At 53.3% G+C, this 60,948-nt stretch overlaps 4 protein-coding genes across 6 annotated transcripts; 2 read left to right on the top strand and 2 right to left on the bottom strand.

Moving 5' to 3' along the window:
* Positions 1-383: 383 nt before the first annotated feature.
* TSPAN1 (tetraspanin 1) lies at positions 384-5,796 on the top strand. Its single transcript, XM_064148306.1, has 8 exons — positions 384-541; positions 702-766; positions 1,873-2,079; positions 2,490-2,564; positions 3,241-3,339; positions 3,713-3,850; positions 4,694-4,777; positions 5,041-5,796. Exons 2-8 carry the CDS (start codon positions 710-712, stop codon positions 5,092-5,094), a joined length of 714 nt encoding a protein of 237 aa, XP_064004376.1. The 5' UTR covers positions 384-541; positions 702-709; the 3' UTR covers positions 5,095-5,796.
* Positions 5,797-12,951: 7,155 nt separating this feature from the next.
* On the bottom strand, positions 12,952-27,436 carry POMGNT1 (protein O-linked mannose N-acetylglucosaminyltransferase 1 (beta 1,2-)). Of its 3 annotated transcripts, none has more exons than XM_064147641.1 (22): positions 27,317-27,436; positions 26,167-26,364; positions 23,038-23,146; positions 22,569-22,684; positions 22,208-22,273; positions 21,677-21,790; positions 20,887-21,004; positions 20,528-20,626; positions 19,921-20,048; positions 19,249-19,319; positions 18,872-18,947; positions 17,367-17,450; positions 17,195-17,236; positions 16,920-16,978; positions 16,326-16,398; positions 15,892-16,020; positions 15,483-15,608; positions 15,273-15,337; positions 14,672-14,716; positions 14,359-14,494; positions 13,736-13,845; positions 12,952-13,456 (listed from the first exon to the last, which is right to left on the bottom strand). In XM_064147641.1, exons 2-22 carry the CDS (start codon positions 26,275-26,277, stop codon positions 13,354-13,356), a joined length of 1,980 nt encoding a protein of 659 aa, XP_064003711.1. In that variant the 5' UTR covers positions 26,278-26,364; positions 27,317-27,436; the 3' UTR covers positions 12,952-13,353. The 3 variants fall into 3 exon arrangements, with proteins under 3 accessions (XP_064003711.1, XP_064003710.1, XP_064003712.1); XM_064147640.1 differs by having other exon boundaries at positions 26,167-26,361; XM_064147642.1 differs by lacking the exons at positions 23,038-23,146; positions 26,167-26,364; positions 27,317-27,436 and adding an exon at positions 22,769-22,787.
* Positions 27,437-27,616: 180 nt separating this feature from the next.
* LURAP1 (leucine rich adaptor protein 1) lies at positions 27,617-34,181 on the top strand. Its single transcript, XM_064147639.1, has 2 exons — positions 27,617-27,860; positions 31,494-34,181. Exons 1-2 carry the CDS (start codon positions 27,660-27,662, stop codon positions 32,181-32,183), a joined length of 891 nt encoding a protein of 296 aa, XP_064003709.1. The 5' UTR covers positions 27,617-27,659; the 3' UTR covers positions 32,184-34,181.
* A 10,713-nt stretch (positions 34,182-44,894) lies between these two features.
* Positions 44,895-59,061, bottom strand: SMIM44 (small integral membrane protein 44). Its single transcript, XM_064147638.1, has 2 exons — positions 57,074-59,061; positions 44,895-45,389 (listed from the first exon to the last, which is right to left on the bottom strand). Exons 1-2 carry the CDS (start codon positions 57,549-57,551, stop codon positions 45,214-45,216), a joined length of 654 nt encoding a protein of 217 aa, XP_064003708.1. The 5' UTR covers positions 57,552-59,061; the 3' UTR covers positions 44,895-45,213.
* Between the last annotated feature and the right edge of the window lie 1,887 nt (positions 59,062-60,948).

Genomic DNA, 60,948 nt, shown 5'->3' with positions numbered 1-60,948 from the left:
GGGACGGGGACATCGCAACCCTCACGCCGTGCCAGGTGAGCTCACAGCAGCGGCGGGACGGGGACATCGCAACCCCCACGCCGTGCCAGGTGAGCTCACAGCAGCGGCGGGACGGGGACATCGCAACCCCCACGCCGTGCCAGGTGAGCTCACAGCAGCGGCGGGACGGGGACATCGCAACCCCCACGCCGTGCCAGGTGAGCTCACAGCAGCGGCGGGACGGGGACATCGCAACCCCCACGCCGTGCCAGGCGGCCGCGGCCACGGGCGCGGGCAGCAGCCGGCCGGGTTCCGCAGCTGCCCCGGGGCGGGTAGCTCTGGCGGCAGAGGGCAGCAAACCACCAGGCAGCCCGGGACACGTGTGGCTTCGCCACCCGCTGCGGCTGGCCGCCGTTGGGGCCGGGCCGGACGGGGCCGGGCCGGAGGGAGTCCAGCGGCGGGGGCGGCCCCGGCACCTCGCCTGCTTAAAAGGCGGCGGCGGCGGCGGGGCGGGTGCGAAAGTGTGGCTGGGTCGGAGTTCTGGGAGCTGCTCTCCGCTCAGGTGGGCTGGGCTGGGTTCGGTTGGGTTGGGTGCTTCGGGGAGTGGAGCCCGGTGGGAGGTCCCGGCTCGCCTGGGGTCGGGCTGAGCCTTGCTCGCAGGACGGCAGCGGCTGTGCCGGGGTGGGGACGCCCGGCTGATAACCTCTCTCCTCTCTCCCCAGGTGCAAAGATGGGGTGCTTCACCTTTATCAAAGTCATGATGATACTCTTCAACCTGGCCATATTCGTAAGTGCACCCCAGCTGCTGTCTCTGATGGGGGAAGCCTGAGTTCTCCCAGCTGCCCAGAGAAACTGGGCTGAGGGGCTTGGGGTCTGCTGCAGCAGCTCCTCGGAAGTGCCCTAAGTCAGGCACTTCTACTCCTCCGCGTCCCTTCTTGTGAGACATGCAGATGGTTGTTCTGGGTGTTGGTGGGACTTCTGCTGCTGAGACCCCAGTGGGATTTGAGACCTGAGGTCCCAGACTAAGGATTTAACCTCGCAGAGGTCTCCAGCTCTGGCCAAAGCCCACGGGGCTGTTGCATCAGCCACCCATGTCCCTCACTGTGCTGATGGTTTGGAGGAGCGTGCTGAGTGCCCCAGAGCAGGAAGGTTTGCTGGGTTCCTGCTTGATGGGCTCCATCTCTGCAGGGGAGCTGTCCTTGTGAGTGGCAGTGACCCTTGGATGCTGAGGGTCTCTACAGCGCACACAACCTTTACTTCCATCTAGGGCAAAGGGTAGTGGAGCTCCGGAGAACTACCCGGGCTCTGCAGAGCAGTGGAATCACGCGGAGGGGCGTGTGGTGGGACATAGCCTTGAGAAGGGGAGGCGCAGAGCCCCCAGGTTTGCCCTGTTGAAGCACTCCCTCCTGAGAGCCCCTTAAAGCTGAGATTTTACCTTGATGGGGAAGATTGTGTGGATAGGGGGCAGGAATGTGTGAGTGTCTGGAGCCAGGGGCTGCTCAGCTGCGTGAGCAGACATTTTCCCTGGCTGGACTGACTCTGGGTGGTGGCCAGCATCTGAGCTGGCTGCATGCTGCTCCTCTTGGATCAGGAGGCTGGCCTGTGGTGCTGCTGGCTTGGTTGCCCTACACAAGGGTTGCTGCTGCCACTGAAAGCCCCTGAGATGGGGAAGGGGGTAGATGTGATGCCACAGTGGTGATGTACTTTTTGGGTAGTGACTCATCTGGCCACCCCGAGCCTGTGGTGGTAAAGCCCCAAGCTGCCCTCGGTGGCCACAGTGTTTTGCTGTGGTACAGCAAGAACTCTGAGAGGTGAGAAATACACATGCCAGGACCTTCCCCAAGTGCCAGGTCTCTGTCTACCTGGGAGCTAACGTTGTTTTTCTCCTCACAGCTCGGCGGCGGGACGCTCCTTGGAGTTGGAATCTGGGTTACAACAGATAAAGATTCTTTCCTGGACGTATTTGGGGTGCTCTCCTCTACAGTCATGCAGGTTGTGAATGTGGGCTACTTCCTCATTGTCATCGGTGCCATTCTGCTTGTGATTGGCTTCCTTGGGTGCTATGGTGCCCAGAAGGAGAGCAAGTGTCTCCTGATGATGGTATGGACCTGACTTATCTCCTTATTGAGCCTCATTTGTGCTGGGTGCCTGGTGGGGGAGAACTGAGGAACAGGTTTCTCTGTGGAGATGTGGTTCTTGGATGTTCCCATGTGGCAGAAGGCTGGGTAGGCAGTGCTGGAGGAAAAGTCTGCTCTGGGCAAGAGTGGAAGGAAGCAGAAGCTGATACTGAGCAAAGATCTCTCTTGGAGCATGTCTGGAGAGATGAGCTCCATGCAGATGAAGGGTTAGAGAACCCCAAGGTAGTTCTGCCTTGGAGCAGAGATGAAGACAGTGAGCCAGGGCTGGAGCCCTGAGGTAGGGTCCTGTGGCCCTTGGTGAACAGGTGGGTTCCTTGGGGGTCTGTGGACTTTGGTTGCTGCTTTGACTTCTGTCCCTTTGCTGTATCCTAGTTCTTCTCAGTGGTGCTGATCATCTTCATAGCTGAAGTTGCTGCTGCTGTGGTGGCTCTGGTCTACACAGGTCTTGTGAGTAGCATATCTGAGTCTTTGGCTGGGATGATTTGGGACCTGCCCTACCCCTTGGGTAAACAGGTGATAGAGCCTGGCAGTGCTGCCCATAGATGGGGAAGCTGAGAGGTGGGCACTGCTACAGGAGGAACAGATGCCAGTTCCTGATAGTACCAGCTGTGTGGGCAGGCTGGGGTGAGGGTGGTGGGAACAGGGATTCCAATTGTCCTAAGGAAATGAGGGCTATGGTACAAGTTTTGCCCACTTCTTTTGAACCCATTAGTCCATTACTAGCTTAGGCTTGATGCTTCTCCACCTCTGACAACAGGAGCCACCTGGGAGAGGAAGTCCTTAATGCCTCATGCAAGCCTTTATTAGGCACCTTGAGAAACCACCTGGGGTGAAAGATGACTGCCTCATTCAGGCACTGGAGAAGTCAACCACAGGGCAAATGTCATTCCTGGCTCACTTACGCTGCTTATCAGATGACTCACTGGTCAGAAGCAGCCTTGGTGCCATAAAATGCTGATTAGGACAGAAGGGGGCAAACTGTCCTCAAGCCGAAGGGACATAATGTGATGTGTTCCTGCCCATGCTGGGTATGATTTGTTTTTCCTGCATGGACTGAGACCAGTACAGGGGCTTTTGGCTCCACAGACCTTTTCTGACAGTGTTTTTCTGCCTCTTCTTCCAGGCAGAGACGCTGCTGTCAGCTGTGTTGACCCCTGTCCTCAAGGAGCAGTATGGGATGGATGAGAATTTCTCAAAAATATGGAACGTCACCATGGAGAAGGTGTGCTGAGTCCTGAGACTCCCAGCACAGGATGCTCCCAGCACAGGCTTGGTGGTGCATACCTGGGTGGGCCATCAGGATGGGAATGGGAACGCTGTTGCAATCCTGGATGTGCTGAGCTATAACCACCATATCAACTTTTTGGGTGCCTGGAATCTACCCCCTTGGGATCTAGTGGTCCTGGGGCTGGAATGAAAGCTGTACATGCTGGAATATGAGGCAAAATCCTAGTCCCGAGCACACTGCACTGCCTTCAGAACTGGGCTGAGCTGGGCAATCCCCTCCATGGGGCAGCAGAGTCCAGACCATGTCTGACTCAGGATGGAGACCTGCAGGGTGTTTGTCTCATCCCTTCCTCTTTCTCCTTTCTTAGGTCCATTGCTGTGGTGTGAATAACTACACAGACTTCAACAACAGCTACTGGGTGGATCACACCGGGACGTACCCAGTGCCCTGCTGCAGGGACGTGCAGCCCTGCGATGCCACGCTCGCCGCACACAGCAACGTCACGGTACGAGCCTGCCACTGCCTCTTGCCTGCTGCCTTTGCCTGGCTGGGGACAGGCCTCTGCACGGGGGAGGGAGACCTGTCCTATGGCTCCAGCCTCAGCTCTGCACATGGCTTTAAGTCCTGGGGGATGCTATGATGGCCTTGGCTTGTTCCCGATGGACACAAGTGAAGCTCTGGTCTTAAGGGAAGCTCTGTGTCAGGGTGGTGTGCCTGAAGCAGAGCATGAACCTGGGCACAACTCTACCTTTTTGGGTGATTTGCCTGCCTCTTTCCCCCCTTCCCCTGCAACACTCTGCTTTGGCCTGGAAGTGGCTGAAATGAGTTGCCCACTGAAATCTCTTCAGCCTGAAGAAGAGAAGGCTTTGAGGAGACTCTGGAGCAGCCTTCCAGTATCTGAAAGGGGCCTACAGGAGGGCTGGGGAGGGACTATTTACAAGGTCTTGTAATGACAGGACAAGGAGTAATAGGTTTAAACTGTCAGGGGGGAGATTTAAACTGGCTGTTAGGAAGAAGTTCTTTACAGTAGCTGTGGTGAGACACTGGCACAGGTTGCCCAGGGAGGCTGTGGCTGCTCCCTCCCTGAAGGTGTTCAAGGCCAGGATGGATGAGGCTTTGAGTGACCTGTTCTAGTGTGAGGTGTCCCTGCCTATGGTGGGGGGTTGGAACTGGCTGAGCTTTGAGGTCCCTTCCAACCTAAACCATTCTATGATTCAATCTCCAGACTAACCTCCATGGCCACGCAGCTCTAGGTTGCAGAACTAGACCTTTTGGGGGATATTGTGCTCCAGTGGTTGGGGCATTGTTACCCCTTGTTCATCGTCACCTGTGTGGTTGCTTCCTGCAGGGCTGTTTTGATCAGATTTTGGAAGAAATCAGGACTAATGCAGGTGTAGTTGGTGGTGTGGCAGCTGGCATTGCCGCCTTGGAGGTGAGTTTCTGAGCACTGCCGTGGTGCCTTCTCCTTGTACCTGGGAGTGAGTGGTGGGGCTGGCACCAGCCTCAGTGGCCAAGGCACTCCTGGGGGTTGGTGCAGCCCCATGAGTGTCCCAGGGTGACTACTTAGCCTTCTTCCCTGGGCACGTCCCACTCCTTCCTCCTTGTGTGCGCTGGGGAGGGATGCTAGAGGCCATGTCCCAAAGCCATGCTGGGGCTGGGCACTCAGGGAGTTGACTCACCTCTTGCTGCCCACAGATTGCATCGATGGCGGTTTCCATGTACCTGTACTGCCGGCTGGATCAGAAATGACCCCACAAGGCAGAAGGATGATCTGCCCCGCTCCATGCTGTGCTCCTGGGGTGGGCCCCATTGCTCCCTGAGCCTTACGCTGTCCTGTGCACTGTGATCTATAGCTGTGTTTTGATCTACTGAGCTGGGATCTGTAGAGTTTGTGTATATTTTTGTACTGATGCAGCACACTGAGTCTGTACATAGAGATTTGAAGTGCTTTTTGAAGGCGGGCGAAGTGGAGAAACTACTTGGTCTGTGGAGCTGATGCCAGCAGGAGATAAAGCAGCACAGGGGCCAGTCAGGGCTGCTGATCTGGCAGTGGCACAGCAATGCCTTGGCAAATCCTTGCAGATGGGTACTGTATCTCTCTCATGCTGTCCCCACTGCGTCCCTATGTGAGGGCTGGCCAGTGCTCCCCTGTACTGCCCCATCAATCTGGGGCTGGTGCCCAGTCAACATGATATAGGTGGCAACTACACCTTCATGTGGGGATATATCTACCCCTACATCTATTTTTCTGTCAGTCCTTACCCTGTCACCATGTTGTCCTCTAAAAGCATCACTGTCGATCTGTGTCTCTGCCCTGGCATGAAGGCAGCCCTGTCGGTCCCTGTCCCTGTGGTGGCTGGGGCTGCCCTGTGCCCCCTGTCATTTCATGGCTGATTCCCTCTTTGTGCTGTAAGGAAAGACAAATAAATTTTTGATCTTGGATACAAATAATTTTCTGGAGTCTATCTCAGTGCTACCTTCATGAAATAGCCTCAGCCTGCAGGAGTGCAGTAGGGTGGAGGGCTGCTTGCCTGCCATGCATAGCCCTGCTGGCAGCCTGCCCTTCCTCTGCTCTGCTTCCTCACCTGCTTGAGTGCTTGAAAACAAGCAGGCTGGTGTTTGCACAACAGCCAGGGAGCAGAAGTGCCCTGCCCTCCCCAACAGCCACCACTGGACTCAGGAACAGTTTAGCTTGAAAGGCAGGAGCAGCTCTGCAGAGGGTTGTACTGGTGTCCTCATTGGCCCTGGGACCCCAGAATGGGATGCCTGGGGTGGTGAGGAGGAGTAAGTGCTCCCAGCCTCACCTCTGAGTTTCTCCATTCCCCAGCGTTATCCCACACCACCTGTGTGGTGCTACCTACAGTTCTATGCATGGGGATGGTGCCATGGGCTGGCTGAGGGTATTTCTAGCCACCCTCTTTCCCCAGCACTGCTGCCTCCCTGCCTCTGGCACCATCCTATCTTGAGCAGTCACTGGCTGTGCCCCTGTTTCCCCATTGAAGAGTGAGGCAAAGGCAGGTAGTTTGGGGGGGTAGGTGGTGTTGAGGGCTACTTTACTCAGTTTTTGACATAAGGCTTCCCACCTCCTTGTTCGTGGGGCAGAATGCAAGGGCTGTGGGGTAGAGGCAGTGAAGGACAGGGTGATAGCAGCGGGGCATGAAGTCAGTGTGCAAACAGCTTCCCCATGCACTGCCTTGCTCCATGCCTGCCATGGCAGCCTGTTATCAACTCCTGTGCTGGGTACAAGGCTGCACCAGGACTCTGCTGTGGCTACTTGGTGTCTAGCATCTACCTGGCACCATCTGCCACTCAGCATGGTGGTACAAGCATCTGGGTGGCAGAGGGATGGGCACAGGAACCCACTGCCCATTCTGAATGACTTGGCTCCAGGGTTGTGGGTTCTGGCTCTGCCCTATGGTGAGGCAGCAGGGAGAAGCTGCCTAAAAACAGACATCCCTTGCTCCTTGTTTCTGAGTGGATGAAGATCCTGGTTCCACCATATATTTGTGATCTCATGGATAACATCAGGGCTTCTTAAGCTGCCCTTGCAAAGCTGCCTCTGGGCAAATACTGTCTTGCCTTTACTCCTGTGGGATGGAGCAGGGTTGGGGGTGGCACCTGTCTGGCTGTAGGCCCCCAGCTTCACACATCTCCCCAGCCATGTGGTTTCTCTGGAATAGGGCAGGCTGTTCCTGTGCTGCTGAGTTTTGGCAATAACCCAGCAAGCAAACCCGAAGAACCAGTTTTTCCTCCCGGATGTGATTCCTCTCTAGTGCCCTTCCTGGCTCTCAGCTGCCCTGGCAGTAGCAAGGTGGAAGCCAGACTGGTGCAGTCTCTGCTGTGCTCTCACTGTGCCCTTGACCTTCACTTCCCACTGCCCAAGCTTTTGGACACTCTAGAGGAGACTCCATCATAGGTGGTCCCTACTAGCTCCAGAGCACACCTCAGTCCCCCATCCATTACCAACCAACCCATGTGGGTGTCACTAGACATCTCTGCACCCTTAACCTTGCCTAGTTCCCTGAGACTGGTACTCCAGGGTCCCTGATGGTACCCGGGATGCCTGTCAGCACCCCAGAAGCTGACAGTTGTGCTATCCATGCATGAGGTGAAAAAGTCCCTGGGTATACAGGGTAGCAAACAGAGGCTTCTTTATTGCTGCTGGGAAGGTGTCCTTGAGGTGGAGGCACCCAAGCAGCTGTCAGAATGAGTGTACTAGGATAAAGGTTCCTCTTCTCCACCCATGACAGAGAATGGGAGAAAAGCAAGAAGAGTCTTCCTCATAGGGCCTGCAGAAAAGTGCTGCTTGCCTGAGCTTGGGTCACTGCTGTCTCCAGCCATGCACTTTTCAGTGCTTCCTGCCTTTGAGCTGTGCCTCGCACTGTGGACAAGTAAGCCCTGTGTGGGTGCTAACCAGCCTGGCCAGCTGGCATGGCAGTAAATCTGGGCAGAACCAGCAGGAGTGAATGTCAGGGTGGCTGAGATCAGAAGCAGATTTTGTTTTCTTCTGGTTTGCCCCTCTACTGGCTGGGGAGGTGATGAGGATGGCAGGAAGACTCTGGGGAGACCTTATAGTGACCTTTCAGTACCTACCTGAAAGGGGCCTACAAGAAAGCAGAGAAGGGAATTTTCACAGGGGCTTGTAATGATAGGTTGAGAGGCAATGGATTGAAGCTTGAGGAGGGTAGATTTAGATTGGGTATTAGGAAGAAGTTCTTTACAGTGAGGTTGGTGAGACACTGGAACATGCTGCCTAGGAAAGTTGTGGATGCCTTCTTCCTGGAGGCATTCAAGGCGAGGCTGGATGAGCAACCTGGTCCAGTGGGAGGTGTCCCTGCCCATGGCAGAGGGCTGAACCTAGATGATCTTTAAGGTCCTTTCCAACCCAAACCATTCTAAGAATCTGTGAAAGCAAGGCAGAGGGGTGTCAGCTAGCAGGGAATGGGCAGCACCCAGCACTTTACCAGACGAGCTGCCCTCTCTCCCTCCCGGGAATTAGCTTTGGCTGGGAACAGGGTTGTTAAGAGTGGGAGGAGGAATCTCAGCTCTCTAGGTTTGTGCTGATAAAGGAAGTGATAACGTGGCAAAAGCAAACTCATCTGGCATCAGTAGCCCAAGGAGTGCCCACTGCGGGGGATTTCCCCCACCTAACAGCCTGGCTGTGACGTTCCCAGACTAGGGAGGAAAGGACATCCTTGAAGGGCATGGGCTGACTTGAGGGAAGAAGTGTGGCAACACACATAGTCCTGGCACAGCTTTCGCCCCTGGCACCTCTTCTTTTCCTTCTCCTCCTTGCTCAAGAGGTAAGCCATCCTGGGTGCCCACCTAGCTCCAAGGGGTGCTCTCTGGGCAGCTCTGCATGTGCTCCACTTACTTGTTGAACATCGGAGGAGATGAAAAGAGTTGTTCCAAACGCATGGTCTGGCACTGAACCTGGGCTGCTAATCATTAATGCCATGCCAGGCAGGGCACAGTGTAATCACCGCTGCAGCACCAATCCTCAGTACTGAGTTGGAGATTAATTTGCTGCCACGCTTTGTTGGAAGCAGGCACAGGAGGTGGCAGCCTCGCACCAGGAGGCATAGCAGGAGTTGGGGATGAGCTGGGCACAGGGGAGGGACCCCCTGCAGCCAGGACCAAGGAGAGTTGCCAGGTAGAATACTTTCCTGGGAGTGGTTTGGGCTCCTTATAAAAGCAGAGTGCTGAAAATCTGGGACCAATTCCCCGAGCTGAGATGAAGGTGGCTCGAGTGCAGCGTCACTCTCTCCCTCCCACGCAGCAACGGGGACAGGGCCAACACGCCCTGGGCACTGGCATCCCTCCAGCACTGAGATTCCTCCGTCCTTGTCTGTTATCTCGGAGGATGCTGGCTAGGTGGTGCTTCCCTCCCTTGGTGGGCCACAGAGAGGCTAATGTGCTGCAGGAAGGGTCAGCCTGCGCCTTGTGTCCCACACCCTAGCCCCTCACCAGAGCATGGGGACTCCCTGCTCCCCCGGCACAGCAATCCCTGTCTAACAAGCAGAACGCATGAAAACAAACACCACCAGGAATTATGCAAAATTGCCCTTCCCCCACCAAGCTCTGGAAAGGTCAAGTTTCATGCCAAGGCTATTTTGCTTTTGTTTAATTATCAGCCAGCTGCTAGGATGCGGAGCAGCCTGGACAGGTTCTCCTTTGTATGGATGCACAAAGCCAGGGAACCTGGGCTGTGGGGGGGCACTCTGCGGGGCAGAGACCTGGGAACCCAAAGCTGGTGCCACATGGGGTGAAACCATAGGAGCTAGTGGGTTGAGCTGCCCAGGGAGGGCAGGCATGCAATGGGTCAGTCAGCTGACCAGCTCCTGGCCACCCAGGGATGCTCCAGCACCTGTGGGCTCAGCTGGGAGGTGAGCGAGACTCGAAGGGGAGAATGGGGAGTGACCCAGCCCCTCTATAAGCCTCCCCTCAGGACTGAAACCCCCCCAGGCAATGACTATTGGTGTCACCAGCGCTGGGGGCCAATGAGCTCTGTCATCCTGGCACAGATGCTCCCCTGAAACAGGTTAATCCCCATTTCAGAAAGGAATGTGAATGAAGCAGCTAACGGGAGGGGAGGTCCTGCTCCGGCACCACCAAGCAACGACCCTGAGGCTTTGCAAAAAGCCTCTATCAAGGAGTGCCCCTGAAAGCTGCGCCTGGTCTTGAGAAGTGAGTGGCAGCAGCCCAGGAAGAAGCCCAGGCTCGCTGTAAGGCTCAGGAGGGGAGCAGGAGGCAGCTGATCCAGGATGCAGGTTGCAGCCAGTCTATGCTGGTGGCTGACGCTCTCCCATTGTGCTTTTGTTTGGGTCCTGTGATTTCCACCCTAGAAAGGGAGCAGTCTCACCCCTCACAGAGCTTCCTGCCCCACAGGGGTTGAACCCTGGAGAGGTCTCTGGGGCTACCTGCAAAAGGCACAGAGTCTGGCACCTATTTTTTCCTCATCTGCTCCTTGCTTGGCTTTGCTTCACCCCTGCCCACTCCTACTCCCATGGGAGGAGCAAAGGTTGCTGTGCTGCAGCAGTGCTTGTGCTGGAGTTTCCTCCTGCGGCCCCTGCTCTTGCTTTGCCACTCCTGGCCACAACCAGACAGGGGCTTGCATGACTTCGAATTGTAAGGTCTTGGCTCCAGCTGTCGCTGGTTGGTGGCAGGGGCCCAAGGGATCTTCCTTCAACCCCCTTGGTCAGAGAGTCCATATTCCAAGACCACATTTACCTCAAAGGAAAGAAACCCAAATTCACCAGAGAGGTCAGAAATGCAGTTCAGCCACTTGGGGTTCAGATCACTGGTGGTGGAGCGCAAGTACAAGGGCTGGTTGCTTGCTGCACCCCATCCTAGCCAAAAGCCAAGGAACACGAGTCTGTACTCCTCAGGGGACAGCAGTCAGAGGTGCCAGGGCAGGATTAGTCCAAGCAAAAGTCCCTAGGCACCTGGTCAGAGTTTCCATACGCCGCTGAACTGAAGATAGAAGCAATAAAACTCGAGGAAGAAACAGCCTTCAAACCATATGGCACAGCTTGGAGGACCTCTGCTGGCGCAGGAGCCACAGGGCAGGAGCCTAGGGCCACCGTTAGCCCATGACTGCCCTGCTGTGCACGAAGTGCCCAGAGCTGGGGCCCCCAACACTAGACCACACTCAAAGTCGGCTACGGAACATACGAGGCTCAACAGCTTTGCAATGTTTACTCTTGAAAAAATAATTTGATTCCGAAAGCAGCAAGCCCTGGGAGGCCCAAACACCCATCCCTGCCACAGCCACCAGACCAGAGCCTTGCTGGAGGAACGGGGAGGGATGAAGAGCAGCACCCAGTGGGCACACTGCTCTGTGCAGAGAGCTTGAAGCCCACCAATCAAGGCCTGCTGTCACTGAGAGCAGAGCGCCATAGCACTCCGGTCACTGCAGGGCAGGCAGCAGAGAGAGGAACTTGCATTTAGTCATTCCCTATCCATAGAATCGCCTTCCCCAGCCCCAGGAGGAGCTAGGAGGAAGCCAAGCCTGAGTGCTGCTATAGAAGAAGGGAAAGGGGGCACATTTAGTTCAGGGAGAAAGGAAACTGGGCCTTGGGAACAGAGATGCCAAGAAGGCATCAGAGCGGAGAGCTGCAGAAGTCTTCCAAGGCAAATTATGGGGAGCAAGCTGCTTTTCCCAAGACGAAGCCAAGTCTCTTTCCCATCATCCTGGAAGGACCTGCTCTACCCCATGGGCCGGCACAGAGTGGCCATCTGCCCATTGGTTGCCAGAGAAGAATTTAAGTGATGGCAGAGGGCAGGGCTGAACCCAAGCTCAGTACTGCAGTCTCAAGGGGGCCAGTCATACATTTCCCTTCTACATCCATCCCATCTCTGCTGCTGGGACAGGCATGCAAGGGACTGTAAGGGTTAGAGTGCCTGCAGTCATGCCAGAGCTGTGCCACATCCATCCAGAGCTCATTTTGGCCAAAGGAGCAGATGTCCTGGGCTCACAACTATTCATTCCTATGCTAGGCAAGGAAGAAAGGAGAGCAACAGAGGATGGAGCCAGGAGCACAAGAGAAAAGGCTCCCACAACTGTGCCTGTGCAGACTGGGGTCTGCCAACTCTCCCTGCTGCCGCCCCAGCCCACAAGCAATAAATAAATAAGTTAGTGTAGTGTAGACCCCAATGCTCAGTTCACAGTGAGAAAAGGAAGGGGAAGCGCCCCAGCAACCATAGGAAAAGGGATGAGCAGCAAATCCTCCTCCCAAGGGCAAGTCTGAGTGTAGCATCCCTGCCCAAGACTGGGGGACCAGGGAAGAGCACAGAGCTCTTGCTGCGTGGATGACACAGGGAGGTGTACTGAGCAAGGGCACCAGGACTGTCCCCAGAGCAGGGAGAGAGGCAACATTAGTACCGAGTGGTTGGAGGCTTGGGGTCCTTTCTAAGGCACGGGAGGGGAGACAGGGCCCCCCCTCCCTCTGCATGAAGGGTGTACCACAGCAGGAGAGTCAGGCTGCCCATCTTGGCTCAGCTCACTGCTAGTAACGTACCATGGTAAGAGTTCAGGTAAGAGTTCAGGAGCAAAAGCTGGGGGTGCCTGACCAGGGAAGAGGGAGAGAAGGGTACAGTACCACAGTCAAGGATCATACACAGCACCTCTTGCTCCAGAGGATCCTGGTCCATCTTGCCCCTGCAGATGGGGGATGCCTGCTAGCTGCTTCTATCTTGCTCTGCAAGGCACTTTCACCCCCTTTCCCATGACCTGGGGGACAGGGCTGCTCCCCACAGAGAAGGTGAGTGAGGATGGTCTAAGCCACAGCACATAGCCTGGTCCATTTCCATCTACAGCCATCTCCACCTCCCAGAACCGTGGAGAAAGGACACGGGCACCTGACCACTCTCCTACATGTCCCTCCTGGCAAGTTCAGATCTTCAGCATTGCCTTTCGCCTGTGAGTTGGGCTGCACCAGTCCCTGCAGAGCAAGAAGGGAAGCCAGTGTGTGTGGAGGTATCCAACCTGTCGTCCAGGCTTCAAGGTGCATCCGTGGTGCAGGAGACAGAACAGAGGCTGGAAGATGCCCTCTTCACTGACGGGCACAGAGCCAGTCAGGCAAGAATCAATAAATAACACCCAGGTGGTAGGCTGCAGCACTTGCATGTGAGCATGCTGCCTTCTCAGGGCTGAAAGGGGAAGCAGAAGTGTTTCTCAAGGCCCCCCTCTAGCCCCAAGTTGAGCATCTCCTTCCTCTGACCTTGCCCAGCCAGGGGGCAAAAGGAGCAGCGTTAGTAAAGAGTCTGTGTTAAAAACCAGAAGTTCCTGGGATAGGGAGTGGAATATCTACAGGGAAGGACCCTGTTCCATGTGAGAAAGAGGGACATCACAACAGGGGGCTGGAGGGGCTCTGCAATCTCATTTTGCAGCCTGAAATGGGAGCCCATGTCCAGTTACCAGCCTCCAAGAGCTGCTGCCAACTCTGTCTCTGCACTGTGGGGGCCTCTGTCTTCACCTGGGTCCCCTTCACTTCCCAGCTTTCAGTCTCACGTCTGCTCTGCTGCAGCAACTGCTGGCACTGCTGCTGCCCCCTCCTCCTTGGCGGGAGGCTCCATGTAGATTGGTGTCACTGATGAGGGTTTCTTGGACCTGCAGATGATGAAGAAAATGGTTGGGAGTGGGCAGGGGTGGTGGCCCCCCTCAGGATCGCAAATCCCAGCAGCACTGGCTGGCCTTCTTGGCATCATCTCCTTCACAACTGGGGCATCCTCCAGCCCTGGGCACGTATCCTGCCCCACCTTCCAACACACTGACTAAGAAAGGGGTGTGGTATGTCCCAGGATTGGTCTGGTACAGGTGTGTCAAGCACGGGACAGTACCTGCAGGACAGGGGGATGTTACCCAGATTGCTGTGCCTCTGTTACTCACGAGTAGGGGGAGGCAGGGACCCCCACCACAAGGAAGTGGTTCTTCTTGCGGAAGAGCCGCCACAGCCCCTTGTGGTTGCCACGGACATCCAGGTCCCAGATGTGGAGGCACTACAATGGTGGGGAGAGAGGAAGAGGCATCAGAGCCTGAAGACAGACACCAGGGCCAGCTGTTCCATGGCAAGAGAAAAGCCACCACCTCTGCCCCACCGAGATACAGCAGAGGCCTGCAGTCTTTGATTAGGGTGGTGCAGAGCAGCCCAGCCATCACCAGAGAGGGGTAACCCACCCCCATCCCTGCCTCAGGATAGGGGTTTGATTATTACCTCCAGGCAAGTGATGGAAACTACCAGACAAGATCAGGCCCTGAGATCCCACATTAAGAAAGTCATAAGATCTATCTTCTCCATTGAATCAAGCATGTGAGCTTGATTCAATGGACAGATGTCTTAGATGACCCAGTGCCTTTTGTAAACACCAAGAGCTTTAACATTACCCAAGGACAGCAAGAATCCATTTGCTGAGCTGCATCCATGCCACATGCAAACCCAAGAAGAGTCAAATGCTTTCCGGTGAAGCCAAGATTAGTGCAGGAATGAGGAGTGGCCATGTTAGAGGCCTCACCTTGGCAAGTTGAGTCCAGGTGGTAAAATCTGCCTCTTGCTCCATCCTGATGAACATGACATAGACCTTGCCCTCAGTGTCGGGCACAAAGGAGTCCTCACAGGGATTCTTGCTGTGGTCCAATACCTCAGCCTCACTGCATAAACAGAACAGAGTGAGAAGGGACCCCAGTCTCCTCCCTTTTCCCACTGCAGCATATTTCAGACAAGCAGGCAGTGCCTGTGGGCACTGAGGCCACCTCCACTCCTTCTTCTGTCCTGGTTGGTTCACCTATTGCACCCCATGGTCTCTTAACCTTCCTGCAGGAACTTACCCCAAAAGCCGATGAATTTCAGTCTCATAGGCATCCTTCCTCAAGCTGTTGAGGAAGGAGAGAACAGAGATCAGGGCAGAGACAGGCAGTTTGACAAGCAGAGAACGTGCCAAGATGATCCAAATTTAAGACTGTCTCAGTGTAACACTACAAGGCAGACAGAATCACAGAAGTAACCAGGTTGGAAAAGACCTCTAGGATCATCAAGTCCAACCTATCACCTAACACCTTCTAATCAACTAAATCACAGCACTAAGTGCCTCATCCAGCCTCCTTTTAAACACCTCCAGGGATGGTGACTCCACCACCTCCCCATGCAGCCCATTCCAGTGGACAATCACTGAGGAGCTGGGACTGCCAATGTGTTCTGGAGGATGTGGCAGCAAAAACATGACCCTTCAATATGTCCACTAGGAGCACAGGGTAGCTGATGCCAACCTCACAATAACACATTGCAAGGATTCTCCACCAAAAGGCCACTGTGCTGGGGCTGAAAGTTATGTCTGTTGGTCCGCAAGGAAGGGTGATGTTCTCAGAGCAAGGGGACGAGGGTTAAATCAAACAACTGCTTCATCTAGATCTCATTCTGACCAGCACTCACCTCTCCACATTTTTAAGCTGGACATTTGGTACTGTGTTGAACTTGTGCTTCTTAAAATAGGCTTCCTGGGATGAAAAGAGAGGGGAGGGAAGGAAAACAGGGCTCAGTAAGGGGTAAGGTGACTTGGAGGTCACCTCAAACATCCCTGCTACCTGCAAAGTCAGAGCTGAGTGCAAGGACAAGGCTTGGGTGCTGAGGGGAGTCACTCACGTGAAAGTAGCCGTTCATGTTGAGCCCGACGATGCCGAAGTGGTAGGAGCGCGAGATGTCAGGGATGATGCACTCCCGGCCCCTCCGCTGCTCAGGCATCCGCATCCACATGTCCCAGTCCCAGAGCTGGGGAGGAGAAACTGCCACTCACACTCAACTCTGATTTGGCAATGTGACCATGCAGGGACTTTTCTGGCTGCCCCTTTGGTCCCAGTCAGCTCTGGGCCTGGTTACATGGTTCTGAAGTCATTGCCTGGGGTCCAAGGCTATTCTGCTTGGGTATACTCCTAAGACAAGTTCAGAGACAGGGCTCTTCCAAAAGATGTATTCACAGGGACTGGGTGATGACCAGGAACTGCTGATGAGCAGAGACAGGTGTAGAAACCCAGGGCTCTGCGAGGGTACTCACCTTCTCAGGGGTTGGCCACTTTGGCTCCAGCTCATCCTTGTACAGGCTCTTTCGGAGTACCCAGCCCAGGCCTGGCATGGTCTCTACACGGTACAGGAGCGAAGGGTCCTCAGCTGTGTGCTCATAGCCCTGTAATGTTAGGGGGGGCATTTAGCACCCTGAACGCACCCCTACCTCACTAAAAGAGGTGGCATCTTGCTCCACTGAGGGTCTCAGTATAGGAAGCAGGGGACGGCCCCTGGGAAGCACATGGCATGGACAGGATAGTGATTTGAGGGCCATTTCTGAATGCCCTAGGTAGTGGTTCAGAGACAGACCCATGCAGGATGATAGTTTGGGGGCACCTAGCTTTAAAGATTGAACTTGGACCCCAGCCTGACAGGGAACAACACAGTGCAGAGGTGTCCTCACTCCACCATCCTTCCCTGACCTACCTGGTCATTCCAAGCTGAAATGCAGTACAGGCTCTCATCCTCCTCCAGAAGGTGTATTGACTGGCTCAGAAAGCTGAGGAAAGAGTTTCCCAGTTCCTGGTCAAGCATCCTTCCCACATACAAACCAAGGTAAATTCTCTACTAAGAGAGAAACCCCTCTGCAACTGCTGGGACTGGTTAACCCATCCCTTGGGCTAAGATAGCTGATGCTGGTGCGAGATTAGGGAAAGAGCACCCCAGCAAGCTGGGACAGGGACAGTATTGTCTCTGACTCCACCTTTAAGGACAATCAGGAGTCCCATTAGACACTGTCCCTGCCCTGTCGCTACAGGGCAGTCCCAAGCATGCATACAGATTGGACAAGTGTCTCCGAAGAAGCAAACCAGGAAGAGATGCCAGACCTCAGAGTCACCCTTCATTAAGTGCCAGGACAGCGGACTCAAGAATCTGTAGGCAGAGCTCAGTTATGGCTGTTGCCTGGGGAGTGCTCAGCCTCAGATAGGTGAGCTACAGCATGGCACTGATTTAGTCTCGCCTGAGCAGCCAGAAAGCCTCTAGGAAGTGCCTCACCTAAACAGGAACCCACAGCTTTACCTGAAGAAGTCAACAGAAATGTCAAGGTCTTCTTCCAGAACCACAGCAAATTTAGCGTCCTGTAAGGCAAGGAGAACATCAGAAGGATGGAGAGGAAAAGGACAGAGCAGAAAGCCCAAGCAGCATACCCCCTGCTTGTGTTGTTCCCTGCCCCAGGGGACTGACTCCAGCTCAGAGAGGAAGATCACAAATGTCACTCTCCCAGGAGAACCCTGCACTGTCTTGCTCCCACAGGCAAACAGCAAGACAGGGCACAGGCAGAGGTTCTCACTCACCGGGAAGAGATTGAAGGTTGCAGTCAGACTGGCTTTGTAGTGCTGCAAGAAAAGAAAGATCAGCCTGTGTTACCAACAGCCTGACACAGATGAGGGGCTAAGCCTGCCTCCCTCAAATGCTACCCCATGTCCCAGGAAACCACTCGCCCAGGATGTGGGAAAAATCTCTCACCTGGGAAACTCTGGCATTTTTAATGCTGATGGGAGTGTGCTGGATTCCTGAGAGGCCAAACAGCTCCACAACATCCATGGGCTCCTGCAATGAAAGATACAAAGCTCAAATGCACGGGTCTGGATACATTCTCCCCTCACTCTTCCAGCATCAGCTTCTGGAGACAAGAATATGCTTATGGAATCCCCAGCATGTGGCTGTCCTCTTGGGGGCAAATGAGGCTCAAAATGATACCATGCTTGTAGACCTCACAGCAAGGAACTCACCAAACCCTCTTGGGCCCTCTGTCCTTAATTAATGCCCTAAGTTTCTGTTAGCCCTGCTAGTTTGCAGGCCCAAAGTTGTATCCAGGAATTATCTGATATGCCCCAAATTCCTAGTCTCCAACTGACAGTGCAGAAAGAAAAGTGGTATAGCCAGGAACACCTACTAGCTGCTTAATGTCAAGACCACAATCACCTTCATTTTCTCTCTCAGTTGCCAAGAAAGGAACCTCCCTGACTATGTACATCAACACTGGGTTAAAAGTAATCTGTATCTGGGCTGGCATTCTCCATCCCTTTACTGTCCATCCCACACCTAGGCATACAAGCGAGAAGTAGCTCCTATTGCACCAACTGTTCCCCCCTTCCCTGAAATCCACCATGGCAGCATAAGCATCCAGGCTGCCCCCTTGTAGTTAAGGGATGATGCTCTAGTTGCCATGGCAATGGATGCTGCTATTTTAACCACTCTGATGTACTGCAGTAAAAGATTGCATGAACAAACCAGTTCCACCAGCCCTACAACCTGGCAGTGGTGGGAGAGGCCTGCAAGGGAATGAACCTGTTTTCTTCCTCACCTCCATCACAAGGCAACCATAAAATACCTCATGGTCTACTGCAGAGACGAGGGCTAGAAAGCTCCTGAGACCTACTAAGATCCCACATACCTGTCCCAGAGTACATCTTGCTGCCAGACAGCGAAGGCTTGCAGTGGATCCTCCAAAGCTTTTTAAGTTGAGCTGACAGAAAAGTCTTTGCCCTCTAAAGAACCAGTTTTCCTCCTTAGCTTTCATGAGCCTTGTGAAAACAAACCACTTGGGCTCTCTTCACCTCTTACTGAGAGTGGAGCTAGACAGGCATAGCTAGACTGACTTTGTTCTGCTTCACGCAGGAAGATGGACAGGTGGTGCTACACTCAGACGCAGCTCAAAGGGCTGGTGACACTCAATGAGAGAAGATAATGGGGAGAGCGTAGCACAACAAAGTTATCTGTGCACACCAACTCCTTTCTGACATAGGGATGTCAGCCCTGGGCTTTAGGAAAGGCCAGGACAGCTTTACTCACTTATGGTTTGGCGAAGCTGATTGAACTTGCACGGGTGGGTGAGGAGCAATATGACCCACCACAAGAAGGGTGAAGGGGCTTATTGTCAGCCATGGACCAAAGACTGGGTCAGTATCACATACTCTCAATTGGGGAACCAAGGACATGGCTGCAGGGACCTCTGAGAGTGCTCTCACCTCATAGTACCCATCGATGAAGACGGTGATCATCTGTGGATTGACACCCTGAGCCGACAGCAAGGAGCGCAGCATCCTGGGGAGAGATTGAGAGGCCTGAGTGCAAAGCTCTACTGGATCCAGACTGCTCAGAGGGGTGTGGATCCCTTTGGGTGGGGGAAAGGTGCATGATGAGGGAACAAGACCTACTGCCCTTGGGCTCTTCCCCTCTTCCCTTTCCCATGGCCAAGGACCCAGGATCTGTCCAAGCACGTCTGCCCATATTGCTCACGCAACCCCAGGAGGAGGCTGACTCCTGCCAGCAGGATGAAGGGGAGGGCTTGAGTCATGTCTGGTCTCATGGCACAGAGAGAAGCCACCTCCCCAGGAGTGCTCACCTGTACAGGTAGTTGGGGCGGTTCCCTGCAATAACAGCTACAGGCACATCAAAGACTTTGTTGTCCTTGAGCTGGAAGGGAAAAGACTATGTGACTGGGGCTGAGGAGGCCATGCCAACCAAAACGGTCCTATGCCACTGAAAGCAGGATTCAAGGGGTAGGGATCAGCTTTGTTGTGAAACAGCAGAGCTGCACAGTCCTAGTCCTTAGCTCAGGACCACATCAAACAAGTGGGTCTCTGCCCAGTACTGCTGAAGACCCTGCTAGCTTTGCCCCACTCGCCTCATCTCAGACCCAGCTACCAAATCCCAACTTGCATCCAATGGCAGATGTCTATCCAACCCCTTCAGCACTGTGCTAAAGCCAGCCCGAAGGCTGTGATAGCTGCTCCATCTCCAAACACCGAGGCTATGCTGCTTACTCTGATGTCCCTAGAGCCATGGTAACCTGGCAGCTCAGGGCAGATACAGAGCAAAAGAACAATCCTTCCCCAACATGGCCTGACCATGCACATTCACCTTATCTTTGCTGGGGTTAAGAGTTTGCCCAGGAGCAGTCTTCACCACTCAGACTGAGCTTAAGAACAGGGCTCTGCATCTGAACTGTAGGCATCTGGTCCAGCTCAGCCCTCCCTCCTGGAGCCTTCCCTGAATACTCTGCTCCTGCACTCACAGGATCAGGGTTGAACTCAATGGGTGTGGGATCTTTGCAACTGCAGACGCTGCCATAACCTTCTACTTTGCTGCAGAACCTCTTCCGGCGGCGGTTCAGCTCTGTGTCAGGCCAGTGGCACTCAGCATCTGGGAGCACCAAAGAGAAAAAAAACAACAATAAAAAAAGATTGCTCAGCCCCATGGCCTCACCTTGAGTGCCTTTGGCTGCACTGCCACACAATGTCTCTCCCTACACTCAGCCACCCCCAAGCCTGACCTGGATGGATCACCAAACAGTTCTGGATTCCAGATATAACCACAGAAGCACTCGGAAGCCAACCCACCTTATGGCCTGCTCTTTGAGCAGCAATGGGACATGTTTGAGGCCAACAGCCAGATCATACACTCATTTCCCAATACTCACCTTTCTTGACAATGCCTGGAATTTCCATGGAAGCAGGAAGAAAGGAAGCTGGTCTAATTTTATAAGTTATCGTCCTGATCTCAAACAATCTTAAATCGATCCTGGGATGTTGCTAATGGACCCAAGGCTTTGGACTCAGAAACACCAATAGCAGACATCTCAAAGAGGTACCTTGCACTGCAGAGTAAATCTTATTCCTTACCTTCCACTGATGTCAGATGAACTTCTGTCTTCAGCAGTACAGGGTCACCCCACGTAGAGAGGGCAGGCGACTTGGCGTGCTTCTCTCCGTATACTTCTCCTGGAGCAGAGACACAAGGTCAAGACTATCTGGAAGGGTCCATCCCTGCTGCACCAAGGCACAACCTGGGGCTATAGCTCAGGGTGGCAGCTTGACACCTTTTCCTATCTGCCTCTGGAGAGCTGCTGAAAGGACATGCTCTGCCTCCAATCCCTCTCTTGTCCCTGGGGATGGAGCTTCTGTTCTCTGTGACTTGTTCCTTGCTCATAAAGCCTATTGGGGATTGGCTGTGTTTGCATTCGTCTGGCTGCTAGACTCACCTCCCTTCTTGCCTGCAAATGTCCACATGTCTCTCCAGCTTAGGAATGGTGCAACTTGGCTCCCCAGGCTTTTCAGGACATTCTTGGCTGTGTCCTTCAGGTGAAAGGAGCCTTCATCCTGGAACAAAATGCAACTCTTCAGTTGAGGTCTGGCTCCTGATGCCGACAAGAAAAGTCTCCCATCAACAATGAAGACATACAGGGTCCATGCCTACCCTTGAACCAGCTGAGCCAGAAACCTTCAAGAGCAGGTTCCTATGGTTTCTGTGCCACTAAACTTGCTGGCTGGTGTCCCTATGATCCACAGGGATGTCAGGAATCATGGACTACTGTTTCCTAAAGACCAAACTGTTCTCAAGCAGGGCTATGTGTTCAGCAATACACCACAGAGCTAAACATGAAACCTTGAAGAATCACAGTGCTGCTCACATAGCAGCCCAGAAACAGCATAGCCCACAGCATGCCCTGTAAAGCCTGACACTGGGACCCAGAGAAGAAGCCCATCACATCCTTATATTTCCTCATGTCCATTCTCCACCTAGCCTCTTGGTTATTGCTCCAGGTTCTGACACATTTGCTTCTTGCTTTCCTGCCTTGCTGGGGACACATCTGTAGCAAAAAGGGAGAGCAAGAGGACAAGGTAAGTGATCCACCCAGGGGATCACAAACCAATGGGGATGTGACACTTAGACCTAGAAATGCCTTACTACACTTAGAAGGTAACGGTTCAGATAACCTTTAGGGCATCCTGACTCAGAGTGACTTTCCTTTTGACACTAAGGTCACACACCTTAATAGTGAAGATCAGGATCCGGCCTCGGGCAACCATGTTGAGGAAAAGTACCATGGCTTCATCTTCATGGGGAGAATAGGTGTCAAAGACTCGCTTGGCCATCACATGACCCTGTTGGTATTCAAACATCAGATACATTTTCATGCTACAGAGGCAGGACATGCAAAACGATGGAAATCTGTTCTGGAAGCCTCAGTCCCTGAATGACACAATGAGCTACTTTTCTGGTACCTCAGGAAGTTAGTCCCCAGGTAAGCTTAGCCCTTAGGCCTTCATGCATGACAAAGTGCACCGAGGTCCATGGGACAGCACTACCCAACAACTCCTCTCCCGTCTGCTCCTCAAGGACAGCGTGGTAAACACAAGAGTCTCTGGCTGACCATGTCATGCTCTGGAAACTACAGGCAAACAAGCATTTGGGGACTTCCCTCCTGGCCGCCCTTTGCCTCATGGACTCAAAAGTTACAAGAGCAAGGCCAGACACTGCTTGGTGAGAGAGGCAAAGGCAGACACACAGGGATGGTTTACCGTGGCTTGATTTAACACGATGACATGGATCCCTCTTCCCTGCTCCCGAGCCTCATCTTCCAGGACCTGCAAGTAAGGAAGTGATGAGAACCATACACCCAGACTTCTTATTCCCTGCCCATTCAGCACAGCAGAGCCACCAAATAAGGGGCCTCTCTCCTGTGACATTTTGGTTTTGCTCACGGCAGTGATGGATGCCAGAGCAGAAAGCTATGCAGGAGACTTTGGAGTCTTTTAGGCAAGAGATCCACTCCTGTACTTTTTGCTACCCATGGAAGTGCCCTCACCCACTACTTGAGGCTTCACATGTTCAGATTCATCCAGCATCTGCTGACAGGGACAGTTAGTGCTCATCACTCACCGTTGTCCCATCCACAGCCACGTAGACCTTAGACCGACTGGAGTACACCTCGACATCCAAGACCTTCTTGTTGCTGACAGGGTGCCTAGGAACCTCCACATTCAGCATCTCATCATCTACAGGGAAGAAATGCCCGGTCTCTGGCAGGCTTGTCCCTGCTTGGTGCTAGTCCAGCCAAGCCTCCAGAAGGTCATACCCACCAGGTATCTCAGTCAACCAAGCCATGGGTCAGAATCTATGAAATGGCAGGTAAGGGACATCTGAACTGGCAACAGATCTGGCCCCAGCTATCCCCACATACACCTCTGCAGCCAAATGTGCTGAAGCCTTGAGTAGACAGGAGTGGCAATAGCCTGTACTGATCATTTTTCTTAAACCTGTCCTGTCTTTCATACTGTAGCTGGTAATGAGTTTGCCCCAACTTCAAAAAATTACTTCTTTCCTTCAATTTCCTGATGCTGCCCCTTACCATAATCCTGTGCAGACTCCTCTTCCTCCTCATAAGCAGCTCTCCTGGTGTCCAAGATCAGCTTGATGTTCACAATTACAGTCACAAGCAGGAAGAGGACAGCACCTGTCTGCAATGCAGGATGCTTTGTGTTAGCAACTTGTAAGTAACAACCTCAAGATCAGCCCAACATTGTGGCAGAGGCTGCAGGGCACCCCAAGGAAATCTTGCAAGGGATGTTAAGCATCTGTCATTTCCCATTTTCTTATGGGGGAAGGAAAAGAGAAAGAAATACATATGACTGAGTTTTAGGGTGAAACACATCAGCTGGAGAGCACAGACTTGTTATATGAGAATTAACTGACCTCCAACATACCTCTGCTTCCTGATCTGCAAGCAAATTCCTGCTAAAATACTGCACCAATGCTGAGGGTGGCTGCAGGCAAGGAGTTTGGTAATTTAAAGTTACAGCTCCCACAGTAACCTTAGCTCCTGCCTCTCATGCAGCATCACTGCTCTTCTCCCTCTCTCTCTCTCTCTCTCTGGAACTAGAGTATGTATTCAGGGTACTCAGCAGGACAGGAGATGCTGTGTGACTACAGCAAGGCAATGGGAAGAAGCTGAGGTCTGACTTCAGGAAACTGCACTGTGCCAGAGGCTGCAGCCTTACTGCCTGCAGCAAACTTCAAGGCAACCCATGTGGATGCTGACACAGAGGGGTATGGGAAGGTCCAGTAGTAATGATCCATCCTCTGATGTGATCATTACCATTGCTCATGGCCTTGCTGCTCCCAGATCAAGAGAAGGGAGAAAAGACTACAATATGCTGCAAACGTTTGTATTTAATCAAATTCATCTTGCTCCTCTTTTCCTCACTTTCAGCCTTTTTCCTGGCATCTGGACTCAGTCAAAAACAGGAACTCCTCCATACTAAAAAAGCCTTTTCTGAGACAGAGCCACTCAGGAGGAGGACTTGAGCCACAAACATCTTGATATTGGCAAATAATCCACCTACAAGTGTAAGCTACAAGAGCATGTCTGGCCACAGCCAAAAGGATGGTCTTAGAGCTGCAATGTTGACCTGGGATTGCAAGACAAGATGTCAGCTGAAATGATTTGTCCTTACTTGACCCAAGAAGCTTTGTAACCCAAGGCCCAAGTGCTTCTTCATGGTGGAGAGGTGACAGCAGCATGGTCGTGGAGCTCTACACAGGAACAAAGTCCCTGTCCAGTAGCTACAGCACTGCCACAGCTCTAGAGGGAGGCCAGAAGCTGTGCTGGAAAGTCACACAGGAAGGGAAGGCTTTGGATTTAAGACACAAAACTCCAAGCAGCCATTAGTTACAAAGCTAACACTGCTGCAGGGCTGCACCACCTGCCTCCGTGCCAGAATGGTACATCACAGTAGAGCCACCACAGAGGGACAAACCTGACTGCTATGTGCTGCTAACTGATTCATCCCATGGCTCAAGAGCTCTGGCCCATTGACCCAGTCACAATTTGGATGTACCAGATGGTTTCCAGCTTCAGCCATGCAAGTTCTGACTAACCTCCTCAGAGCGTCCCAAGAATCAGCATGGAGACATCACAGCAACCAAGAGAGAGGAGAGATGAGGTTGCTGGAGGCTGCAAGGGGATGCCAAGACAGGTCATAGCTGCATTTGAGACTCTTCTAATTGCCCTTCAACTACTCAGCAGTTTGCTTCCTAAAAATCTGTGCCTTTTTCAGATCTAGGACCCTTGATTGTCCAAGGTCTGGTATGGAGTTGAGATCACACATAGGCCTGCTCTTGGTTAAGAGGCACAAAAGGATTCCTACCCTACCTGGCCAACTACTGGCTCAAAACTATATACTGCTGTTATCTCTGCAAAGCAGCCAAATGGGTTTGAGAAGGAACTGAGGAAGATGGAAAAGCAGCAACGAGACATGATGACATAAATGTCACAGTGGCATTTTGGCTTCTTTGTTTGCTGTTGAATCAGGAATAAGAGCACTTTTTGGGATCTATGCACAGGAAGCTTTCAATTAGAACCTAGCCTGGGGCTCAGGTAAGGAACAGGCTGTGGCCAGTAGCAAGGCCACCTTACCAACCTGTCCAGACCTTCCATCTTGCTCAGTACTGGAGATGTAGGGAAGCAGCCCTGGTGACCTTGTTAGGCAGCAGAGGGCAAGACCAGCAGCCATGTGTACCAAAGCTGGCTCAGTCACAGCTGCTGATAGAGGCTCAGCTGCTGCAGATATGGCTAATTCATACCTGCAGCTCTAGTTTGCTTTATTTTAAGCCAAAATTTCATGTTTTAAGCCACAGCAGTACCATGAGGGAAGGGGATGACAGTAGGCAGGCTCTGGCCCACCATCCCCAGTGCAATGAACAGCGTCGGCCTGAAGGACCAGGCCTGTTCTCAAGCCCTGGGCACCACAGGGGACACAGGACTGAGCAGTCTTCCTCCTCAGGGAACCCTCGCAAGCCTTTGTTCTCCCAGGCATATGCAAAACCCTTCCCTGCTCCCTCTCACAGGAAGAGACTGCCAGATTTTATGAGCTCTGCTCATGTCAGGAGCAACTCTTACCTGCAGCTTGCTGCCACAGTGCCAAATCCTTCCTGTCCTTACATCCCCAGACAGCTCCCGGACACTGGCTCCACCAAGGATTAGCCGTTTTACAGTACAAGCGACCAGAGTTTCCCAGACACCAGCTGTCTCTGGGGCACAAGATCTTGTTACCCTGTCCTATTTTCTCTGTCCACCTGTTGTGCATTGTACCAGTCTTGGTTTGCAATCCAAACGGGGCAAAACTGGTTTCCCACTGCAGGCTGAGCCCTGCTTGCACTTGGCATAGGTCTAGAACCAGGAGGGGAGGAATTGGTTATGTTTCCAGCTGAAAACCTCCCAATGACACCAGGATAACTGCATCTCCTGTCACAGCTACCCGACTGGTCCATCCGAAGGGGCTGCTAACCATGGCAAACTCTCCTATAAATGAGTACAAAGCCATTAGAGGAGGCTTCTTCAGGTACAAATTAACTTTCCCAGCATGCTGGGTCACTCAAGACTGCCAGCAGACCCACTTCCACCCACACAGCTGCTCCATAAACTTGCAAATCCCATAGATTATCCTTCCTAATCCACATGGACCCGTGGGTGACCCACCTGGCAGAGCTTCCGCAGGGCGCGCTGGTTCATCAGCTTGTACTTCCAGGCGAGGTACCAGCTCCGCTTCTTGTGGACTTTGACAGCAGGGTTAGGTTTCCACTCATCCATCGTCACGGAGCCTGGCACTGGGGTAGCTGCGCAGGGCAGGGGTCAGGATGTGCTCTGCTCCACTCTCATGTCCATCAGGGCTTCCTGCTGGGATGGGATGGGTGCCAGGTGAGGAAGGCAAGCACCTTCAAACCTTCTCCCCAGCAGAGGTAGGGCCTGGCACAAGCAGCAGCCATGGACAGCACTTGTACCACAAACAAAAGGCTCATGGAGCCTCCTCACTTGCTAGCACCCTGAGCCCTACAGGGAGCTATCCAGGAGGCCACGATTCGCAGCAGGACTGTAAGTCAAGTGAGGGGAAGCCCTCGAACATAGAGGCCTGTGAGGACCTCTGTTTCAGCAAGGCTGCTGCAGTGCAGTGAGCACACTCCCACAGGCTCGGGAAAACAAAAGTGGCTGACCATCAGGGATGACAGAGGTGCCAGCACTGGCCTGCGGGGTCCCTGGCAGGGAGAGACACCACCCCTACTTGCAGCAGTAGGGCTGCGAAGCACCACCACCCCCAGCTGCCGGGACGCGGCTAGCCTACACACGGGGACCATAGTCCTGATGGAGATCCCGGCACCCCTGGGACTGAGGGGCCCTGTCAGGGTAAGGCCAGGCTCCCCACACAACCTGCTGGGCCCGGGCAGGGATGGAGAGGCCCGGCATGACCAGCCGTGGTGCTCCAGCCAGGCCCCTACCCAGCGCGAAGAGCACCAGTTACGGGCTGGAGAGCCCACAGCAGCTGCAGAAGGGAAAGGGACTGGGGAGCCAGAGCGCTCAGAGGAAAGGCAGCGACGCCGGAGAGAAGAGGACGGGTATCGCAGGGACACAGGGCTCAGAGGAGGGGTTGCGGAGGCAACCGGCACGCTTCACGCTGCAGGGGGAAGGGAGAGCTAGGCATCCAAGGGCGGAGGCGGAAAGCAGCGGCGGCCCCCCTGGAGCAGGAGCGGAGGACTGGGAGTGCTCAGGCGCTTCGCGAGAGGGGAGAGCCCGGGGCGTAGGCGGGAAGCCGGACGGTGCGGCCCGGAGGGTGCGTGCCGGCCGCGCTACTCACGGTCCGCGCGGTGCAGCTAAGGCGGGCCGGGCAGGGGCCGGGCAGGGGCCGGGCTGGGCAGGGCAGGGCTGGGCTGGGCACAGCACGGCTCGGCTCGGCGGTGCCAGCGCCGCCGCCCCGCCAACCCCAGCGCCAGCGGAACCGCGCCGCTTCCGGCGCCGCAGAGACGCCTGGGGGGGCGGGGCCAGGGCAGCCCCCGCCCGCAGCGCCGCTCTGCACTCCCCGGCGGACCTCGCTGGTGCGCGGGCAGGTGGAGGCGGGGGGCGGGCCCGGGGCGGGGCCGGGGCTCGGTGCGGGGTGACAGCGCGGCTGCCGCCCCGCGCGGCGCTGCCGCCCCACCCGCATGGAGGGCGGCGGGGAGGCGCTGCCCGCCGACCTGCGGGAGCTGGTCGGCAAGGTGGGACGGCGGCCGCCCGCCGGGCTGCTGCGGGGGCTGCGGGCCGAGACTGCCCACGCACCGCCGGCGACAGCACCGCCACCGCCCCCGGCCCGCGGTGCCCGCCTGCCGCTCGCCGATCGCCTCCGGGCGCTCCGCCTAGAGCTGGTGAGTCCCGCTGCACCGAAGGCACTGCTTGATACTCTCTGTACCTGCCCACCGACCCCCTCAATAACTGCATGGCCCCCGTGACTGTCCGTATCCCGTGTCCCCTTCCAACGGTAGCTACATCCCCCCGGGTAACTGCCTGCTCACCCTGGGGTTACGGCCCCCTAATAATGCCCCGCGATTTACTTGCATTCTGGGGACCCTGCTGTGTTTTGCTCTTTTCCTGTCTCAGTTAACAGCCCCCAGCTCATGGCCCCCCCTCTCTCTGGTCTTCTACTTCCCAGCCCACGCAGCATCCCGCACCCGAGGTCCCACGGACCCTTCTATCAACTTCTGTCCTATCTCCCTCACTCCACGCGTTCTTCAGGCGCTGGCTCCGGCAGAGACCCGGGTGTCCCAAGGATCAGGATTTAGGGCAGGGACCTTGCCAAGGGCATGGTGGCGGGTCCCAGTCTCCGTCTCCACTCCGGCCCCTCATTGGGTGTCACCCCTGGGTGATAAGGCAAACGTAGGACTGCTGGTGGCAGCTCTCTTGCCTCCCTCTTTTTCTGGAGGGATCAAATCCCGACGATGCCTGCGCCTGCGGGAAACGTGGCGAGATTGGGCAATGGGTTCAAGTGCTGCTGGGGGAAGGGATGTTCCCACGCACACGCTGGAGTGGGAGGCAGTAAGCATGGTTTCCACAGGGGAACAGGCTAAATATACTGGCACCCCCGCCTGCCACCTGGGGGACTGGGGACCCACCCAGCCTGTGCCCTCTGCACCCGTGCCTTTGCCAGACTCGTATTCCCCATCCAAGCAAAAGCTTTCATGCTCCCTCGGCACCAGCTTCCGGGCTGCCCTCTGATCAGAGTAGAAAGGTCTGTGAGCCCTGACTTGCTCAGAGGAGAAGGAAGTAGCAGTGATATTTGCCCTGCCCAGGTGCAGGCAGGGTCAGCCCATGCTCTGCAAGGCTTGGCCTTGGCCGTGTGTTATTAACCTCAACTCACAAAGGCTTTTTCTTTATTTATTTTTGGCCCTTCTTGCTGGCTTGCTGGAGAAGTGAGGATATCTCTCACCCAGGGTAGCAGGCTGGCAATGGCACCTGGGTGCCCAAAACCCATCACAAGGTTCCACTTATCTCCCCATCCTCATGAACAGAACCCAAAATCTGACTCCCCCAAGAAGAGACCAGCAAGCCCAATGCTCAGAGTTGAAGCTCTGAGGAGCAAGTGGTGAGAGAAGCTGGCAAATTCCCATTCTTGCCCCTTTGCCTGGGGAGGCTGTTTTATCCATGGGGCTAGATGTCTTGAAGGAAGAAGGTGCCTGCAGTTTTCTTGCATGCTAGGGAGGGTAGCAGGACCATATTGCCCCTGGAGGATACTCTCAATCCCTGCGAGCCGTTAGAGAACGTGAGAAGTATGACAGTCCCCAGTTTGGCTGTTGTTGATATGAGATTGGTGCTAACTGACAAGACCAGACCCATCAGCACACCTGGAGAAACACAGAGAGCAGCTGTACCTAGGCTTTCTCCCATGCTAACCTTACCTTGCTGGAGAAGGAAGTTCTTGGAGTGCAACAGTGGGGTCAGGCTGGCTTGAAAGAGCAGCAAATCAACAGACAACTCTCACCAGCAAATGATATAAGAAGTGAGGAGTGTTTTCCCACTCTTTGCTCGTGGGGTGCCTCCCACATCATCTCTGAAAGCCACAGTTGTTGCACGAGGCAGAGAAAAATGGGGAACCTCCCCATCAGAGCTTTCCAGCTTTCCTCCTCCCGCATCTTCTCCCTGCCAAGGCCAGATGCTTTAGCAGCGTGTGCAGAGAAGTCCATTGTAGGCAGTTTTTGAAATAACTTGCCTAGAAAGGAAGTTTCTGCTCTTCAAAGCTGGCTTCTGCTCCAATCCAGGCACATCACTGCTATTATTTATTTAAATCCAGCTCGAGGAGTGCAGGGAGGGGGAGGTGGGGTTGGTGTTGGATCTCTTTCCCTCTTTTTTTTTTTTATCCTCTGGACTGAGAAGTGTCACATGCTAAAACCCTGGCTAGATTTTTCCCAGGCTCCTTCCTCAAATGCTTTTGTTGCTGTGGGACTTGGAGGCAGGGGGGGTGGGTCACTTGTGGGTGGGAGGGTGACTCTGAGGGTACCGGATGCTGGGGACCGGGTACTGTCCTTAGGAGTGATCCCAAGGGACTGTCCAGATTCCCAGCATGGCTTGCCAGTGCTGAGGATGGAGTGTGTTTGTGAACAAGCTCATGGGCATACGGAGCTCCCAGGCTGCCTGTACCTGTCCTGCAGTGGTTTCTCTCCCTCTCCTGCCATAGCTGCCTTATCCTTTTTCCTGGCAAAATCTTTGCATCCCGCGCAGGGGAAATCCAGTGGCTTTCAGCAGCCAGTATCACACAGACAGGAATGTCTTGGCATGCAGGGCTTTCTGTTAGGAAAACAGATGTTTCTGCAGCAACTGAAGTTTTGCAAAGAACTTCCCCAGGCTCAGAGGAGCAGGAGTCAGCAAAGCAAGTGGTGCGATCATCAATATCTGTCCCCAAAATCATCTTCCCCTCTTTTGGGAGTAATCTGTGTCTCGGGCTCCAAATCCTGACATGTCATGTTGTCACCAGGCTTGGATTAGCCCCACGAAGTGGGAAAGTAACTGCATGAAGGGACTTGGTTACAGTATCAGTATCACAGTATCACCGAGGTTGGAAGAGACCTCATAGATCATCAAGTCCAACCCTTTACCACAGAGCTCAAGGCTAGACCATGGCACCAAGTGCCACGTCCAGTCCTGCCTTGAACTGCCCCAGGGACGGCAACTCCACCACCTCCCCGGGCAGCCCATTCCAGTGTCCAATGACTCTCTCAGTGAAGAACTTTCTCCTCACCTCCAGCCTAAATTTCCCCTGGCGCAGCCTGAGGCTGTGTCCTCTTGTTCTGGCACTGGCCACGTGAGAGAAGAGAGCAACCTCCTGCTGGCCACAACCACCCTTCAGGTAGTTGTAGACAGCAATAAGGTCACCCCTGAGCCTCCTCTTCTCCAGGCTGGTTGAAACAGACCAGGGAGGTGCTAGTGGTCTAGGCAGACTCTTGACCTGAACAATGCCCCTACCTGGTCCTCTTGCCCTGCCAGCAACCTCTCAGACCTTGGGCAATGCTCTGGGCTCAGTTCTGCACCCAGAGCCTCCAGATTCTTGCTTAGCCCTGGCCCTGTAGGACACAGCATTCTATATTTATTTCTCCTGGCTGGTTGGTGGCTGGTGGGTGCTGTAAGGCACCAGTTCTGATGGTTGTATTCCCAGGTCTTGGAAAGGGTCACAGAATCACAGAATTAACCAGGTTGGAAAAGATCTCTAGGATCATGGAGTCCAACCTATCACCTAACACCTTCTAATTAACTAAGCCATGGCACTAAGTGCCTCATCCAGCCTCCTCTTAAACACTTCCAGGGATGGTGACGCCCTGTTCCAACGGGCAATCACTCTTTCCCCTGGAATGGTTGCCTGCTTGATATTCCCACATGTTGTGCTGTTCATCAGGCAGCTTGGGAGACCTGCAACCACCGTGGTGACAGTTCTGCTGGGACTTATGTCCTTTGGCCTTCAGGGTCATCTTGGTCCCCCCCCAAAAACCCTCTGCTCTCTGTCTTCCCACCAGGCCTACTTGCGAGCAGTTGACGTGAAGATCCTGCAGCAGCTGGTGGTGGTGAACGAGGGCATCGAGGCAGTGAAGTGGCTGCTGGAGGAGAGGAGCACTCTGACCAGCCGCTGTAGCAGCCTGGCCAGCAGCCAGTACAGCCTGGTGGAGAGCCAGGAGGCCTCGCGGCGGGGCAGCTGGGACAGCCTGCAGGATCCCAACGACAGGCTGGACAGCATCTCTGTTGGTAGCTACCTGGACACACTGGCTGATGACATGGATGAGTATTCCCAAAATGCCTCTGAAACCTCCGCTGCAATCACACCAGGCAGAGCCTTGGTCAGGGCGGAGCAGGATTGGGTCAGGATTGACCCTGAAAGGGGTCTTGCAAAGCAAGAGAAGGGCAAAGCAGAGCACGAGTGGCCCCATATGGACCTCTCCCTGCCTGGGCTGCCCCAGGATGAGCCCTTTGCTAAGGAGTCCCAGGTGGCCAACGGGTATTTGGACCAGCATCCCTCCTCTCTGGAACCAGGCAGAGACATCAAATTGCCTTCAGGGGCTGGGGAGAAGCTGGGGAAGGAGAACTCAGGTGGGAAGACTCAAAAAGCCGAGGCTGACATCGAGAACTGCAAACTCCACAGCAAACTCCACATGGAGTACGATGCCCACTGGCGCTGGCTCCAGTCTCAGGATGATGTTACGTTCTTGTAGCCTGTGGCTTTGCCTCCCCAGTCCAGTTCTCCCAGCTGGTCCAGTCTTCCTCCTTTGTCTCTGCTTGGGAAAGTTGGGGTGGCTGGAGAGGAGGGGACAGCCTGGCTTGATGGTCTTACACTGTTCCCCTGAACCCCTCAACAGTGTTTGGTGAAGCAGCCCTAAAGGATGGGGAATGCCTACCCTGTGGTAAATTTCTGGGAGAGGCAGGATGAGGTGGTCCCCATAAATTTAGTCCTTTGCTCTGGGGTGGTGCTTGTAAGTGGTGGCTGGTCACTCTGTTATCCTTGGTGTTGGTGGCAGGGAAGAGTTGATCAGGGAACCTGGGACAGTGGGACTCCTGGGATCCTCTCCCTTCTAATCTTCAGCCTCCTGTCTGCAAAAACTGAGGATGCTCCCTGCAAACTGGCTATCCAGAGAAGACAGGAGATGCTCCCAAGCAGCCACAGCTTGGTGGTACCAGCAAGTGAGGTGAGGGCAGGACCATCAGCAGGGCATCCCTGTTGGATGTGCTCATTTGCAGTCATCTTCAAGACCAGTGTCCATTCAGAGCAGAGCTGACCTGAGGCACCTGGGGTTTGGTCACAGCACATGATGGATGCTAACCTCTCCTCCCTGTGGGTGGATCTCTGCCTCTGTGAAGCTGGTCTGAAGAGCAATCAGGGCAGTCACTGTAGCTGCTCCCATTAGGCTGGAAGACTTTGTCTGTGCCCTGCAGAGGAAGGACAATGGTACAGGCTTCCCTTCCTGGTGTGATTACACAAGAAGGGCAAAGTACTGGATAGGAGATGGAGATCCAGCTGTCCCAGTTTGTTTCTGGGCAGTCTTTCACCTCAGGACCAGGTTTTGCAGAAACCCTGGGATGTGGCAGCGTGTTGGCAGCCTGACAAAGCCCATGGGGCTCAGTCTCCAAAAGGCTTCTGATTTCCCCTGACACAGTATGATGGGGATGACAGCCTGGATTCTCCATGTATGATGTATGGCATCGGGCTTCTGCCATCTACCAGCAACCAGAAACATGAAGCTCCTCTGCCAGAGTGGATTTGCCCTAGAGACATCTTCTCTGTCCTTTCAGCCTTGGCTTCTGCCTGTGCCTTTTGCTATCCACCCACCATACCTCCCAACACACCCCTTGATGGCTTGTAGAGCATGGCCTGCAGCTGGAGCTGGGTGAGAGCTTGGGCAGGACCTGCTGCCTTCACCAGATGATGCAGGGAAGGACCTGAGCATCCTGTAGCCCCCTGCTTCCAGGAGAGGAGCTCTTCTACATGCATGGACTCACCTGGATTGCACCCATGGGTGCCTCTCTCCCTGGCTGGGTGCTGTCACAGCTTTTCTCTTGCCACGGTGCTGTGTTCCCCTGCCTGCATGGGCTGCTGGCTGGCTCTTTACTTGCTGGGTGATGGGAATGAGGTCAACATCTCTTAACCTCTACGAGAAGCCAGGCGAGAGGAAAGACATAACTGTAACTATTTCTAGATGCAAGATGTAAGCTGACTGTGGCTAGGAAGGTGGTTGACTGCATGATAGGCTCAAGTTGTGCCTCTGAAGCAGCAACTTCAGTGGAAACTACTCTCTGTGCTGAGACTCCCGAGCATTCTCCTTCCCCCTGTAGTACTTCAGAGCATCCTGGATGGACGTGGAGAGCGGAATAACCTCTAAAATTCCCCAGAGGTGGCACCTGCGAGGACTTGGAATCCCAGCAAACAAGGACTGGGCTGCCCTACATGAGCATCCCACCTGCCTGCCCCAGCACAGCTGTGCTTGACTTACTGTTGCCTGTGAGCTGCTTGTGGCTCCCTGCATAGCTCCACTGCTGCTGCTGAGCCATCATGTCCCCCAAGGCTGTCTGTCCCCCACTTTCTTGCTAGCTCTGCATTCAGTCAATCAGCTGAGGGTCCCTGGGGGTGAACAGGGTAAGGCCTCCAGCACTGTTAAAATAATTCTCAGCAGGAAAATAGCTGGCTTAATAAATGGTAGTGTTTCTCCCAGGTCAAATGGTTGATGCTTTGCTGAGCTTATGGGGTTTCTGGGGGAAGGGGTGAGGCTCTGGGCTGAAATTCCCCGAGGCTGTTGGAAGCTCTGCAGGCACAGCAGGTTTAGACCCAGTCCTGAAACAGGCACAGACCATGTGTCTGGGGACCTGTCCCTTCTCATATCAGCGTGGTGACACACAAAGTCATGCTTCCTGAACCAGTCAGGCAGCAGAGCAAGTCTGCTGGGAGTGAGGATGGTGGTGAGACTGGATCTCTGGGAGATACTGAGCTCGACTGTCTCCCACTGAAAATGGCAGCTTCACCCTTCCTGCCCCAAATTCCCAAGGAAGATCTTTCTAGGAGTTTGCCTGTCCTATTAGTTGTGCTAGGTTCTCCATTTGCTTCCCTTGTCCTGCAGCTGTAGCTTTGGCTTCCTGGGCCTTCTCCACCCAGGACATGCCGGGGAGGTCTGGGTGTAGGACAGAGATTTCTCCAGCCCAGCCTGGGGCGGGAGCAGCTGCAGCTCTGACCAGGCTGTTGGGATTTGCTCTTGGGTGGGTCTCTTTAAAAGCACTGGAGCCAGTGCTCCTGCAAACATCAGCCTTTCCAAAGCAAACGCAAGCAGCTTATCCAGCCCTGCCACCCATCCCAGCCTCAGCATCCGTTCTGGCTGCTGGCTTTGAAACTGTGAGCTTTTGCAGATGGAGAGGTGGATGCTGGAGCCAGCAAGACTCGACAGGATTTCCCCATTTTCTGCTGGGCTTAGGTAAAGAGCAAAATTAAGTGAAGAAACCTTAGAAACAAAATCTCCATTCCTCTTCCAAACCTAGACCCCAGCGATTAGACCACTCTGTGTTGTGGCAGATCAGCCCTTGCTGAGGATCCCCCGGGCATGGATTTTCATCTGAGCTTGCAGGAGCCTACATTTCTCATAGCCCACAAACCTGGGACTCCCCCAAATCCCAGCCCTTGGAGCTGGAGGGGTTGCTGAGACATCCAGTTTTCCTGCCATCCCCTGCCCTGTCACAGCTGCCTGGATGTGGGGCCACCCACCTGCAGGCTTTGCTGAGGCACACGCAGAGCCAACGTGCCCGAAAACCAGCCCCGGTGACCTCCTTTCTGCGCTGCAGCCGCGGCTGGGAAGCGGCGCAGAATGCAGCGCTGCAGCCTGTCCTTGCCGTGCTTTGCCTGGCCCTGCCTGTTGCTGCCCTTGGGCCGTTCTTGGGCTGTTCAGCGCTGCTATCAGGTAAGGAAAAAAAGGCAAATAAAGCAGGCAGGATCCCAGCTGGTGCCAGAAAACGAGGACCTCTCTTACAATAAAAACACCAGCGAGCCTTTTTTTTTTTGGAAGATATACACAGAGATTAGGCTGCCTTAATGAGGTAGTAAAACACTTGAATAGCTCCCCTTGCCAGAGTTATTAAAAAGCCCCCTGGGCTTTCCCCTCCCTGTGTGCAGCCCAGCTCCAAAAGGGCCTGTCCCCTGAGCACTGCAGCCGTTTAAGCGATTTATGTTCATGGGAAGGCAGTGTGAAAATAACCTTTCCCAGGAGAGAAGAGGCTGGCCTCTGTGGTCAGAAGGCAGGCAGCATCCAGCCCCTCTGCCAGCCACTGTGGCCCCAAACAACCCTGTGGGCTCACTGGCATGGGGGGATATCACTGTGGGGTGTCCTGGGGGCTGGTGAAGGGGATGTGTAGGGGCAGCCTGCAGGGCTGGATCCTGGCACCCTGACCATCCCGGTGCTCACTGTTGTCCCCTGTGCCACTCCCTGTGCGTCGTTCAGGGATCAGGTGCTGGGAGGCAAACTCTGTGTATTGGGACTGCTGTAAAACGGTGGCCATGCACAAGCACCGGCTTGTCTCAGATCTCCCTGCCACCTTGTTTCCTCTGGCACCTACTGCTGAGAGGTTCTCTCAGTTCTAGTTTGAATTTCCCAGAGACTGAAATATAGCTACTACAACTGATACAATTATGGGATGCCTTCCCTTCTTCCCCTTTGTGGAAAGAAAGGAATTAGATGTAGAGAGGAAAAGGTAAAAACACCCCCAAATAAATAGTCTCACTTTGATTTGGATGGTAAAAGAGAAAACTTTAACAATAAATGAAAGGTAGATGAGGTAGGGGAGTTACAAAGAGGTATAGGGAAGGAAAAAAAACCCAACATACAAAATATAGATATATATATATGTACACAACCAGATTGATGGCAATGGGTGGAGGCAGAATCAGGATTTGGTTTTGTCCACCACTAGGAAGGATGGCCACCTGGTAAAACAAAGAGCAGCAGCAGCAAGGTGGTGGTGGTTAACAGGCAGGGAGGCAAAAGAGAGAGGGAAACAGGAAATTCCTCTGCTTTTATAGGGGGCTAGTAGGGAGTGGGAGTGGGCTAACCACTACACCTGGAGTAAGGTTCAGACCCATTCCTGGGGAGGAGTTAGGAGGATCTGGGGTCGGGGTCAAGCCCACCCCCCAGGAGGGTTAACCCTTTACATAGGTGAAAAGATAAGAAAGGGTCCAGATGAAGCTAGTCCAAGCTAGGGCTGGTGGTGTTCTCTCTGCCTGTTCCCCCAGGCTGAGTACAGGCTGTGCAGGGTGACCTGTCTGTAGATCAAACTCCTTGAGAGAAAGCTTTCAGTCAGAGCTGTGCAATGAAGTGGCACAGTGACTGTGGAAAGCTGTCCCCCAGGCCACCCCAGCCCCTGGGGCAGTAGCAGGCCCATGAACACCATAGTTCTTGTAAGCCTTGCTGGGGAGCATTGCTGTGAGCAAACCCTGGGCTTGCACTGCCTGATGTGCTGGGGCAGAAGAGGCTGACAAACTGGGCAGGGAAGGCTAGCCATGCCCCCAAGCCTGTCCTTTTCTTGACAGCTGGGATGGTTTCTTGGGCAAGGCTGAAGTGTTGGTGCTGGCTGGGACAAAGCAATGAACTCCAGGGAGAGCCCAGTGATGCTGAAACCAGGATGATACTGAGTCTTGATCCTGGGGCACCTGGCATACAGGCTGGCCCTATCATTCAGCTGTCCTCCAGCCAGCATCTCTCACTCAGCCTGTTCCTCACACCCTGCCCAGGACCTCCGTAGTATGGGTTAAGCGAGTCCAGTTCCTGTGTCTTGAGTTCCTATCTCCTTCTGGGCTTTGCTTCCCACTACTCCAGAGTTACAGGGCTCTAAAGGAAGAAAGCTCCTGCAGGTTTTGTGCTAAGAGGCAGCTGAGGAGAAGAGAGAGATGTTACCCAGTGCCCATCTTCCAAGGTATTTGCTTGCAGCTGCTCAGCCTCTGGCACACTGGAGAAGTCACACCAGAGCAAAGGGTGCTCCAACTGCCCAGAGCAGCTCAGGAACCAAGTGGGAATCTCACGGTCACCTCCTGCCTCCTCCCTGCTGTGGGGACCCTTTGAGTTGCCCCCTCCTTGTCTGCTCTTGTTGTCAGGGGCTGAATGACCATCAGGCTGGTGAACATGGGGACAAATGTGAAATGCCAGCCAGGAGGAAGCTGAGCCTTTGGGAAACGCCTCCTCAGGCTGTTCCCTGCCTGGACTGGCAGAGAGCCAGGCCTTTGCTTTGGAGAATAATCCTCTGGCTTTAGAGCTTCCTGGCATGCCTTGGGAGTGAAAAACAAGCACTGCTGGAGGCCTTATGGGTGTGTGGGCATGGGTGGGTGGCAAGAACAGGCTCAGGGCTGAGTTCCTTTCCTGTGCCCCCCTTCCAGCCCAGTGGGTGCTAGGAGGAAGAGGTGGCACAGCAATCCCTTTCCTCACTGTTGGGTGGTGGGCACCCACCCAGACCCATTAGGGTTCCTAATATGCCATCTTCTCCTTTCCACTTCTGTGATCCATCACTTGGCAAGGGTTGCTCTGTACACAGGAGTAGGACCCAGGGCATTCCCACTCAATGCCACCCCAAGGGTAGCACCAAAAGCTGCATGTACCCAGGAGAAGGGTGTGCTCCTGCTCCTGGCTCTGCTTCAATCCCCACCAGGGAAGGGCATAAAAATCTCAATTGCTCTTCTGAGAAATTAATCTGCTTTTACTGTCTTAGTGCAGTCTGACCTAGAAGAACCACCCCGGGGGTGTTTGGGTCTTTTCCTCCCTGGGGAGAGTTTAAAGTGAGAATTGCAATAAATGTATTGTCACGAGGCTGTGGGAGACAGGGGCCAGGCCTGCAGCAGGGGGAAAGTGATCCAGGAAGGGTCAGAATGGTTTTAGGCAGGATTTTCCACGCTGCCCCTCTCCTGTCATCCCTACTGGTCCTGGGGGGCTGGAGAAAATTGCATCTGCAGTGGGCAGTGAAACAGAAATGGTAAAAGACTTAAAGCTGTGTTGGGTTGCCCCTTGTGTGTTGTAGAGTCCGGGGGACTTTGGCTGCAGAGAAGTGAAAGCTGAGCTGCTTAAAGAAATCACTTAGCAGCCAGGATGGTGGCAGAGGCTGGCAGGGATACTGACTGGCCAGGGACGATGGCCTCATGCTTCACAACCACCTCTCAGGGCATCGTCAAGATACACCCTCACTGGGGACACCAATGGAGTCGAATGGGGAGCAGGACTGGAGAGGGATGTCCCTGTCCAGCTGCAGTGCTTGCTGTCCTCCAAACTTAGCTGTGGTGGGGGACTGGGCAGGAGAACAGCATCGGCCACCAGGCAGGCATGGGAGGTGGAATATGCTTCTACCACATACTCACTCCCACCCCACCAAACCTCCCATTGCTCCATTTGACTGCTCCAGCTGAAGGCTGTGGAGCCATGCAGCAAGACCTGGACAGACTGGAGAGCTGGGCACAGAGGAACCAAATGAGATTCAACAAGGACAAGTGCAGAGTCCTGCACCTGGGAAGGAATAATAAACTGCACCAGTACAGGCTGGGAGGTGATCTGCTGGAGAGCAGCCCTGTGGAGAGGCACCTGGGAGTTCTGGTGGATAACATCCATGGGACTGCAATGTGCACAAAAAAGGCCAATTGGATCCTGGGGTACATTGAGAAGAGTGTGTCCAGCAGATCAAGGGAGGTTCTCCTCTTCCTCTACTCTGCCCTGGTGAGATTTCATCTTGAGTACAGCGTTCAGGTTTGGACTCCTCAGTTTAAGAGGGACAGAGATCTGCTGGAGAGAGTCCAGCAGAGGGCTACAAGGGTGATTAGGGGACCAGAACACTGCCTGATGAGGAGAGGCTGAGGGACCTGAGGCTTTTTAGTCTGGAAAAGAAAAGACAGAGAGGAAATCTAATAAATGTTTATAAGCATCTGAGGGCTGGGGAGGACAGGCTCTGCTCACTTGCTCCCTGGGATAGGACAAGCAGCAATGGATGTAAGCTGCAGCACAGGAGGTTCCACCTCAACACAAGGGGGAAATTCTTTACTGTGAGGGTCACAGAGCACTGGAACAGGCTCCCCAGAGAGGTTGTGGAGTTTTCTTCTCTGGAGGCTTTCAAGGCCTGTCTGGATGTGTTCCTATGTGACCTGAGCTAGATTGTATGGTCCTGCTGTGGCAGGGGAGTTGGACTCAATGATCCCTTTGGATCCCTTCCAACCCCTGACATCTTGTGATCCTGTGACATCCATTGAACCTCAGTCCTCTTCATCCCCAGAGGTGAAGCCCATGTGGCTCAAATGCCATTCCTGGTTTTATAGCACAGGCTGAGTGAGGGGAGCCAGCACCCCAGTACCAAACCCACACTGTTAAAATACTCAAGCTCATGTCTTGGGGGTTACACCCAGGTGTGGAGCTTCATCAGCCTTTAAACCTCATCAGCTGTTCTGCAGGGCCAGGAGAGCTCTGCCTCTTGCTTGCTCCCTCCCTGCCTCAGTTTCCCTGTTGTTAAAAGTGGAGGAGATTAGAAAGGAAAGCAAGCCCCAGCTTCCCTCAGCTCCTCCTGCTCTCAGAGGACTGTGCAGTAGGGTTGGTTCCAGCTCCGTGAGCCTCAGAGCAGAGTAGGGGAGGCTGGGCATTTGCTGTGGTGCTTGCTGTGAGTGGGAAGTGAGTGCAATACCCGTGGCTCTCCAACGCCTTCTGCAAAGGAGGAGCTGTGCCCTGGGAGAGAGGTGCTGCTGGGAACTGAAGGGGGTTGAAGTAATTTTTGGGCAGCAGACCCCGTTTTGGAAACTCAGCCCTTGGCCTCAGGGAAGGAGGGCACAGGTGATGTGAGCACTGGGGATTACAGCTGCTATAAAAAGCAGCATCTCTCACTCTGGCTCCCTAAGGAGCTTAGGAGAGGAAAGAGGGACTTAAAGAGTAACTTCCTGCACGAAAGAGGTGCAGGGAGCAGTTGGAGTAGCCTGATATCCTCATTAGCCCCCTTGGCAGCCCCTAAAACCTCTCTTGGGTAAAGCAGTCCCAGCACCTCTTTCCATGAACCCTCTCCTTGAACCTCTGATATTGGATGGCCAGACCCTCATCCCTGACTCAGAGGATGGGGGGCAGAGGGGGAAAGGGCTGTTGGGGACAGACCTGTCCAGAGAGGGAATCCTAGTGGGTGAGAAGAGCAGATGAGCCTGCTGTACCATTTTTACTGGCCCCCGAAAGCTCTCCCTTTCCCATCCTCACAGCCTTGATTGTCCACATCATTGTGCCCTGCCGCTTCAGTTCAGAAGTCCACTGAGGGTGCTGCTGCTGTCCTCCAAAATGCAGCCAGCTGCAGTGGTGGGTGGCAGGACTAAAAGTCACCGATTTCTGGGAGAGACAAGGGCTGCTTTTTCCCAGAAGCCACCCTTGGCATCCAGTGTCTGGAGGCAAAACGGCTTCATGGCTCCTGGGACTTTGACAGGCGTGTGAGAGTCCTCAGAGCAAAACCTGAGTAATGCCTGGTGATGTGTTTGGGGACAAATGAGATGGAAGGCAGCTGTCAGATGGTGGCAAGGATGCAGGGAGGCTGGAATGTGAAGGAAGGTAGTGTGGGAAACTGCTCTCCCCTGCGGTTTTCGCTCAGTGCATGGCAGGTTCCAGTGGGGTCAGGAGAGAGAGCAGCTGCAGCTATGGGCTCTGCACAGCTGCAGTGCCAGCCTGGTTCCTGGCACTGATCAGCCGTGACCCTGCAGCTCAGGTCAGTGGTTTCCCTCCCTGGGCACACTGCCTGGGGGCATGGTCAGTCCAGGGGATGGACACAGCACCAAGACCCCTTGGATGCATCCCTGCAAGAGAGGGGTTTCAAAGAGATGTTCTGTCCCCGGGAGGCTGAGGAGGGGAGTGGGCTGAGGGCACTGCCTCACCAGGTCTTTAGCAGCCTTCAGCAGCGTGGTGAACCTCAGTGCAGGTGGCCACAGGAGGGAGCTTGGCTCCTTACTTCTCCTCCCGCATGGAGGACAGTGGCCCAGGGTGGGTGACAGCCACGCTGGCCCTGGGTGTGAGCTGCTGCGTGGTGTGGGAGTTCAAACCACATGTAGGACCTAAGATGACTCACGAAGGCAGCAAGAGCCCGGATAAAGTGAATGCGGCAGCCTCCACCCTCAGGGAAGATCTCACCTTCTTTCCGGCAGCTGGTGGGTGTTGCGTTCCCAATGCAGAGGAGCCACTGGTGCTGTTGCTGCAGCCGCAGGGGGACCATTCATGCCCTATGAGTAGCATACCCCCGAGGCAGGGACCAGTCCCTCTGAAAACAGTGCACCATCCCTCTACATCAGTGGTCAGGAGGACCTGGATGACCCTGATGTCCAGCCTCTAGATGTCGAAAAAGCAGGGGAACAAGGAAACCAACCCTGCTCCCTCATAAAATCCCTCAGGAATCGGAACCTTCCCAGTTTCCCCAGCCCACAGCCCCCCCTGGCACAGCAGCCTGCTTCCAGGGGCCAACAGACCTGGGATCGCTCCCAAGCATCAACCTGTGCTGCTACGGCATTGCTGCCTGACTCCCCTTGACAGTCCCAGTGCAGAAGCTGGCTGCACCTTACAGCAGCCACCTTACAAACCCAAGGCCAAGAAAAGGGAAGAGAAGGGAAAAGAAGGGAAGGGAAGGGAAAAGAAGAGAAGGAAAGGAAAGGAAAGGAAAGGAAAGGAAAGGAAAGGAAAGGAAAGGAAAGGAAAGGAAAGGAAAGGGAAGAAAAGAAAAGGAAAAGAAAAGAAAAGGGAAAGAAAGGGAAAGAAAGGAAAAGAAAAGAAAAGAAAAGAAAAGAAAAGAAAAGAAAAGAAAAGAAAAGAAAAGAAAAGAAAAGAAAAGAAAAGAAAAGAAAAGAAAAGAAAAGAAAAGAAAAGAAAAGAAAGGAAAAGAAAAGAAAGGAAAAGAAAAGAAAAGAAAAGAAAAGAAAAGAAAAGAAAAGAAAAGAAAAGAAAAGAAAAGAAAAGAAAAGAAAAGAAAAGAAAAGAAAAGAAAAGAAAAGAAAAGAAAAGAAAAGAAAAGAAGAGAAAAGAAAAGAAGAGAAGGGAAGAGAAAAGAGAAGGGAAGAGAAAAGAAAAGTGACGGTGGCAACTTTGATGTGTCTGTTTGGAAATGGGTGATTACCGGGGGAAGGTTTACAGTACTCGCTGACAAAGCCCCAGGTGACACTGCTGGTAATGGCTCTCATTAAAGGACATCAGAGTAGGAGGTTGAAACCACATCCAGTTTTCCTAACTACTGTCATAAGGGGAAAGTGGTGCTCTGGCTCCTGCTGTTAGGGGTGTACTGGATATGTTGGACTGGGAAAGACAGGACTTGTCTCTCTGAATGCAGAGGCAGAAGCCCTCACTGCTTGCTTTTTCCTGGGATTGAGTCTCTAGACCATTAATTTAGCCCTTTTTTTAAGTCCAAGGAAGATGTGGAGGTCAAAAGGATCCTCATGAAGAAAAGGCACTGGGACTGAGTCCATTCATAGAATCATAGAATGGTAGGGGTTGGAAGAGACCTGTGGAGATGATCTAGTCCAACTCCCCTGCCAAAGAAGGATCACTTTGGGCAGGTCACACAGGAATGCACCCAGGTGGGTTTTGAAAGCCTCCAGAGAAGGAGACCCCACAACCTCTCTGGACAGTGTTCCATTATCCTCACAGTAAAGAAGGTTTTCCTGATATTGAGGTGAAACTTCCTGTGCTTCATGTCATACCTGCTGCTCCTCATCCTGTCACAGGGGGTCACTGAAATGAGACTGGTCCCTTCTTCTTGACAGCCACCCTTCAGGTGTTTGTAAACATTAATGAGACCCCTCTTGCTCTTCTCCAGGTTAAACAGACCCAGGTCCCTCAGCCTTTCTTCACAGTATCACAGTATCACAGTATCACAGTATCATCAGGGTTGGAAGAGATCTCACAGATCATCAAGTCCAACCCTTTACCACAGAGCTCAAGGCTAGACCATGGCACCAAGTGCCACGTCCAATCCTGCCTTGAACAGCTCCAGGGATGGTGACTCCACCACCTCCCCGGGCAGCCCATTCCAGTGTCCAATGACTCTCTCAGTGAAGAACTTTCTCCTCACCTCCAGCCTAAATTTCCCCTGGCACAGCCTGAGGCTGTGTCCTCTCGTTCTGGTGCTGGCCACCTGAGAGAAGAGAGCAACCTCCCCCTGGCCACAACCACCCCTCAGGTAGCTGTAGACAGCAATAAGGTCACCCCTGAGCCTCTTCCCCTCTACGCTGACCTGGTGAGACCACAGCTGGTCTTCATAACACAGATGTTGCAGTCCCTTAATCATCCTTGTGGCCCTCTGCTGGACTCTCTCTATTGTTCCCCTCTCTTTCTTGAAACAGGAAGCCCGGAACTGGATGCAGCACTCCAGCTGTGGTCTCACCAGGTCAGCGTAGAGGGGAAGAGAACCTCCCTCACCTGTCTGGACACACTTTTCTTGATGCACCCCAGGATAACATTAGCCTTTTTGGCCACAGGGGCACATTGCTGTCCCATCCCTGGTATCTCCTGGTCCTGGTATCTCCACTCTGCTATACAGAAACATGATGAATCCTGCTTTAAAACCCCAAGTCAGGCAAGAGCTGGCCTTAAAACACCAACAAAACTATCATGATGCTCCTTTTCCCTCTTGGTTTGGAAGCTTACCTCCAACCTTGACTGATCCCTAAATGGGGAGTGGGGATCTACCTGAAGTTAGCAATGAGAAAGGATGCCTTTGGGCAGAGAGAAGTGGCAGGCAGTTTGGGGTTTCAATGCCCTGGCAGAGAAGAGGAAGGCACTCAGCCAGACAGGGGAGGTCTCCCCCTTCCATCAGTTCATGTGTATGTTGCTGACTCCATTGCAGAGCCAGCACCCCTTATGGTGGCAGTTAGTATGGGGGTGATGAGGGAGATGGCTGTGCTAAGATGAAGTCACATAGGGATTGTTTTGTCCTACTCAGAGTTGGGGTTTCCTGCAAGTTGTGTCCCTGCCTTCCCCTCCAGCAACTTGCCTCAGAGGACGGGGGTGTGCTGTGTACCAGCACGGCTGCTGCTAGTCAGGAGATGCTGGGTGGAGGCAAGGCAGTGGCCCTGGTCTAGCCAGGGGCATGGGGGAGGAAGGCTTCCTGGGGAGGTGGGGCTGTCACCTCGCTGTCCCAGAGCTACAGGATGCACATGCTGAAGTGGTTTGCAGGGGAGGAGTGATGGCCTGGGCAGATCATCGATATGCTGGGCTGGATTTGACCCCTACTGACTTTTCGGTGCTTTTGGCAGCCCCTGGCCCACGCTGCTGCCCCAGCTCCTTGCTGAGCGCTGGATCTGTCCCCAGAAATGCAGACACTCCCATTTCTCCCACAGCCTCCTTGTTTCCACAGCCCTTGTTTCCTTTCACCACCCCACCCCCGTGCCGAAGGGCTGCCCAGCTGCTGTCCGGCTCATTTCTCTGGCGAGCTTTGTTTGGTGGGTGTATTTTGCATTTGCCTTTGTGTTTTGTTGGTGGTTTTTTTTGCTATGCACAGGGAAGAAGGGAAAGTCATGAACCCGTGGGCAGACATTGGGGCAGGACTGACAACTCTGGGAAAAGGGGTGATGGTGCCCACCCTGGCAAGGTCCTTAGAGGTTGGCAAAACCAGGGCAAGAAGGGCTTTATCTTTGTGGTGCCGGCTCTGCCCATCCTTTCCTCTCACTGCCCAGTCCTGCAAGGCGGCTGCTGTGCCACCCTGCTGCTCCATCCGGCTGCTCCGTCCCGCCTGGCCTGGCCCCCACACCGGTCACGTCTGTTGTGGCAGGTGGCAGGTCTCGCTGATGGAAATGACCACATCCTGGGGCTGGCGGTCCCGACGCCGCGGCACCTCAGGCATCTCGTTCATCTCATTGACACTGTTGCTGATGCAGTTGACATCGCTCTTGTTGCTGTTGTCATCAGGGCTGGGGCCAAAGATCCAGTCTGGAGGAGGGAAAAAGCACAAAACCAGCCCCTAATTACCTCTGGTTGTTCCCAGAGGCAAAGCTGATTTTGAAATCATTACCCTTCACTAATCCTACCCCTCACTTTGGGCATTCATCCTCCCAGGAGGGTCCCTTGTTCACCTCTACTCCACTTCAACCCCCTCCACTTCTGTGGTACTAAGATCTGTGTACAATTCTGGAGCCCCCAACACAAGAAGGACATGGAACTGTTGGAGTGAGTCCAGAGGAGGCCACAAAGATGCTCAGAGGGCTGGAACAGCTCTGCTATGAGGACAGACTATGAGAGTTGGGGCTCTTCAGCCAGAAGAAGAGAAGGCTTCGAGGGGAGCTTGGAGTAGCCTTCCAGTATCTGAAGGGGGCTTACAGGAGGGCTGGGGAGGGACTACTGACAAGGTCTTATAATGACAGAATGAGGAGTAATGAGTTTAAACTGGCAGAGGGAAGATTTAAACTGGATGTTAGGAAGAAATGCTTTACAATGAGGGTGCTCAGACACTGGCACAGGTTGCCCAGGGAGGTTGTGGCTGCTCCCTCCCTGGAGGTGTTCAAGGCCAGGTTAGATGAGGCTTTGAGTGACCTGTTCTAGGGGGAGGGGTCCCTGCCTATGGTGGGGGGTTGGAACTAGATGATCTTTGAGGCCCCTTCCAACCTAGTCCTATGATTCTATGATCTCTTCTCAGCTCTGGGCTGTTTTTCAGATGGCTGATTTCTGGAAGCCCTCCTTGCTTAGGCAAATGAAATCACCCTGTTAATCCCCAAAATGAAAATGAAGTGCCTCTGAAGCAAAGTGTGCATCTGAGCTCTCTGGCAATGGATTTCCTACAGCAAGGTTTTGCTGTGGGAAGCAGAGGGGATGATTAAACCACCATGTGACATCCAAATGGAGCTGCAGGCATGGCTGGGCTCATGGCTTATCTGCCACGGGATTGTATCACAGCCATGTTAAGGTTTTAAAATCCTTCGTGGGCTTGCATCAAGGCTGCACTTCTGGCAGGCTACCAGAGCTCCAGGACGTGCCTCTGAGCTGATCCAGCCACTCTCACAAACTTGGGGGTGACTGATTGCCCTCCTAGGTACAGTGCTGGCTGCTGGCTGCTGGTGTGACCGAGACACCCCTTGCAGCACGAGGGGCTGCGGTTCAGTGGGGGCAGGTGGTGCTGCTTCCAAAAATCCACTGAAACTCCCAAGCAATCAATTTGTCCACTCGGGCAGTGAGAGGTCATCCCAAGCTGTGACAGAGAGGGGGAAGACAAAGCTGGGGAAAGCCCAGGCGAGGGGAGAGGAGCCCTTGGAGGCTGGGCAGTTCTGTCAGCAGCGGGCAGTGGAACACCAGGAACCCTCTGCTTCAACCCTGCCTCAAAATAAAGAGGAGACTGCTGTTGGGAGGCAGACAAAAGGGTCAGCCTTACTTAGCTGTCTCTGAGGCACCTCATTTAAAAAAAAAAAAAATTTCCCCCCCTGGTGGAGTGCTCTCAAGAAAGAACATTTCCCTCCTGTGTGGCGTGAGCATTCCAATTTTAGCTCTTCGGTGGAGGGCGCAGGCTGCTAGGTGCAGAGTCTGTCCTCTTCTGCCCGGCCAGAGAAGTGCAATCACAGTTGGGCACGGCAGATCAAAACTTCTGCTGCAAAACCAAGGCTGAATGGTGGCAAATGCCAGGGTAGGATCCTAGATGTAAAGAGAGATTGAGATCTAATTTCGTGGATCACCAATGGTGTCCAGACATCACTGCAGGCATGAAAAGAGAGATGGGAGTGACCTGTGGTCCTCCCTGTGCTCAGTGTGTGCAACCTAAGTCAAAATTGGGGGCTTTTTTGGGAAAGTTCTAAAGCTTCTCTTTCTCTTCTGAAGAAAACCTGATTTTTTTGTTGCTTTTAGAATGCAAAAATGATTTTCTTCTCCAGGCTGAAGCCATTTGGCCACACAATCTCCAAGTGCATGGTGTATGGCTTTCAGGGTGTTGTTGATGATGTTGAGCCAGGGTGAGTTTCCACCTTCGCCATGGGGCCCAGGCAGGGAGCAGAGGGGGGTTGTGCTCTGCTGCCAGCTTTGTCTGGCTGGACATGGGTGCAGGTTTCAAGGAGAGAGCCCCCACTGTGCTATGCAGATGATGTGTCCAGAGAGTGACTGTTTTTTCTGGGATGTCTACCACTTTTTTTCACCTCCATCACCCCACCAGTGGGGTCTGCCCATTGTGCAATGGGAAGGGCAGAAGAAGAACCACCGCGGTCCCCACAAAAGTGATTGGGGACCTTGGCAGAGACATTGTCTAAAGGCTTTAGGGGAGCCTTGGATCTGCCTCCTGAGCCCAAATCAGGGCATTTAGCTTCCATTTGCACAGTTCACTGGAGCCTGGGCTCCCCATCACAACCCTTCCTCAGGGAAATCAGGGGAGCCTGGAAGGCTAATTTAAGTCTTTTTTCCTCTATGGGCTCCATTTTGCTTGGATTTACTGGGTTTAGACCAAAGCCAAACACTCCACTGGCTGCTTCCCAGTCTCGCCATGCAGCCCAGGCTGGGTCCACGCCAGCTGGGGCTCCCTCTCCTACCCCCAGGACCTCCCGGGCTCGCACCAGCCCCCGCACATCTGCTTGGTGCAAGGAGGAGCCAGAAGGCAATAACAAGATTGCCTCCTACAAATACTATTAAAGGTTTCAGCCTGCTTTCCTTGACGTCAGCTGTAAAAGCCCAGTGGGAGCAGAGTCTGGTCTCCAGAGAAGGTGGGGAATAACCTTAGGAAAAGAGGTGACAGGTCCCCAGATATCTCAGCAGCCATGGAGCGAGGGGTGCTGCATGCATTGCATCACAGAACGTCAGGGGCTGGAAGGGACCTCGAAAGCTCATCCAGTCCACCCCCCCTGCCAGAGCAGGATCTCCTATACCAGATCACACAGGAACGCGTCCAGGTGGGTTTTGAACATCTCCAGAGAGGGAGACTCCACAACCCCCTGGGCAGTCTCTTCCACTGTTCTGTCACCCTCACAGGTTTCCTCAGGTTTAAATGAAACTTCCTATGCCTCAGCTTCCCCCCATTGCCCCTTGTCCTGGCACTGGGCATCACCCAGCAGAGCCTGGCTCCAGCCTCCTGGCATTCACCCTGCACATATTTATAACCACTGATGAGGTCACATCTCAGTCTCCTCTTTTCCAGGCTAAAGAGCCCCAGCTCCCTCAGTGTCTCCTCGTAAGAGAGATTGTCCCATTCTCTTCATCAACTTTGTGGCTCTGTGCTGGACTCTCTCAAGCAGTTCTATGTCCCTCCTGAACTGAGGGTCCCAGAACTGGACACACTAGTCGAGAGGTGGCCTCACCAGGGCAGAGTAGAGGGGCAGGAGAACCTCTCTCAACCTACTAACCACAACCCTTCTAATATACCCCAGCAGCAAAGAGTGGGAAGCAAAGAGCACACAGCTTTGTATGCCTGTGAGCAAGAGGAAGTGGCATTTGGTGGCCAAGCAATGAACTCTTGGGGATATCTGCGGGCAGCAGAAGGAGCGAAAAGTGGGCATGGCACCATGGCACCATGGTAAAGGCAGAAATACTGAGGCTGGCTGTTCTTGGGGGGTGAGGTGGGGGTAGGGGGCGTGGGGCTCAGCAAAAGCCATTTCCACAAGAAAAGGGTCATGGTGTAGTCACCAACAGGGACATCCAGGGAAGGTGGCTTGTGTGAGGCTGCCACAGTCTAATGCCTGGGTAAGAGCAGGCTGGATTGTATGTGCTAATCCGAATTGCTGCTTCCCTGGGAATTATTTCTGGAGCCTGCTGGATCTAATTACCCGGTAATCTGCAGGAAGATGTAATTAGGCTGTCATTAGAGGGTATTTACTGCGATGCCTTTATGATTTGACTGTGTAAGTAAGGAGTGAAGTAATTACACAATTACACGTTATTTGTGGCCATTTATGGCCTGTAACTTCAGCGTGTTGCCGTGCGTGGAAGAGAGGAGAGAGGCCCCCATGGAGCTGGCAGAAGATCTCCTGCCAGCAGGACCCTGGAGAAGCAACCATAAAAATGTCATCATCCCCATTTCCCCTGCCAGCTGCTGCTGGTTGGTTCTGTCCCAGCCATTGCATCCTCCTCCCCAAATGCTTCCTCCAGCTCCTCCCAACCTGTGGCTGAGAAACTGAGATCCCCCAGCATCTCTCATGGAATGTCCAGGGAGAGATGAGGGGAAGAAGACAGGAGAGCTGAACACAGAGTCATAGGACAATAGAATGTCAGGGGCTGGACCTTGAAAGCTCACCCAGTCCACCCCCCCTGCCAGAGCAGGATCACCTAGACCAGATCACACAGGAACACATCCAGGTGGGTTTTGAACATCTCCAGAGAGGGAGACTCCACAACCCCCCTGGGCAGACTGTTCCAGTGCTCTGTCACCCTCACAGGGAAAAAAATCTTCCTCAGGTTTAAATTAAACTTCCTGCGCCTCAGCTTCCCCCCATTGCCCCTTGTCCTGGCACTGGGCATCACCCAGCAGAGCCTGGCTCCAGCCTCCTGGCACTCACCCTTTGCATATTTATGAACATTGATGAGGTCACCTCTCAGTCTTCTCTTCTCCAAGCTGAAGATCCCCAGCTCCCTCAGTCTCTCCTCGTAAGATTGTCTCATTCTCTTCATCAACTTTGTGGCTCTGTGCTGGACTCTCTCAAGCAGTTCTATGTCCCTCCTGAACTGAGGGTCCCAGAACTGGACACACTAGTCGAGAGGTGGCCTCAACAGGGCAGAGTAGAGGGGCAGGAGAACCTCTCTCAACCTACTAACCACAGCCCTTCTAATACACCCCAGGATGGCATTGCCCCTCCCTGCCATGAGAGCACACTGCTGGCTCATGCTCAACCTCCCATCAGCTAGGATCCCAAATCCTTTTCCCCTTTGCTGCCGTCCAACATATCAGTGTCCAGGCTATACTGATACCGATGGGATTAAACCTTGCTTTTATGTGGAAGGCTCTTTCCAGTGGATGAGATGCACAACTTTCTGTCATGCACAAGCATGTGTTAGAAACCTTGGATGATGAACCTTGTGGGGGGCTGTAATCAGTTAATGGAGGGTGTGAGGGGCTGGGAGCTGAGGAATGGTGGTGATCAGCACAGTAGGCATTTCTCTCTCCATCCCTTACATCTGGCACAATGGTCGGCATGAGCCACATAAAAAGGACACAAATGCCACCGAGAGGAAAATGAAATCCTCTTTTGAGGCAAGGTCTAGGTTCAGGTTCACATAGGCTCCACCCAGAAGGCAAGCAGTCAAGCTGCAGCCAGTGAACCTGGGACACACAAGGGCAAAGCTGTGGTGAGTGGGGGCCCCATAGTGCATTCCTGGGGCAGTGGCACTCCTGGATCCAGGACATTCATGCTTTGGAGATGAGAAAAAGTAGTGTCTGCCTCTACCCAGCCCCTGGAAGAAGCTCGTAACACATGGTGCAAAATGAGGACATGCACATGGGCATGTATAAATGCCTCACACAGAAGAGTATCATCATCTAACTCAGAGACACTTCTCCCTGCTTGCTGGGCATGACTGCTGAGGCCTTGCAGGGTGAAAGATTAGGTGGAATGTACTGAAACGGGGTGAGATCAATACTGAGGAATTGATCCAAAGCAGCTGGGGAGAGGAGATAGGGTAGACTGGGTAAACTAGAAGCTGTGGAATAGCATCTCTCCCTGAACAGCCAAGTGACATGGCACAAAGTGCCTCTGCACCTCCCTGACTCTGTCCTAGTCTTCAAGAACATCCCTGGAGCAGGACTCTTGGGATGTGCTGGTTTTTTTGAGGCACAAAAAACACTGCATGGGGCTGCCCAGATTTCATGATGTGTTTTACCCCTCCTCATAGCAGTGGCATGAGGGACAATCCTTTGTCAGATGCCTCTTACAGTGCACAAGTGGCACAGGGATGCTCTATGTCCAGTCTCGTCTCAGTGGGGTGTCCAACTCCCCTGCAGTCACTGGGGACAGGGTGGGGTGTCCATGAGGCACTTCAGCCACAGGAAAAGACATGCTCCTTACAGAAGAACAGAGGGAGGTGGGAGAAAGGGATGAAATTTAAATGCAACTTGATCAGTGAGACATTCACACTCCCTGCAGAGATGGAAACGAGCAATGGAAGAGGAAAAATGTTAGATGAACAAGCAAACTCGTGCTCTAGTTTATTTGCTTTAAATGGAACTGGGTGTGAAAACAGCTGCTAAAAAAGCCCTTTTCCTAGCAGCAGGAGCAGAAGCACCTCTTTTATTGAAACCAGTCCCAACCCAGCCATCTCCTTATGCTCTGCAGCAAGGCAGGACCAGCTCTGTTCAAACCATTCCGGATGGACACAAGTTCAAGAGCATTCATCAATCTGTTGGACACGATGCAGCAGTCACAGCTGGACATTGTATATGTCTTGTTTGAAGGACAGACTCTGCTTGTTCATTAGCAAAATCAGGAGATATCTCCCAGGTTTGTTCTGCTGGAAAAATGCCTGCCTGCCTCTGGCAGTAGTCATTTGTTAGCAATAAGTCCCCTGTTCCCCCAAGATTCACATCTTTCTAAATTAACTTGCTGTCAGAGTCTGCTCTTCCCTGATTTCAGGTTAGCTATTCTGGATGAGTTGAAACTGTGCTGTACCCTGAGTGATACAAGCACAATGCTTTACCAATGGACAGGTAAGGACACTGTCTCTCTCTGCAGAGCTGATGCTGTCATGAAGGGTCTGGTGTGGAAGGGGGGTGACACAGAAAAGGCATTCATTAAACCAATATATTCTCTTTAAAAAAGCTTCTCTGCAGCAGTATGACACTGGACCAAGCCTGCATTTTTTCCAAGCCCCACTGCTTTTCCAGAGAGTGGGTCCCAGAGAGATGTTGGAGAGATGAGATGGGAGGCAGAGATGCTCCTGGGTGTCGTTAGTTTCGCTCCATATCCTCCAGCCTTAGGTGTTCATCACAGAGGAAGTGCTAAGATGGCCAGAAGATGAGGTCCAGGCTTGGCCAAGGAAGACCATCACTTACAGAGGAGCAGAGAGGTGTGGTCCTTGCTCCAGGGACCCAATGCAGTCCATTGCTGGACCATGTGATGGCGGGAAAGGAAATGCTGCCGCGGCAGGTTTCATCCTCAAAGCTAGTCTGGGTTACTTCCTGGCAGTGTGTGCCAGGAGCTGTCCCACTGCTTAGGCTTTGTGGTTCAAAGGATTGGCAGTAAAGACAGCTGACCCAGAGTGGGGTCACATCTGCTTGCTTTTCTCAGAGCCAGACCACTGTGGCTTACTTGTCCTGCAGCTGTAGCGATGCCAGGGCAGACGAAGAAATGAGGCATCTACTGCTGTTACAGTAGCTAGGAGTGGGAATTAACCTGGTGAAAGCCATCCTATGGCAGCTGCTGCTAGCCATTAGTCCCACCCCAAACAGTGGCTAAGGAATCACCATAGATCAGAAGGAAAGGTGAGGCAGCAGTGTTTGTGTCAGGTGGTTAGCACCAGGGTGGCCAAACACAAGGGAGCCTGATGTGGTTTCTTCCCATAACCTTGCGAGGCAAATGATTCATCCTCAAAACAGAGACGTTAAGTCCTTTCTGATGGACCTGAGACGCTATCTGCAATCCCTGCCACAGGCTGAATTATCCTAAGAGCCCTGTGGTTATGCGTGGGAGCAATTAAAAGCGGATCCCGAGTCCCTGCAGGATCACCCGGCAGCTATTTTCAGCAAGGCTACATTCACGCATAGTTTCCTAAAGAAGCCTGAAATGTGGTGTGTGGAGATAAGGCTGGAAAATAAAAACACAGCTGCTGGGTCAAAAGAGCAAAGAGAAGAAAGACCCTGCTCCAAGAATGGCTGAGGGTTTTGAGCAGTCACAAAGCCATGGAGCAGGACAGCCTGGCTGCTGTCAGTGAGCCTGCCTCGCCTTACCTCATCTGGTCAGGAGAAGTTTCCTCAAGGTCTTCTCCAGAGATCAGTAACACGGAGGAGACCTTGGCTGAACCGTGTGACACTGACAACGGTCTTCCCACAAAACATCAACTCCCACACAAACTACCAGACCCTTCCCATGTGCTTCCCATGCAGGCAGCGAGATGCTTTCCTGGGAACCACGCACGCCACAGTCTCTATGGCAACAGCTTTGTTTCCAGTCAAACTTCTCCTCCCTTCCTTTACCTCCCCTCCTCCCCCCCCCCTTTTTTTTTTAGTGTTTAAATAAGGGCAATATTCACTGAACTGCTGGGGATGGAGGAGGGAGGGCGGGCTGATTCCCAAGGATTGCAGTAATTAGGCGCTTGGTACGTTGGCGACAGGCTTGTCATTTGCCCAGCCGGCACTTCGCCGCAGCGCCGTCTCTGGCAGCTCTCCAGCGATCCCAGTTAAGCTGCTTTCCAAATGCTTCGACCCAATTTTTCTTAACTGGTAGCCAGGTCTGAGCTCTGCTCACGCAGGAGCCTTCCTCCTGCCTCGGGGGGCTCGCATCTGTCCCCAGAGACATAGAATTAATTTTGGGGAAGCCACATGCATGAGATTTTGTCAGCTCAGAGTAAGCAAGGAAGAACAGAGGGAAATGAAGGTATTTGGGGCTCTTCCTGGTCAGGTGTCTCCAGGAAAAGCTGAAGAGGGGCTCCTTCAGAACCTTCTTATTCATATCCAGGTGCTCTGGGGGATGAGGATGGACAGGATCCCCACCCTGGCTGGAAGGGAACTCTGCCTCCCTCCTCTCCAACAATACATCTTTCCCTCTCCTTCAATGAATCCTTCGATTTTCCACTCCTACTCAGTATCACAGCAGCATTCATCTCTCTCCAGGGATGCCTGGACAAGCTCTAATTGAATTTTTAAGAAGTGGCTGTAGGAGAGGTGCCGATGTCTTGAATGCCCTTTCAGATTTTGCTCATCTGCATCCTGAGAGCTCCTCTGCCATCCCAAACCAAGCCCAGCACCTGGTTCTCATGGTTCTGGTGAGCACATAGCGCAGGGTAATGATTAGACTCCCTCAGCTGTGTCCTACAAGCTGTTATTGAGGAGTCCAAATCATCCTTGATGTCTTCGAGTCACTATTTAAAGTAGCGATTAACTATTCACACTTTAATCTCCCCAAAACAGGCTCCAGCCCTTTGGCATCTTATTTCCATCTCTCTCAGTATCCTTCAAAATATGATTAGCACAGAAATGCTGATAGGGGAGGTTGGAGCTGCTGCCAAGTACATAAATCCAGGCATTGTGTTAAGGCAGCTAATAGACCAGCTTCTTATTTACTGTCCCTTGGTCCCTCTGTCCTGTCCCTGAAGTCATTTTATGCAAACTCATTCAAATGAAACCTTCTCTTTAAAGGCTGCTGCTTGCCAGTGTTAACAAACATGGTCTCGTCTGCTCTCCTCTGAGGACTGGCTCATTTTAAGTGTATAAATGGTGTGAAGATGGGCCCAGAGTGCTAAATAGGATGAGCTGGAAGAAGCCTTCAGCACTGAAGGGTGCTGCTGGAGTTTGGGAAATGCATTCTCCTCTGCCTGGATGAAGCAGAAGGTCTTATCTGGATTTCTGATTCTAACTTGGGAGAGACATCACCTCCACCCAGGGCAGGGAGGATGCTCGGCTCTCAGTTCAGTTGGGAAAAGGCTTTACTGAAGTGCCAGAAAGTGAGCAGACCCCAGGGCTGTCTCTGTCCCTGTCCATCCCTGGGACAGCTGTGGTGCTGTGCCAAGCTGTGAACGTCTCTCTGCAAAAGGCTTTGTGTGGGAAAAGGGCACCCCGCTGGTCTTGTCCCACACAAAGGCAAAACCAAAAGGTGCCCAAGGTCACCAGAGAAGATTGGTGCTGAGCTGCAAATAACATGGCAGAGGCATGGGTATCTCTGACCACAGCTTCTGTGTCTCTTGCTGCTTGGAAGGCATGATATCTATGTGGATTTTGGCCCTGCTTTACAGTACTCACCACAGCGGGGTGGGTTTTAGCTCCCCTATCCATGCTCTCCTGCATCAGGGACCTCAGCAATCAAGGCAGGGGTGTCTGCTCCATGGGGGCACTGCAACTGCATCAGGTCCTGCTTGGTGGAGTTTCTGACCTGCTCTGACCTGGCCCTTTGAGCATCTCAGGACAGGAGCATGTATATTTTTGGCTTCTGTCCCTGCTGCCTATCTTTGTTGGAAAGGCAACACTAAATCAGATGAGTGGCAGAGCCCAGAGATGTTACAGTCCCAGCAAGCTGTTGATTAAGTGTTATATTTAACACTTTAAGACAGTATCCGTTCCCTTCCAGCTGGGACAATGAAAGACTCCTCAGCAGCAGGTCCCTGTTGTTTTCCCAGCTGAGCCTCATGTGAGATGCTTAGCACTGCTCCCTGCAAGGAGATTTAGCATTTCTTGTCCCAGATATTTCTTTCCCAAATACCGGTGTCCCAGATATCTGCCAGCCCTTGCCTAGTCATGATCCCCCCAACTCAAGGAACTTGGCATGATGTCCCACCAGCAAAGCATGGGTGCTGTCCACCCTGCAGGCACTGGATGGAGTTTTGGCTGGTGTGCATCTCTTGTGCCCCAGGAGAATAGGAATAAAGGGGAATAGTGAACAAATACATGGATTGTGCTCCAGATGAGTGTGGTCTCCATCCCGCTGCAGAGGCTGAGCCCATGGGCTTTTGAGGCTCAAAGCATGGAGTGTGCAAAGGGATTTCAGCCTTGCTCCCCTCGCAGAGGACGCTGGTTCCCAGAGCTTTTGGGGAGGTGGTATGCACATCCTGAGGAACCAAGAGCTCAAATCCCTCTGTAGATCCCTCCTGGCCTCCCATCCAAACTGGAAAACTGCCACCAGCTCACTACAGCAGGGCCCCGTGCCCTGAAAAGGACATGACGAGCTGGCTTCTGGGTTGTGGGAACCAAAATTACCAGGAATTTAGAAGGGAATTGTGCATGTTTGCACTCCCTGGCACCAGCCTTACAAATTCTGAGGCCAACAGTGAGAGTACCACTGAGAACTTGCCTTGACCAGCCAAGCACCTCTGCCTATGCCTCTGTCTGCCCATGGTGGCTGAAACCTGTGTGTTTGTGCTCTTCTACCTGACAAGGAGGGAGACACCAGGATGAAATGAAAGAGGTGGGAAACCAACACTCACTCTTTGGGTTATCACTGTGTAGACTTATGGAGGCTGCGATGGTTGTGCAAAGTGATGTAGAAGGGATCCAGACTGCTGAACTGTATTTCCTAGGAACTTGTGGATTTGTTGGTGTCTGATGAGGGGTTAAGCTCATATGACAGCTTTCCATTCACAATGCACAAGCAGGTTGTTCTCACAGTGCACAAGCAGGTTGTTATCCTCTGCTCAGGCAGCTGCTGCCATGAAACTTTTAATTTTGGAGACCACTGATCCTAGCTCAGTTGAGCTTGGCCAAGGAACTTTAGCATCATTGCGTGGCACAGGCTTATGCACACACACACACCTTTACACACACACACAACACATACACAGGCCTCATTTCTTTAGGAAGGGGGTTAAATCCTGGGATTTTGTCTGAAAATCTGCTCAACATACAGCTTGTCTGGGGGAACCCAGCACATTGGATACATTAACACTCCTGTATATGTGAAAAGGTCAAGTCTTGGTCTAAACCCCACTCAAACCGAAGGAGAGAAGCCAGCAGGCATCCCCAGGCTTGGCACCAGACTCCTTTCGATGTAAAGCATACAATGCACAGTGCCCACACTCACCTATAAAGTCGTGAATGAGGTCCTTGATGAGATGCCCGACGATGGCGTATGCCACTGCCACCACCACCAGGGCTGCCATGAGAAGGTAGAGGACAGCCTTTGGCAGAGGAATGGCATCTCGAGGAGGAGGTTTGTACTCCTTGTAAAGCTGGTCATTATCTGAGTATGAGTACTGGAACAAGTGGTCCAGGCCAGCTGTGAAGTTGCTGGAGTTCATGGACTGGCTGTTGGATAGGTAGCTGTCCTGCTCAGGGTCCTGGAGGACACTTACCACCGAGCTGGTGGTGGCTTCCACTTGCTGCACCAAGTTTAGAGTTTTGTTAACGCTGGGTAGGATCTGGGAGAGGAAAGTGCTCCAATCTTTGATGGCACTGATGTTACAAATAATCATAATTGCAATGAGGAAAGAGATATCCACGGTCAAGAGATTTAAAAGGGAGAGCAGGAGGCGAGAATTGCCCTGCTTACACCAAACCATGTACTGCAAAATGGGCAGAGAAGGTCTTGCTGGGGCAGGTTTCTCATTAGCAGATTCTTACATGGTCCAGTAGTGATTAATTTGTGATATGTCAGTCCTCAATCCTGCAAGTGCCCACAGCAAACCCCTACGGGCATGAAGTTCCTTGGGCAAAAGTGGGTGCTGGAGTGATTTTGACCAATATCATTTTTGTTCCTCAGCTGTCTCTCCCTGATGCTACTCAGTGAAGAAAGGTGGAGAGACAGGATCCTGTAGGTATTCTCAGTCATCTGGAAAAGAAAAATAAATTGCCTTTCTCCAGCTTCTTTTCACAGTTGAAGGTCCTTGAAGAGACAGAAATCCCCGCTTTGCTGTCCCTCAGACTCAGTCCGGGTAATGGCAGGCACAAGGTGCGCGGTGCCGAGCTGTCCACCTCTCCCCGTAGTGCTGTAACACTGTCCGAAGTGTTTGCAGAGGAGAAAGGTAGATTCAAACCCCACAAAGTTCAGCTGCTCCCAGTGTGCAACAGAGCCAGCAGCACACAGCTCCTGGCCGCGTCAGTCTGGCTTTCAGCAACTTCTTTTGCTGGCATCTCGAGATCAATTCCTTCGAAAATAAAGCCACAGTCAGAGACACCAAGCACGGCAGCAGCAAGCCCAGCGTCTGGTGTCCAAAGGGCAGAGATGAACGAGGAACGGCCGCGCTCAGGATTTCCCTTGGGGACTTTTGCAAGAGAACGGATAAGCTCGCCTGGTGCTTCAGTTTGTTCTATTCGGCACTAGGCTCCCGACGGAGCTCCCCGCAAACAGCAGCCGATGCGGTGTCGCTGCCTGCCATCGGCGGGATGTGCGTGCATGCGTGCGTGCGGGTGTGTGTTGTGTGCGCACTCCTCCTCTTTCCCCCAGTCTCTTCACCCTACAGCCCCGCTCGCTCTTCCCACCGCCCCGGCTGCCAGCGGCGGGGGGAGATTAGCTGCCGAGCGGTTGGCTCCACAACTCCCGAGCGTGCCGAGAAGCCGGCGATGCGTGGTGAGAGCGTAGGCTCAGCCTCCGCCTCTGCTCCTCGGGGAGTTAATCCTTTCGACGCTCAAAGATGTGCCTTGATCCGGCCGCTGGATCTTCCCGGAGAGGTGGAGGGCGAGGTGGGGAGCAGCCGGAGCGTGCGCGGGGGTAGCAGTGGGCACCGGCGTGTGCGCGGGGGCACAGCCGCCGCGTCCCAGCGGCAGCGCCGGCTCAGCGAGCGCTGAGGACAGGTCCCCTCGGCAGCGACCCCTCGGCTCCAGCCCACCTGCGAGTGCTGAGCACAGCCTTTGTCTGGGAGCTGCACCGCTGGCAAAGAGAAATCAAATCGCGGGCGCTGCCGGGAGGAGGACGGACATCATCAATCCAACTGCCACGTCCCGGGGGAGCAATGCTCCCCCACAGCTCTGCTCCCCGCCGGCCTCCGCCCAGCAAAGTTTTAGCATTAGCAGGGTGCCTGATCTGCAAGAAAGCCCAGAGGATTTGGGGCTGAGCTTCCTCACCGTCTCCCCTCTCCGGTCAGCCGTCTGTGTAAACGGGTAAGAGCCAGCCTGTCCCTAGTCACCTTGATGACAGTTTGAAACTGGTGCGAGTTTCCGACGAGCACATCTCCTCATCTGCCATGGCAGTGGGATTTCAGTGGGGTGCTGGCTTGGTTTGAAGGCGCTGGAACTTGTTTAAAGAGGAAGAACAGGAAAGCTTAGAGAGGGGGAAATTGTCTTCCTATTCTTGGTGGTGAAAATAAAACACAGTTTCCATTTTTCACATATTTGTGTGTGTGTGTGTGTGTGTGTGTGTGCAGCTTCCCCGTGTGAGAAATAGCTGCCAGGAGGGCAAAGGAATCACCACATTAGGCTTGAAACGCAGCCAAATGGAGCTTCTGAGAAATAATAGCAAAAAAAGCAACTCCCTGTTTATTTTTTTCCCCACCCTCCTGTGTGTGTTACCAGCCAGCAGCAGGCTTGCCAACTGCCCTGGGCTTAGAAGTGTACAGAACAAAACCTTTCTCTTACAGTAAAATCACCAAGGCTCAAGTAGGTGTGGGACAAATTGTACAGCTCAGCAGCAAAGAAAATGGAGAGGAAAAAGCTTTTCTGCTCCCCTTGGTGTGCACATGGACCAAGTTCCAGTGAGTTCTGTTCCCAGGACCATTTTATAGCATCCTAAAGTTTCTGCTCACAGGTGACAGGGCTGTGACTGGGCACATAGACACATCTGCATAGCTGCATGGAGACATATCCTGCAGTGGCACATGTCCTGATGTGCCTCTGCCCCATTGTCATGATAACTGGGGTTGGAGCTGCTACTCTGCTTCTCTGCTTCCACAGCCTGAAGCCACAGGGTTGCTTTGAGGGCCAGGACAGGAGTTAGGAGCTAAGGGCAAATGGCTTCTCCCTCAGTCTCTGTGTCTTGCAACACCAGACTTTATCCTTCCAAGAGGAAAAATGTATCAAGATTATTTTTTATAAGGACTTTTCAAGGCAAGATGAGTTTTAGGCCTGCAGGGGTACCACAGTGCAGTCTGGCTTTGCCCTGCTCCAGAGGCACATCCTTTGGCTAGGATCCTCCAGAGAAGACAGCCCCCGGGATATTCCCACTGGTCCTTAGGGATTGAAGCTGTTCTGAAGCTGTATTTTTGCTGCAGCTGTTTGGTGTTAGCAGTTGCCATGGCACCAGTGCATCAACCAGAGGGAAAGGGAGAGTATCTGGTCCAGGCTGAGCCATCCCTGTGGCTGGCTCTTGGTGCAACTAACCCAGATGGGCTCCCACCATGCTGTGCCACTTTTTTTTTTCCAAGGAGGGGATGGAGGCAAGTGACTTGAGTCAAAGGATTTGCAAAGGTATGTGTGGGGAAATTAATGGGAGGAATTGACAGCAAAAGGCTGTCGCTTGATTGTGGCTTTGAAGGTCTTAATGTCTTCACTACCTTCAAGTGCTTTAACTAGACCTGGGGTAGGGTCCCTGTGGAGCTGGGTTAGGGTGTCTTCCCCATGCAATGACTCAAAACCTCCCACATAGAGGAATTCGTAGGTAGAAAGAACCAGCTGAATGAACAGCTGAACAGATTTGCAGGTGGGAGACTGCTTTCTCACCTATAACCCAGGGTGACAGCAGTTCTTTCCTTCCTGCTGTGCCACCAGCCAACATTTTCTAAATGCTTTTGTTTGTTTGGCTGGGTTTTTTTTCTTTTTTTTTTTTTTTTTCTTTTGAAAACAGAAAGAGAATGTACAGAGGCCTGGCTGATGCCTTACCTTCCCCACTACTTTGCAAATGCCAGCCAGGGGATCTATGATGATCAGCTACTGCTGAGCCTGTGTACCTTGCCCAGATGGGGCTGTCTTGTCACAGGTTCCCTGCCTTTGGGCATCCCTGAAAGCTGGGACCCATGGAGACCTGTT

Source organism: Pogoniulus pusillus, chromosome 8 (assembly GCF_015220805.1).
Source record: "Pogoniulus pusillus isolate bPogPus1 chromosome 8, bPogPus1.pri, whole genome shotgun sequence".
NCBI classification, from domain to species: Eukaryota; Metazoa; Chordata; class Aves; order Piciformes; family Lybiidae; genus Pogoniulus; species Pogoniulus pusillus.
Note: the sequence above shows the minus strand (reverse complement) of the source record. Positions and strands in the feature narration are given on the sequence as shown.

Coding starts and splice junctions, on each gene's coding strand:
- POMGNT1 (XM_064147641.1), bottom strand. CDS start 26,277: ATGGATGAGTGGAAACCTAACCCTGCTGTCAAAGTCCACAAGAAGCGG. Junction 22,274..22,568: donor TGGCTGTGGATGGGACAACG/GTGAGTGATGAG, acceptor CCTTACTTGCAG/GTCCTGGAAGATGAGGCTCG. Junction 19,320..19,920: donor TTGAGTTCAACCCTGATCCT/GTGAGTGCAGGA, acceptor TTTCCCTTCCAG/CTCAAGGACAACAAAGTCTT.
- LURAP1 (XM_064147639.1), top strand. CDS start 27,660: ATGGAGGGCGGCGGGGAGGCGCTGCCCGCCGACCTGCGGGAGCTGGTC. Junction 27,861..31,493: donor GGGCGCTCCGCCTAGAGCTG/GTGAGTCCCGCT, acceptor TCTTCCCACCAG/GCCTACTTGCGAGCAGTTGA.
- TSPAN1 (XM_064148306.1), top strand. CDS start 710: ATGGGGTGCTTCACCTTTATCAAAGTCATGATGATACTCTTCAACCTG. Junction 767..1,872: donor TCTTCAACCTGGCCATATTC/GTAAGTGCACCC, acceptor TTCTCCTCACAG/CTCGGCGGCGGGACGCTCCT. Junction 3,851..4,693: donor CCGCACACAGCAACGTCACG/GTACGAGCCTGC, acceptor TGCTTCCTGCAG/GGCTGTTTTGATCAGATTTT.
- SMIM44 (XM_064147638.1), bottom strand. CDS start 57,551: ATGGTTTGGTGTAAGCAGGGCAATTCTCGCCTCCTGCTCTCCCTTTTA. Junction 45,390..57,073: donor CCTCATTCACGACTTTATAG/GTGAGTGTGGGC, acceptor TCCCTCCTCCAG/ACTGGATCTTTGGCCCCAGC.